Genomic DNA, 72,089 nt, shown 5'->3' on the forward strand with positions numbered 1-72,089 from the left:
CATCTCTGAGGCCCATGCTCCTCTCACTATCTGTCTCTAAGCCCCATGCTCCACATACTGCCCGTCTCTGGGCACCATGCTCCTCACACTGTCTGTCTCTGAGCCCTATGCTCCTCACACTGTCCGTCTCGGGCCTCATGCTCCTCACACTGTCTGTCACTGGGTCCATGCCCCACACACTGTCTGTCTCTGGGCTCCATGCTCCTCACTCTGTCTGTCTCTGAGCTCGATGCTCCTCACACTGTCCATCTCTGGGTCCTATGCTCCTCCCACTATCTGTCCTTTGGCTCCATGCTCCTCGCACTGCCCCCCTCTGTGGACCCCATGCTCTTCACACTGTCTGTCTCTTAGCCCCATGCTCCACACACTACCCGTCTCTGGGCCCCATGCTCCTCCCACTATCTACCCATTGGCTCCATGCTCCTCGCACTATTTGTCTCTAGGCTCCATATTCCTCACACTGTCTGTCTCTCGACTCCCTGCTCATCACGCTGCCTGTCATTGGGCTCCATGCTACTCACTCTGTCTCTGGGCCCCATGATCCTCACTCTGTCTCCGGGCCCCATGCTCCTCCCTCTGTCTTTGGGCCCCATGCTCCTCATTCTGTCTTTGGGCCCCATGCTCCTCATTCTGTCTTTGGGCACCATGCTCCTCTTTCTGACTTTGGGCCCCATGCTCCTCACTCTGTCTTTGGGCCCAATGCTCCTCACTCTGTCATTGGGCTCAATGCGCCTCACCCTGTCATTGGGCCCCATGCTCTTCGCTCTGTCTTTGGGCCCCATGCTCCTCGCTCTGTCTTTGGGCCCCATGGTCCTCGCTCTGTCTTTGGGCCCGATTCTCCTTGCTTTGTCTTTGGGCTCAATGCTCCTCACTCTGCATTTGGGCCCCATGCTCCTCTCTCTGCCTTTGGGCCCCATGCTCCTCACTCTGTCTTTGGGACCCATGCTCATTATCACTGTCTATCCAAGGGTCCTGTGCTCCACACAGTGTCCTAGGACCCCAGGCTCCTCACAGTCTGTCCCTGGCCCCATGCTTGGTCTGTGATTTCTTACGTGGTGAGTTAGTCAAACCCAGTCTCTAAGCCCCATGATCCACATACTACCCGCCTCTGGGCCCCATGCTCCTCCCACTATCTGCCCATTGGCTCCATGCTTCTCGCACTATTTATCTCCGGGCTCCATGCTCATCCTACTGTCAGTCTCTGGGCCCAAGCTCCTCACACTATGTGTCTCTGGGTTCCATGCTCCTCACACTGTCTGTCTCTGAGCTCGATGCTCCTCGCACTGTCTCTGGGCCCCATGCTCCTCACACTGCCCGTCTATGAGCTCGATGCTCCACACACTGTCCATCTCTGGGTCCCATGCTCCTCACACTGTCCGTCTCGGGGCCTCATGCTCCTCACACTTTCTGTCTCTGGGTCCATGCTCCTCACACTGCCCGTCTCTGAGCCCTATGCTCCTCACACTGTCCGTCTCGGGGCCTCATGCTCCTCACACTGTCTGTCTCTGGGCTCCATGCTCCTCTCACTGCCCGTCTCTGAGCTCCATGTTCCTCACACTGTCCATCTCTAGGCCCCATGCTCCTCCCACTATCTTTCTTTGGGCTCCATGCTCCTCTCACTGCCCCCCTCTGTGGATCCCATGCTCCACACACTGTCTGTCTCTGGGCTTTATGCTCCTCACGCTCTCCGTCTTTGGGCTCCATACTCCTCATACTGTCTGTCTCTGAGCCCCATGCTCCTCACTCTCCTCACACTGCCTGCCTCTGGGCTCCATGCTCTTCGCACTACCCGTCTCTGGGCCCCAGGCGTCTCACACTGTCCCTTTCTGGGCCCTGTGCTCCTCCCACTATCTGTCCCTGGTCTCCATGCTCCTCGTACTGTCTGTCTCTGACCCATATGCTCCTCGCACTGTCTGTTTCTGGGCCATATGCTCTTCACACTGCCCGTCTCTGACCCTATGCTCCTCACACTGTCCGTCTCTGCATCCATGCTCCTCACACTGCCCGTCTCTGAGCCCCATGCTCCTCACACTGTCCATCTCTGAGGCCCATGCTCCTCTCACTATCTGTCTCTAAGCCCCATGCTCCACATACTGCCCGTCTCTGGGCACCATGCTCCTCACACTGTCTGTCTCTAAGCCCCATGCTCCACACACTGCCTGCCTCTGGGCACCATGCTCCTCACACTCTCTGTCTCTTTGCTCAATGCTCCTCACGCTGTCCATCTCTGGGACCCATGCTCCTCCCACTATCTGTCCCTGGGCTCCATGCTCCTCACACTGTCTGTCTCTGGGCCCTATGCTCAACACACTGCCCATCTCTGGGCACCATCGTCCTTACGCTGTCTGTCTCTAGGCCCCATGCTCCTTATGCTGTCCGTCTCTGGGCCCCATGCTCTCTCACGCTGTCTGTCTCAGTGCCCCATGCTCCTCACACTGTCTGTCACTGTGCCCCATGCTCCTCACAATGTCCATCTCTGGGCCCCATGTGTAGGATAGTAGGATCTGCTTCTTATAGTTACCCCCACTTTTTGCTGATGTTTCACTGTTTTTCGACTTTAGTCTGGCTGGGGCCCTGCTAATCAGGACCCCAGCCTAGCGACACAAGTCTTCCCTCCTGCTGCTGGATGAAACTCTGGCAGGGGAGGCCTGGACAATAGGTTTCCTGTCACAGGGAGGTGTCACCACCTCCCAGACAGGCTTTAGTGTATTGGGGCTGGGTGGGTGCACTCCAAGAGTGCTTTGAAGTTCAGCCCAGACTATTTCCCCTCTGCTTTCAGGTTCTTCTGATCTTCGATCTAAGCTTGGATTACATCGGACACTTCTCTCCTTCCCGGCAGCAGCACTTTGCAGTAGATCGCCATTGAAATCAATGACGATTCCCGACACCATTTGACACCTATGCACCCGGCTTCCCTGGGTGAGGTAACTCGTGTACTCCGGTGCTCCCGTGGGTACTGGCCCTAGAACCCCCTAAGTCTAAAGGGGTTTGCTCAAAGTCCTCTCCTAAGTGTCCTTAACTTCTAATATTCCAACCATGACTTTCCCATAGAATAGTACAGGGCTCGCGCCTGTGTTCTCACACTGCACGCGTCCCCCGTGGGTCTCCTGTGTCACTACCTTGGGTGGTTCCTCGGGGTCTCAGCGATTCTACGTGCTCTAGGCACTGAGTCAAGTCGTGGTTCTTATATCACTTTCTTAATATATTGTTTAATCCGCCCCTAGGGCACATTGTATATTGTGCCATTTACTGTAGTTTTATTGTGTGCCCTGCTTTCTAACTTCATAAAGAGGTTAGTAGAGTGTTTAGAAATAAATACATATATTTTATATATATACCTTGTGTGGTTCTCCTTTCATTTAGTCATTCAAGAGGTTATAATCTGGTAAACCAAGCTGCTTTACACTCCTTCAAGCTCTCCAAAGATACCACTAGGATAGCTTTCAATAAAGGTTGTCTTTAAACCTATCATCAGCAAGGGTTGTTTGTACTGGTGCAAGGTGCCCACTATAACTAGTGGACAGCATATGCCAGGCCAACATCTCACAAAAGGAACCCCTGGCTACAGGACTTTAGATTACACCTGGACGAAACTCTGATACTGAATCCTGGAACTTCACTGATCTACACTGAATAGATGACTGAAGAATCTCCCTTGGAGTAAAGAAGTTACTCCCCTGCTTGGCAGGCACCAAAGATGCATCGGTCTGGTGTGCATCTCCGAAGCTTCCGCCGGACTCTAAAGAATTTTGCAACACAGGAAGTGGGTTTCCGTGGTCTCTGAGGTTGATCTGTGCACTCAGCAATTCTGAGGCCTGTATCCCATGTGGAAGACCGTGCAACCCAACCCCCTGGACACCGCCACCATTTGCAGAAGCATCAGCTTTCCAACGACTCCTACAGCTGAGCTTTGGGTTACTTGTAGTCCTGACCCCGAGCAGCATTTGCACCGAAGATTGCCCGCCTACATTTCAAGAGTGTTCCATGAGCTGGCCCTTTGTATTTTCTCTTGAGGTCCCTTCGCGATCCCTGGTCTGTCGACTGGTGGGTCCCTGTGAAGGCAACTTTAACTTTAATTGGTTGCTCCAGACGTGTCCTGACTCTCTATTGCTTGGGGAGTCCCCAGGACCTTGCTGGTCCGCATCGAAGCATCTTTTCTCTTCCTGCATGGGTTGCTTTTGCCAAGGCTTGTTGGGTCTAATCCGGGCACCGACACTGCAGCACTCGACATCCTTCGTGGGACAGCTCAAATCCAGCTCCTGGTTGTCGTCGACGCCTCCTGGTCTTCATGGCTACAGAGTCAAGCTTCACCTCTTCGCAACTGAAACACCCGACATCGGTGGGCATTCATCTATCGTGCCCCTGGTCACTGGCAAGTGACCCAGACTCTGTCCCCTCTGCTTTCAGGTTCTTCTGATCTTCGATCTAAGCTTGGATCACATCGGACACTTCTCTCCTTCCCGGCAGCAGCACTTTGCAGCAGATCGCCATTGAAATCAATGACGATTCCCGACACCATTTGACACCTATGCACCCGGCTTCCCTGGGTGAGGTAACTCGAGTACTCCGGTGCTCCTGTTGTTGTAAATTGGCTGCGATTGGATTAGCATTAGCGGAATCCATCTGGTATTTAGAGGCTATCTTGTCCATTTTCTGGAATCCATTTTGTATTTCTGGCAACCATTTTGTTTGCCATGTGCTCACCATGTGCTTTGTCCTCCTTTAGTGTTAACTGCTCTTGTAATCTGCCTAGAAACAAACTATATTTAGTATCTTCTACCTTCGCACATGCCCAGTTGAGTTTACAGCTGTTAGTAGTATGTAACTGTCAGGATGTGTTTACTAGCATTGGCAAACTGTTAACTCCTCCTACTTGTCGACTGTGCAGTTTCTGTATGACCATCTATGTGCATAACTCTTCTCATGTGTACTTGTACCGCCTTTTTTCAGCCCCTGTGTGGGTATAAAAGGACCATGCCATTTCTGTTCAGTGTGCTACTTAACTCAATACCGAAGGGTGCTGTGTGAATGTAGTTCCACCTCATGAGGTTTATTAAACTTTGTATTTTCTATTCCAGTTTCTGTGCCAACTTCTTCCTATTGGTCTGAGGACTCTGTGCAGAGAAGGGCGAACCCCTTGCACTGGTAGGCCTAGCTGAGGTCCACTTCTACACCGTGGGTACTGGCCCTAGAACCCCCTAAGTCTAAAGGGGTTTGCTCAAAGTCCTCTCCTAAGTGTCCTTAACTTCTAAAATTCCAACCGCGACTTTCCCATAAAATAGTACAGGGATCGCGGCTGTGTTCTCACACTGCACACGTCCCCCGCGGGTCTCCGGTGTCACTACCTTGGGTGGTTCCTTGGGGTCCTAGTGATTCTACGTGCTCTAGGCACTGTGTCTAGTCAAGTTGTGGTTCTTATACCACATTCTTAATATATGTTTTGGTCCGCCCCTTGGGCCCATTCTATATTGTGCTATTTACTGTTGTTTTAGAACTGTATTATTGTGTGCCTGGCTCGCTAATCTCATAAAGGGATTAGTAGAGAGTGTTTAGAAATAAATACATATATTTTATATATATACCTTGTGTGGTTCTCCTTTAATTTAGTAATTCAAGAGGTTATAATCTGGTAAACCAAGCTGCTTTACACTCCTTCAAGCTCTCCATAGCTACCACTAGGATAGCTTTCAATAAAGGTTGTCTTTAAACCTATCATCAATAAGGATTGTTTGGACTGGTGCCAGGTGCCCACTATAACTAGTGGACAGCATATGCCATGCCAACTTTTCACACCCCATGCTCCTCACTCTGTCTATGGGCCCAATGTCCCTCACTCTGTCTTTGGGCCCCATGCTCCTCGCTCTATCTTTGAACACCATGCACCTTGCTCTGTCTTTGGGTCCCATGCTCCTCACTCTGTCTTTGGGCACCATGCTCCTCACTCTGTCTTTTTGCCCCATGCTCCTCTCTCTGTCTTTGGGTCCCATGCTCCTCTCTCTGTCTCTGGGCCACATGCTCCTCACACTAGCTGTCCCTGGGCTCCATGCTCCTCACAATGTCTGTCTCTGCACAGATGCTCCTCACACTTCCCGTCTCTGAGCCCCATGCTCCTCCCACTATCTGTCTCTCTGGGCTCCATGTTCCTCACACTGCCCGTCTCTGAACCCCATGCTCCAAACACTGCCTGTCCCTGGGCACCATGCTCCTCACACTGTCTGTCTCTGTGCTTAATGCTCCTCATGCTGTCTATCTCTGGGCTCCATGCTCCTCATGCTGTCCATCTCTGGGACCCATGCTCCTCACACTGTCTGTCTCTGGGCCCCCTACTCCTCACTCTGTCTGTCTCAGGACTCCATGCTCCTCACACTGTCTGTCTCTGGGCCTCACGCTCAACACACCCGTCTCTGGGCACCATGGTCCTTACGCTGTCTGTCTCTGGGCCCCATGCTCCTTATGCTGTCCGTCTCTGGCCCCCATGCTACTCACCCTGTCTGCCTCTATGCCCCATGCTCCTCACACTGTCTGTCACTGTCCCACATGCTCCTCACACTACCTGTCTCTGAGCCCCATGCTCCTCACACTGTCCATCTCTGTGCCCCATGCTCCTTCTGCTATCTGTCCCTGGGCATCATGCTCCTTGCACAGTCTGTCTCTGGGCCCCATACTGCACACACTGCCCGTCACTAGGCACCATGTCCCTCACTCTGTCTTTGGGCCCCATGCTCCTCGCTCTATCTTTGGGCCCTATTCTCCTCACTCAGTCTTTGGGCCCAATGCTCCTCACTCTGTCTTTGGGCACAATGCTCCTCTCTCTGTCTTTGGGTCCCATGCTCCTCTCTCTGTCTCTGGGCCACATGCTCCTCACACTGCCCATCTCTGAACCCTATGCTTCTCACACTGTCCATCTCTAGGCGGCATGCTCCTCACACTGTCTGTCTCTGCATACATGCTCCTCACACTGCCCGTCTCTGAGCCCCGTGCTCCTCACACTGTCCATCTCTGGGCCCCATGCTCCTCCCACTATCTGTCTCTGGGTTCCATGCTCCTCACACTGCCCGTCTCTGAACCCCATGCTCCACACACTGCCCGTCTCTGGGCACCATGCTCCTCAAACTGTCTGTCTCTGTGCTTGATGCTCCGCATACTGTACATCTCTGGGACCCATGCTCCTCCCACTATGTGGCCCTGGGCTCCATGATCCTCACACTGTTTGTCTCTGGGCCCCATGCTCAACACACTGCCCGTCTTTGAGCACCATGGTCCTTACGCTGTCTGTCTCTAGACCCCATGCTCCTTATGCTGTCCGTCTCTGGGCCTCATGCTACTCACGCTGTCTGTCACTGAGCCCCATACTCCTCACACTGTCCATCTTTGGGCCCCATGCTCCTCACACTACCCGTCTTTGGGCCCCATGCTCCTTCCACTATCTGTCCCTGTGCTCCATGCTCCTCGTACTGTCTGTCTCTGGGCCCCATACTCCACACACTGCCCGTCACTGGGCACCATGTTCCTCCCACTGTCTGTCTCTGAGCCCCATGCTCCATACACTGTCCGTCTCGGGGCCTCATTCTCCTCACACTCACACTGCTGTCTCTGAGCTCCACTGTATGTCTATAAATCTCAGGTGTCCCTCACAGTCTGTCTTTGGGCCCCATGGTCCTCCCCCTGTTTTTGGGCCCCAAGCTCCTCACTCTGTCTGTCCTTGGGCCCCAGGTTTATCACACTGTCTGTCTCTCAGCTCCATGCTCCTCACACTGCCCGGCTCTGGGTCGCATGCTCCTCAGACTGTCTGTCTATCTTTGAGCCCCAAGCTCTTCACAGTGTTTGTGTTTGGACCTGATCCTCCTCGCACTGTCTGTCACTGTGCCTCATGCTCCTCACACTGTGTGTAACTGTGCCCCTTGCTCCTCACACTGTCTGTACATGGGCACCATGTTCCCCACATTGTCTGTAAGTGGGCCCCATGCGCCTCACACTTTCTAACTATAGACCCCAGGTACCCGACACTACCTGTATATAAATCTCAGGTGTCCCACACTGTCTGTCTATAAATCTCAGATGTCCCCCACTGTCTGTCTTTGGGCCCCATGCTCCTCACTCTGTCTTTGGGTCCGGGCTCAATGCACTGTCTATGTTTAGGCCCCATGCTTCTCATGGTGTCTATCTTTAGGCCCCATGCTGCTCACAATGTCTTTGGGCTCCATGCCCCTCACTCTGTCTCTGGGCCCCATACTCCTCACTCTGTCTTCAGGCCCCATGCTCCTCATTCTGTTTCTAGGCCCCATGCTCCTCGCTCTGTTTTTGGGCCCCATGCTCCTTATTCTGTCTTTGGGCCCCATGCTCCTCACTCTGTCTATGGGCCCAATGCTCCTCACTCTGTCTCCTGGCCGCATGCTCCTCACAATGTCCTTGGGCTCCATGCTACTCACTCTGTCATTGGGCCCCATGCTCCAAACTCTGTCTCTGGGCCCAATGCTCCTCACTCTGTCTCCGGGCCGCATACTCCTCACAATGTCCTTGGGCTCCATGCTCCTAACTCTGTCTTTGAGCCCCATGCGCCAAACTCTGTTTTGGTCCCCATGCTCCTCGCTCTGTCTTTGGGCCCCATGTTCCTCGCTCTGTCTTTGGGTCCCATGCTCCTCACTCTGTCTTTGGGCCCCATGCTCCTCACTCTGTCTTTAGGCCCCATGCTCCAAACTCTGTCTTTGGGCCCCATGCTCATCGCTCTGTCTTCGGGTCCCATGCTCCTCACTCTGTCTTTGGGCCCCATGCTCCTCACTCTGTCTTTGGGCCCCATGCTCCTCGCTCTGTCTTTGGGTCCGATTCTCCTCGCTCTGTCTTTGGGCTCAATGCTCCTCACTCTGTCTTTGGGTCCAAGGGCCCCGTGCTCCACACAGTGTCACTGGACCTCAGACTCCTCACACTGTCTGTCACTGTGCCCCATGCTCCTCACACTGTGTGCCACTGTGCCCCATGCTCCTCACACTGTGTGTCACTGTGCCCCATGCTCCTCACACTTTCTAACTATAGACCCCAGGTGCCTCACACTGTTTGTCTATAAATCTCAGGTGTCCCCCACTGTCTGTCTTTGGGCCCCATGCTCCTCACTCTGTCTTTGGGCCCCAGGCTCAATGCACTGTCTATTTTTAGGCCCCATGCTCCTCACTCTGTCTCCGGGCCGCATACTCCTCACAATGTCCTTGGGCTCCATGCTCCTCACTCTGTCTTTGAGCCCCATGCTCCAAACTCTGTCTCTGGGCCCAATGCTCCTCACTCTGTCTCCGGGCCGCATACTCCTCACAATGTCCTTGGGCTCCATGCTCCTAACTCTGTCTTTGAGCCCCATGCTCCAAACTCTGTTTTGGTCCCCATGCTCCTCGCTCTGTCTTTGGGCCCCATGTTCCCCGCTCTATCTTCGGGTCCCATGCTCCTCACTCTGTCTTTGGGCCCCATGCTCCTCACTCTGTCTTTAGGCCCCATGCTCCAAACTCTGTCTTTGGGCCCAATGCTCCTCACTCTGTCATTGGGTTCAATGCTCCTCACTCTGTCATTGGGCCCCATGCTCCTCGCTCTGTCTTTGGGCCCCATGCTCCTCGCTCAGTCTTTGGGCCCCATGCTCCTCACTCTGTCTTTGGGCCCCATGCTCCTCACTCTGTCTTTGGGTCCGATTCTCCTCGCTCTGTCTTTGGGCTCAATGCTCCTCACTCAGTCTTTCGGCTCAGTGCTCCTCAATCTGTCGTTGTGCCCCATGCTCCTCTCTCTGTCTTTGGGTCCAAGGGCCCGTGCTCCACACAGTGTCACTGGACCTCAGACTCCTCACACTGTCTGTCACTGTGCCCCATGCTCCTCACACAGTGTGCCACTGTGCCCCATGCTCCTCACACTGTGTGTCACTGTGCCCCATGCTCCTCACACTGTCCTTACATGGGCTCCATGCTCCTCACACTTTCTAACTATAGACCCCAGGTGCCTCACACTGTCTGTCTATAAATCTCAGGTGTCCCCCACTGTCTGTCTTTGGGCCCCATGCTCCTCACTCTGTCTTTGGGCCCCAGGCTCAATGCACTGTCTATTTTTAGGCCCCATGCTCCTCACTCTGTCTCCGGGCCGCATACTCCTCACAATGTCCCTGGGCTCCATGCTCCTCACTCTGTCTTTGAGCCCCATGCGCCATGCTCTGTTTTGGTCCCCATGCTCCTCGCTCTGTCTTTGGGCCCCATGCTCCTCGCTCTGTCTTTGGGTCCCATGCTCCTCACTCTGTCTTTGGGCCCCATGCTCCTCACTCTGTCTTTGGGCCCCATGCTCCAAACTCTGTCTTTGGGCCCAATTCTCCTCACTCTGTCATTGAGCTCAATGATCCACACTCTGTCATTGGGCCCCATGCTCCTCGCACTGTCTTTGGGCTCCATGCTCCTCGCTCTGTCTTTGGGCCCCATGCTCCTCGCTCTGTCTTTGGGTCCCATGTTCCTCACTCTGTCTTTAGGCCCCATGCTCCTCACTCTGTCTTTGGGCCCCATGCTCCTCGCTCTGTTTTGGGGTCCGATTCTACTCGCTCTGTCTTTGGGCCCCATGCTCCTCCCACTATCTGTCTCTGGGTTCCATGCTCCTCACACTGCCCGTCTCTGAACCCCATGCTCCACACACTGCCCGTCTCTGGGCACCATGCTCCTCAAACTGTCTGTCTCTGTGCTTGATGCTCCGCATACTGTCCATCTCTGGGACCCATGCTCCTCCCACTATGTGGCCCTGGGCTCCATGATCCTCACACTGTTTGTCTCTGGGCCCCATGCTCAACACACTGCCCATCTTTGAGCTCCATGGTCCTTACGCTGTCTGTCTCTAGACCCCATGCTCCTTATGCTGTCCGTCTCTGGGCCTCATGCTACTCACGCTGTCTGTCACTGAGCCCCATACTCCTCACACTGTCCATCTTTGGGCCCCATGCTCCTTCCACTATCTGTCCCTGGGCTCCATGCTCCTCGTACTGTCTGTCTCTGGGCCCCATACTCCACACACTGCCCGTCACTGGGCACCATGTTCCTCACACTGTCTGTCTCTGAGCCCCATGCTCCATACACTGTCCGTCTCGGGGCCTCATGCTCCTCACACTCACACTGCTGTCTCTGAGCTTTACTGTATGTCTATAAATCTCAGGTGTCCCTCACAGTCTGTCTTTGGGCCCCATGGTCCTCACCCTGTTTTTGGGCCCCAAGCTCCTCACTCTGTCTGTCCTTGGGCCCCAAGTTTATCACACTGTCTGTCTCTCAGCTCCATGCTCCTCACACTGCCCGGCTCTGGGTCGCATGCTCCTCAGACTGTCTGTCTATTTTGAGCCCCAAGCTCTTCACAGTGTTTGTGTTTGGACCCGCTGCTCCTCGCACTGTCTGTCACTGTGCCCCATGCTCCTCACACTGTCTGTACATGGGCACCATGTTCCCCACATTGTCTGTAAGTGGGCCCCATGCGCCTCACACTTTCTAACTATAGACCCCAGGTACCCGACACTACCTGTATATAAATCTCAGGTGTCCCACACTGTCTGTCTATAAATCTCAGATGTCCCCCACTGTCTGTCTTTGGGCCCCATGCTCCTCACTCTGTCTTTGGGTCCGGGCTCAATGCACTGTCTATGTTTAGGCCCCATGCTTCTCATGGTGTCTATCTTTAGGCCCCATGCTGCTCACAATGTCTTTGGGCTCCATGCCCCTCACTCTGTCTCGGGGCCCCATACTCCTCACTCTGTCTTCAGGCCCCATGCTCCTCATTCTGTTTCTAGGCCCCATGCTCCTCGCTCTGTTTTTGGGCCCCATGCTCCTTATTCTGTCTTTGGGCACCATGCTCCTCATTCTTTCTTTGGGCCCCATGCTCCTCATCTGTCTTTGGGCCCCATGCTCCTCACTCTGTCTATGGGCCCAATGCTCCTCACTCTGTCTCCTGGCCGCATGCTCCTCACAATGTCCTTGGGCTCCATGCTACTCACTCTGTCATTGGGCCCCATGCTCCAAACTCTGTCTCTGGGCCCAATGCTCCTCACTCTGTCTCCGGGCCGCATACTCCTCACAATGTCCTTGGGCTCCATGCTCCTAACTCTGTCTTTGAGCCCCATGCGCCAAACTCTGTTTTGGTCCCCATGCTCCTCGCGCTGTCTTTGGGCCCCATGTTCCTCGCTCTGTCTTTGGGTCCCATGCTCCTCACTCTGTCTTTGGGCCCCATGCTCCTCACTCTGTCTTTAGGCCCCATGCTCCAAACTCTGTCTTTGGGCCCCATGCTCATCACTCTGTCTTCGGGTCCCATGCTCCTCACTCTGTCTTTGGGCCCCATGCTCCTCACTCTGTCTTTGGGCCACATGCTTCTCGCTCTGTCTTTGGGTCCGATTCTCCTCGCTCTGTCTTTGGGCTCAATGCTCCTCACTCAGTCTTTTGGCTCAATGCTCCTCAATCTGTCTTTGGGTCCAAGGGCCCCGTGCTCCACACAGTGTCACTGGACCTCAGACTCCTCACACTGTCTGTCACTGTGCCCCATGCTCCTCACACTGTGTGCCACTGTGCCCCATGCTCCTCACACTGTGTGTCACTGTGCCCCATGCTCCTCACACTTTCTAACTATAGACCCCAGGTGCCTCACACTGTCTGTCTATAAATCTCAGGTGTCCCCCACTGTCTGTCTTTGGGCCCCATGCTCCTCACTCTGTCTTTGGGCCCCAGGCTCAATGCACTGTCTATTTTTAGGCCCCATGCTCCTCACTCTGTTCTTGGGCTCCATGCTCCTCACTCTGTCTTTGAGCCCCATGCTCCAAACTCTGTCTCTGGGCCCAATGCTCCTCACTCTGTCTCCGGGCCGCATACTCCTCACAATGTCCTTGGGCTCCATGCTCCTAACTCTGTCTTTGAGCCCCATGCTCCAAACTCTGTTTTGGTCCCCATGCTCCTCGCTCTGTCTTTGGGCCCCATGTTCCTCGCTCTATCTTCAGGTCCCATGCTCCTCACTCTGTCTTTGGGCCCCATGCTCCTCACTCTGTCTTTAGGCCCCATGCTCCAAACTCTGTCTTTGGGCCCAATGCTCCTCACTCTGTCATTGGGTTCAATGCTCCTCACTCTGTCATTGGGCCCCATGCTCCTCGCTCTGTCTTTGGGCCCCATGCTCCTCGCTCTGTCTTTGGGTCCCATGCTCCTCACTCTGTCTTTGGGCCCCATGCTCCTCACTCTGTCTTTGGGCCCCATGCTCCTCGCTCTGTCTTTGGGTCCGATTCTCCTCGCTCTGTCTTTGGGCTCAATGCTCCTCACTCAGTCTTTCGGCTCAGTGCTCCTCAATCTGTCGTTGTGCCCCATGCTCCTCTCTCTGTCTTTGGGTCCAAGGGCCCCGTGCTCCACACAGTGTCACTGGACCTCAGACTCCTCACACTGTCTGTCACTGTGCCCCATGCTCCTCACACAGTGTGCCACTGTGCCCCATGCTCCTCACACTGTGTGTCACTGTGCCCCATGCTCCTCACACTGTCCTTACATGGGCTCCATGCTCCTCACACTTTCTAACTATTGACCCTAGGTGCCTCACACTGTCTGTCTATAAATCTCAGGTATTCCCCACTGTCTGTCTTTGGGCCCCATGCTCCTCACTCTGTCTTTGGGCCCCAGGCTCAATGCACTGTCTATTTTTAGGCCCCATGCTCCTCACTCTGTCTCCGGGCCGCATACTCCTCACAATGTCCCTGGGCTCCATGCTCCTCACTCTGTCTTTGAGCCCCATGCGCCATGCTCTGTTTTGGTCCCCATGCTCCTCGCTCTGTCTTTGGGCCCCATGCTCCTCGCTCTGTCTTTGGGTCCCATGCTCCTCACTCTGTCTTTGGGCCCCATGCTCCTCACTCTGTCTTTGGGCCCCATGCTCCAAACTCTGTCTTTGGGCCCAATGCTTCTCACTCTGTCATTGGGCTCAATGCTCCTCACTCTGTCATTGGGCCCCATGCTCCTCGCTCTGAATTTCGCCCCCATGCTCCTCGCTCTGTCTTTGGACCCCATGCTCCTCGCTCTGTCTTTGGGTCCCATGCTCCTCACTCTGTCTTTGGGCCCCATGCTCCTCGCTCTGTCTTTGGGCCTGATTCTCCTCGCTCTGTCTTTGGGCTCAATGCTCCTCACTCAGTCTCTCGGCTCAATGCTCCTCAATCTGTCGTTGTGCCCCATGCTCCTCTCTCTGTCTTTGGGTCCAAGGGCCCCGTGCTCCACACAGTGTCACTGGACCTCAGACTCCTCACACTGTCTGTCACTGTGCCCCATGCTCCTCACACTGTGTGCCACTGTGCCCCATGCTCCTCACACTGTGTGTCACTGTGCCCCATGCTCCTCACACTGTCTGTACATGGGCTCCATGCTCCTCACACTTTCTAACTATAGACCCCAGGTGCCCCACACTGTCTGTCTATAAATCTCAGGTGTCCCCCACTGTCTGTCTTTGGGCCCCAGGTTCAATGCACTGTCTATGTTTAGGCCCCATGCTTCTCATGCTGTCTATCTTTAAGCCCCATGCTCCTCACAATGACCTTGGGCTCCATGCCCCTCACTCTGTCTCTGGGCCCCATGCTCCTCACTCTGTCTCCGGGCCCCATGCTCCTCCCTCTGTCTTTGGGATCCAAGCTCCTCACTCTGACTCTGTGCCCCATGCTCCTCACTCTGTCTCTGGGCCCCATGCTCCTCACTCTGTCCTTGGGCTCCACGCTCCTCACTCTGTTTTTGGGCCCCCTGCTCCTCACTCTGTCTTTGAGCCCCATGCTCCTCACGCTGCCTGACTTTGGGCCCCATGCTCCTCACGCTGCCTGACTTTGGGCCCCATGCTCCTCACGCTGCCTGACCCTGGGCCCCATGCTCCTCACTCTGTCTCTGGGCCCCATGCTCCTCACTCTATCTTTCGGCTCAATGCTCCTCCCTCTGTCTCTGGGCCCCATGCTCTTCACTCTGTCTCTGGGCCCCATGCTCCTCACTCTGTCATCAGGGCCCATGCTCCTCATTCTGTTTCTAGGCCCCATGCTCCTCGCTCAGTCTTTGGGCCCAATGCTCCTCACTCTGTCTTTGGGCTCAATGCTCCTCACTCTGTCTTTTTGCCCCATGCTCCTCTCTCTGTCTTTGGGTCCTATGCTCCTCTCTCTGTCTCTGGGCCACATGCTCCTCACACTATCTGTCCCTGGGCTCCATGCTCCTCACAATGTCTGTCTCTGCACAGATGCGCCTCACACTGCCCGTCTCTGATCCCCATGCTCCTCCCACTATCTGTCTCTGGGCTCCATGCTCCTCACACTGCCCATCTCTGAACCCCATGCTCCTTCCACTATCTGTCCCTGGGCTCCATGCTCCTCACACTGTCTGTCTCTGGGCCCCATACTCCTCAGTCTGTCTGTCTCAGGACTCCATGCTCCTCACACTGTCTGTCTCTGGGCCCCACGCTCAACACACCCGTCTCTGGGCACCATGGTCCTTACGCTGTCTGTCTCTGTGCCCCATGCTCCTTATGCTGTCCGTCTCAAGGCCCCATGCTACTCACCCTGTCTGTGTCTGTGCCCCATGCTCCTCACACTACCTGTCTCTGAGCCCCATGCTCCTCACACTCTCCATCACTGGGCCCCATGCTCCTTCCGCTATCTGTCCCTGGGCTTCATGCTCCTCGCACAGTCTGTCTCTGGGCCCCATACTGCACACACTGCCCGTCACTAGGCACCATGTTCCTCACTCTGTCTTTGGGCCCCATGCTCCTCGCTCTATCTTTGGGCCCGATTCTCCTCACTCTGTCTTTGGGCCCAATGCTCCTCACTCTGTCTTTGGGTCCCATGCTCCTCTCTCTGTCTCTGGGCCACATGCTCCTCACAATGCCCGTCTCTGAGCCCTATGCTTCTCACACTGTCCATCTCTGGGCCCCATGCTCCTCACACTGTCTGTCTCTGCATACATGCTCCTCACTCTGGCCGTCTCTGAGCCCCATGCTCCTCACACTGTCCATCTCTGGGCCCCATGCTCCTCCCACTATCTGTCTCTGGGCTCCATGCTCCTCAGACTGACCGTCTCTGAACCCCACGCTCCACACACTGCCCGTCTCTGGGCACCATGCTCCTCAAACTGTCCTTGGGCTCCATGCTCCTCACTCTGTCTTTGAGCCCCATGCGCCAAACTCTGTTTTGGTCCCCATGCTCCTCGCTCTGTCTTTGGGCCCCATGCTCCTCACTCTGTCTTTGGGTCCCATGCTCCTCACTCTGTCTTTGGGCCCCATGCTCCTCACTCCGTGTTTGGGCCCCATGCTCCAAACTCTGTCTTTGGGCCCAATGCTTCTCACTCTGTCATTGGGCTCAATGCTCCTCACTCTGTCATTGGGCCCCATGCTCCTCGCTCTGAATTTCGCCCCCATGCTCCTCGCTCTGTCTTTGGACCCCATGCTCCTCGCTCTGTCTTTGGGTCCCATGCTCCTCACTCTGTCTTTGGGCCCCATGCTCCTCACTCTGTCTTTGGGCCCCATGCTCCTCGCTCTGTCTTTGGGCCTGATTCTCCTCGCTCTGTCTTTGGGCTCAATGCTCCTCACTCAGTCTCTCGGCTCAATGCTCCTCAATCTGTCGTTGTGCCCCATGCTCCTCTCTCTGTCTTTGGGTCCAAGGGCCCCGTGCTCCACACAGTGTCACTGGACCTCAGACTCCTCACACTGTCTGTCACTGTGCCCCATGCTCCTCACACTGTGTGCCACTGTGCCCCATGCTCCTCACACTGTGTGTCACTGTGCCCCATGCTCCTCACACTGTCTGTACATGGGCTCCATGCTCCTCACACTTTCTAACTATAGACCCCAGGTGCCCCACACTGTCTGTCTATAAATCTCAGGTGTCCCCCACTGTCTGTCTTTGGGCCCCAGGTTCAATGCACTGTCTATGTTTAGGCCCCATGCTTCTCATGCTGTCTATCTTTAAGCCCCATGCTCCTCACAATGACCTTGGGCTCCATGCCCCTCACTCTGTCTCTGGGCCCCATGCTCCTCACTCTGTCTCCGGGCCCCATGCTCCTCCCTCTGTCTTTGGGATCCAAGCTCCTCACTCTGACTCTGTGCCCCATGCTCCTCACTCTGTCTCTGGGCCCCATGCTCCTCACTCTGTCCTTGGGCTCCACGCTCCTCACTCTGTTTTTGGGCCCCCTGCTCCTCACTCTGTCTTTGAGCCCCATGCTCCTCACGCTGCCTGACTTTGGGCCCCATGCTCCTCACGCTGCCTGACTTTGGGCCCCATGCTCCTCACGCTGCCTGACCCTGGGCCCCATGCTCCTCACTCTGTCTCTGGGCCCCATGCTCCTCACTCTATCTTTCGGCTCAATGCTCCTCCCTCTGTCTCTGGGCCCCATGCTCTTCACTCTGTCTCTGGGCCCCATGCTCCTCACTCTGTCATCAGGGCCCATGCTCCTCATTCTGTTTCTAGGCCCCATGCTCCTCGCTCAGTCTTTGGGCCCAATGCTCCTCACTCTGTCTTTGGGCTCAATGCTCCTCACTCTGTCTTTTTGCCCCATGCTCCTCTCTCTGTCTTTGGGTCCTATGCTCCTCTCTCTGTCTCTGGGCCACATGCTCCTCACACTATCTGTCCCTGGGCTCCATGCTCCTCACAATGTCTGTCTCTGCACAGATGCGCCTCACACTGCCCGTCTCTGATCCCCATGCTCCTCCCACTATCTGTCTCTGGGCTCCATGCTCCTCACACTGCCCATCTCTGAACCCCATGCTCCTCCCACTATCTGTCCCTGGGCTCCATGCTCCTCACACTGTCTGTCTCTGGGCCCCATACTCCTCAGTCTGTCTGTCTCAGGACTCCATGCTCCTCACACTGTCTGTCTCTGGGCCCCACGCTCAACACACCCGTCTCTGGGCACCATGGTCCTTACGCTGTCTGTCTCTGTGCCCCATGCTCCTTATGCTGTCCGTCTCAAGGCCCCATGCTACTCACCCTGTCTGTGTCTGTGCCCCATGCTCCTCACACTACCTGTCTCTGAGCCCCATGCTCCTCACACTCTCCATCACTGGGCCCCATGCTCCTTCCGCTATCTGTCCCTGGGCTTCATGCTCCTCGCACAGTCTGTCTCTGGGCCCCATACTGCACACACTGCCCGTCACTAGGCACCATGTTCCTCACTCTGTCTTTGGGCCCCATGCTCCTCGCTCTATCTTTGGGCCCGATTCTCCTCACTCTGTCTTTGGGCCCAATGCTCCTCACTCTGTCTTTGGGTCCCATGCTCCTCTCTCTGTCTCTGGGCCACATGCTCCTCACAATGCCCGTCTCTGAGCCCTATGCTTCTCACACTGTCCATCTCTGGGCCCCATGCTCCTCACACTGTCTGTCTCTGCATACATGCTCCTCACTCTGGCCGTCTCTGAGCCCCATGCTCCTCACACTGTCCATCTCTGGGCCCCATGCTCCTCCCACTATCTGTCTCTGGGCTCCATGCTCCTCAGACTGACCGTCTCTGAACCCCACGCTCCACACACTGCCCGTCTCTGGGCACCATGCTCCTCAAACTGTCTGTTTCTGTGCTTGATGCTCCTCATACTGTCCATCTCTGGGACCCATGCTCCTCCCACTATGTGTCCCTGGGCTCCATGCTCCTCACACTGTTTGTCTCTGGGCCCCACGCTCAACACACTGGCAGTCTTTGAGCACCATGGTCCTTACGCTGTCTGTCTCTGGACCCCATGCTCCTTATGCTGTCCGTCTCTGGGCCTCATGCTACTCACGCTGTCTGTCTCTGTGCCCCATGCTCCTCACACTGTCTGTCACTGTGCCCCATGCTCCTCACACTACCCGTCTCTGAGCCCCATACTCCTCACACTGCCCATCTCTGAACCCCATGCTCCTCCCACTATCTGTCCCTGGGCTCCATCCTCCTCATACTGTCTGTCTCTGGGCCCCATACTCCACACACTGCCTGTCACTGGGCATTATGTTCCTCACACTGTCTGTCTCTGAGCCCCAATGCTCCAAACACTGTCCGTCGCGGGACCTCATGCTCCTCACACTGCTGTCTCTGAGCTCCATGCTCCTCACACTGTCTGTACATGGGCCCCATGTTCCCCACATTGTCTGTAAGTGGGCTCCATGCGTCTCACACTTTCTAACTATAGACCCCAGGTACCCGACACTACCTGTCCATAAATCTCAGGTGTCCCACACTGTCTGTCTTTGGGCCCCATGCTCCTCACTCTGTCTTTGGGCCCGGGCTCAATGTACTGTCTATGTTTAGGCCCCATGCTTCTCATGGTGTCTATCTTTAGGCCCCATGCTGCTCACAATGTCTTTGGGCTCCATGCCCCTCATTCTGTTTCTAGGCCCCATGCTCCTCGCTCTGTTTTTGGACCCCATGCTCCTTATTCTGTCTTTGGGCACCATGCTCCTCATTCTGTCTTTGGGCCCCATGCTCCTCATCTGTCTTTGGGCCCCATGCTCCTCACTCTGTCTCTGGGCCCAATGCTCCTCACTCTGTCTCCTGGCCGCATGCTCCTCACAATGTCCTTGGGCTCCATGCTACTCACTCTGTCATTGGGCCCCATGCTCCAAACTCTGTCTCTGGGCTCAATGCTCCTCACTCTGTCTCCGGGCCGCATACTCCTCACAATGTCCTTGGGCTCCATGCTCCTCACTCTGTCTTTGAGCCCCGTACGCCAAACTCTGTTTTGGTCCCCATGCTCCTCGCCCTGTCTTTGGGCCCCATGTTCCTCGCTCTGTCTTTGGGTCCCATGCTCCTCACTCTGTCTTTGGGCCCCATGCTCCTCAATCTGTCTTTGGGCCCCATGCTCCAAACTCTGTCTTTGGGCCCAATGCTCCTCACTCTGTCATTGGGCTCAATGCTCCTCACTCTGTCATTGGGCCCCATGCTCCTCGCTCTGTCTTTCGGCCCCATGCTCCTCGCTCTGTCTTTGGGTCCCATGCTCCTCACTCTGTCTTTGGGCCCCATGCTCCTCGCTCTGTCTTTGGGTCCGATTCTCCTCGCTCTGTCTTTGGGCTCAATGCTCCTCACTCAGTCTTTCGGCTCAATGCTCCTCAATCTGTCGTTGTGCCCCATGCTCCTCTCTCTGTCTTTGGGTCCAAGGGCCCCATGCTCCACACAGTGTCACTGGACCTCAGACTCCTCACACTGTCTGTCACTGTGCCCCATGCTCCTCACACTGTGTGCCACTGTGCCCCATGCTCCTCACACTATGTGTCACTGTGCCCCATGCTCCTCACACTGTCTGTACATGGGCTCCATGCTCCTCACACTTTCTAACTAGAGACCCCAGGTGCCCCACACTGTCTGTCTATAAATCTCAGGTGTCCCCCACTGTCTGTCTTTGGGCACCATGCTCCTCACTCTGTCTTTGGGCCCCAGGCTCAATGCACTGTCTACTTTTAGGCCCCATGCTTCTCACTCTGTCTCCGGGCCGCATACTCCTCACAATGTCCTTGGGCTCCATGCTCCTCACTCTGTCTTTGAGCCCCATGCGCCAAACTCTGTTTTGGTCCCCATGCTCCTCGCTCTGTCTTTGGGTCCCATGCACCTCACTCTGTCTTTGGGCCCCATGCTCCTCACTCTGTCTTTGGGCCCCATGCTCCAAACTCTGTCTTTGGGCCCAATGCTCCTCACTCTGTCATTGAGCTCAATGCTCCTCACTCTGTCATTGGGCCCCATGCTCCTCGCTCTGTCTTTGGGCCCCATGCTCCTCGCTCTGTCTTTTGGCCCCATGCTCCTCGCTCTGTCTTTGGGTCCCATGCTCCTCACTCTGTCTTTGGGCCCCATGCTCCTCGCTCTGTCTTTGGGTCCGATTCTCCTCGCTCTGTCTTTGGGCTCAATGCTCCTCACTCAGTCTTTCGGCTCAATGCTCCTCAATCGGTCGTTGTGCCCCATGCTCCTCTCTCTGTCTTTGGGTCCAAGGGTCCCGTGCTCCACACAGTGTCACTGGACCTCAGACTCCTCACACTGTCTGTCACTGTGCCCCATGCATCTCACACTGTGTGCCACTGTGCCCCATGCTCCTCACACGGTGTGTCACTGTGCCCCATGCTCCTCACACTGTCTGTACATGGGCTCCATGCTCCTCACACTTTCTAACTATAGACTCCAGGTGCCCCACACTGTCTCTCTATAAATCTCAGGTGTCCCCCACTGTCTGTCTTTGGGCCCCATGCTCCTCAGTCTGTCTTTGGGCCCCAGGCTCAATGCACTGCCTATCTTTAGGCCCCATGCTCCTCACAATGTCCTTGGGCTCCATGCTCCTCACTCTGTCTTTGAGCCCCATGCGCCAAACTCTGTTTTGGTCCCCATGCTCCTCGCTCTGTCTTTGGGCCCCATGCTCCTCGCTCTGTCTTTGGGTCCCATGCTCCTCACTCTGTCTTTGGGCCCCATGCTCCTCACTCTCTCTTTGGGCCCCATGCTCCTCACACTGTATGTCACTGTGCCCCATACTCCTCACACTGTCTGTACATGGGCTCCATGCTCCTCACACTTTCTAACTATAGACCCCAGGTGCCCCACACTGTCTGTCTATAAATCTCAGGTGTCCCCCACTGTCTGTCTTTGGGCCCCATGCTCCTCAGTTTGTCTTTGGGCCCCAGGCTCAATGCACTGCCTATTTTTAGGCCCCATGCTTCTCATGCTGTCTATCTTTAGGCCCCATGCTCCTCACAATGTCCTTGGGCTCCATGCTCCTCACTCTGTCTTTGAGCCCCATGCGCCAAACTCTGTTTTGGTCCCCATGCTCCTCGCTCTGTCTTTGGGCCCCATGCTCCTCGCTCTGTCTTTGGGTCCCATGCTCCTCACTCTGTCTTTGGGCCCCATGCTCCTCACTCTGTCTTTGGGCCCCATGCTCCTCACACTGTATGTCACTGTGCCCCATACTCCTCACACTGTCTGTACATGGGCTCCATGCTCCTCACACTTTCTAACTATAGACCCCAGGTGCCCCACACTGTCTGTCTATAAATCTCAGGTGTCCCCCACTGTCTGTCTTTGGGCCCCATGCTCCTCACTCTGTCTTTGGGCCCCAGGCTCAATGCACTGTCTATTTTTAGGCCCCATGCTGTCTATCTTTAGGCCCATGCTCCTCACAATGACCTTGGGCTCCATGCCCCTCACTCTGTCTCTGAGCCCCATGCTCCTCACTCTGTCTTTGGGCTCCAAGCTCCTCACTCTGACTCTGGGCCCCTGCTCCTCACTCTGTCTCCGGGCCCCATGCTCCTCACTCTGTCCTTGGGCTCCACGCTCCTCACTCTGTCTCTGGGCCCCCTGCTCCTCACTCTGTTTTTGAGCCCCATGCTCCTCACGCTGCCTGACCCTGGGCCTCATGCTCCTCACTCTGACTTTGGGCCCCATGTTCCTCACTCTGTCTCTGTGCCCCATGCTCCTCTCTCTGTCTTTTGGTCCAAGGGTCCCGTGCTCCACACAGTGTCACTGGACCTCAGACTCCTCACACTGTCTGTCACTGTGCCCCATGCATCTCACACTGTGTGCCACTGTGCCCCATGCTCCTCACACCGTGTGTCACTGTGCCCCATGCTCCTCACACTGTCTGTACATGGGCTCCATGCTCCTCACACTTTCTAACTATAGACTCCAGTAGACCCACACTGTCTCTCTATAAATCTCAGGTGTCCCCCACTGTCTGTCTTTGGGCCCCATGCTCCTCAGTCTGTCTTTGGGCCCCAGGCTCAATGCACTGTCTATTTTTAGGCCCCATGCTTCTCATGCTGTCTATCTTTAGGCCCCATGCTCCTCACAATGTCCTTGGGCTCCATGCTCCTCACTCTGTCTTTGAGCCCCATGCGCCAAACTCTGTTTTGGTCCCCATGCTCCTCGCTCTGTCTTTGGGCCCCATGCTCCTCGCTCTGTCTTTGGGTTCCATGCTCCTCACTCTGTCTTTGGGCCCCATGCTCCTCACTCTGTCTTTTGGCCCCATGCTCCTCACACTGTGTGTCACTGTGCCCCATACTCCTCACACTGTCTGTACATGTGCTCCATGCTCCTCACACTTTCTAACTATAGACCCCATGTGCCCCACACTGTCTGTCTATAAATCTCAGGTGTCCCCCACTGTCTGTCTTTGGGCCCCATGCTCCTCACTCTGTCTTTGGGCCCCAGGCTCAATGCACTGTCTATTTTTAGGCCCCATGCTGTCGATCTTTAGGCCCCATGCTCCTCACAATGACCTTGGGCTCCATGCCCCTCACTCTGTCTCTGAGCCCCATGCTCCTCACTCTGTCTTTGGGCTCCAAGCTCCTCACTCTGACTCTGGGCCCCTGCTCCTCACTCTGTCTCCGGGCCCCATGCTCCTCACTCTGTCCTTGGGCTCCACGCTCCTCACTTTGTCTCTGGGCCCCCTGCTCCTCACTCTGTCTTTGAGCCCCATGCTCCTCACGCTGCCTGACTTTGGGCCCCATGCTCCTCACGCTGCCTGACCCTGGGCCTCATGCTCCTCACTCTGACTTTGGGCCCCATGCTCCTCACTCTGTCTCTGGGCCCCATGCTCCTCACTCTATCTTTGGGCTCAATGCTCCTCTCTCTGTCTCTGGGCCCCATGCTCCTCACTCTGTCTCTGGGACCCATGCTCCTCACTCTATCTTTGGGCTCAATGCTCCTCACTCTGTCTTTGGACCCCATGCTCTTCACGCAGTCTATCTTTGGGCTCAATGCTCATCACTCTGTCTTTGGGCCCGATGCTCCTCAGTCTGTCTTTGGGCTTCTAGCTCCTCACTTTGTCTTTGCGTCCCATTCTCCTCACTCTGTCTTTGGGCTCAATGTTCCTCCCTCTGTCTTTGGGCTCCATGATCCTCACGCTGTCTGTCTGTGGGCCCCACGCGCCTCATACTGTCTGTCCTTGGGCCCAATGCTCTTCACTCTTTCTTTGGCCCCCAGGCTCCACACAGTATTTGTCCTTGGGCTCCACACTCCTCACAATTTCTGTGACTGGGCTCCATGCTTCTCACACTGTCTTTCTTTGGGCCCCAGGCTCCTCACACTGTCTATCCTTTTGGCCCCAGGCTCCTCACTATGTCTGTCCTTGGGCCCCAAGCTCCTCACACTGTCATTCTTGGGCCTCATGGTCCTCGCATAGTCTCTCCATAGTTATTGTGTGCCCTCAATCCACCCATATGCCCTAAGCACTCCAAGCTTTTTGTTCATTGGTACCTTGATCCTTGAACTGCTGTGTACATGCCACATGTTTCTCACACTGTCTTGCCATAAGTTCTGAAGTGTTTGTGCTGTCAGTGGCACCGAAGCTCCTTACACTTTGTGTCCACGGGCCCCAAGCTCCTCACATTGCCCATTCACCGCACGTGCCCCAGTACTCTGTCTGTTTACCCAAGCTCCTCACACTCTCCATAGGGCTCAAGTGCCCCAGCACTCTGTCTGTTCACCCAAGCCCCTCACACTATCCAAAAGCTGCACGTGCCCCAACACTGTCTATGTACCCAAGCTCTTCACACTGTCCATACGCCTCAAGTGTCTCAACACTGTCTGTTTACCCAAGCTCTTCACACTGTCCATAGACTGCAAGTGCCCCGGTACTCTGTCTGTTTACCCAAGCTCTTCACACTGTCCATAGACTGCAAGTGCCCCGGTACTCTGTTTACCCAAGCTCTTCACACTGTCCATAGACTGCAAGTGCCCCGGTACCCTGTCTGTTTACCCAAGCTCTTCACAATGTCCATACGCCGCAGGTGTCCCAACACTCTATCTGTTTACCCAAGCTCTTCGCACTGTCTATACAGAACAAGTGCCCCAACACTCAGTCTGTTTACCCAAGCTCTTCACACTGTCCATACGCTGCAACTGTCCCAGTCTGTCTGTTTACCCAAGCTCTTCACACTGTCCATAGACTGCAAGTGCCCTGATACTCTGTCTGTTTACCCAAGCTCTTCACACTGTCCATAGACTGCAAGTGCCCTGATACTCTGTCTGTTTACCCAAGCTCTTCACACTGTCCATACACTGCAACTGCCCCGGTACTCTGTCTGTTTACCCAAGCTCTTCACACAGTCCATAGACTGCAAGTGCCCCAGTACTCTGTGTGTTTACCCAAGCTCTTCACACTGTCCATAGACTGCAAGTGCCCCAACACTCAGTCTGTTTACCCAAGCTCTTCACACTGTCCATACACTGCAACTGTCCCAGTCTGTCTGTTTACCCAAGCTCTTCACACTGTCCATAGACTGCAAGTGCCGTGATACTCTGTATGTTTACCCAAGCTCTTCACACTGTCCATACACTGCAACTGCCCCGGTACTCTGTCTGTTTACCCAAGCTCTTCACACTGTCCATAGACTGCAACTGCCCCAGTACTCTGTCTGTTTACCCAAGCTCTTCACACTGCCCATACGCCGCACGTGTCCCAACACTGTCTGTTTACCCAAGCTCTTCGCACTGTCCATACGCTGCAACTGCTCCAGTACTCTGTCTGTTTACCCAAGCTCTTCACACTGTCCATAGACTGCAAGTGCCCCAGTACTCTGTGTGTTTACCCAAGCTCTTCACACAGTCCATAGACTGCAAGTACCCCAGTACTCTGTCTGTTTACCCAAGCTCTTCACACTGTCCATAGACTGCAAGTGCCCCAGTACTCTGTCTGTTTACCCAAGCTCTTCACACTGTCCATAGACTGCAAGTGCCCCAGTACTCTGTGTGTTTACCCAAGCTCTTCACACTGTCCATACGCTGCAACTGCTCCAGTACTCTGTCTGTTTACCCAAGCTCTTCACACTGTCCATAGACTGCAAGTGCCCCAGTACTCTGTGTGTTTACCCAAGCTCTTCACACAGTCCATAGACTGCAAGTACCCCAGTACTCTGTCTGTTTACCCAAGCTCTTCACACTGTCCATAGACTGCAAGTGCCCCAGTACTCCGTCTGTTTACCCAAGCTCTTCACACTGTCCATAGACTGCAAGTGCCCCAGTACTCTGTGTGTTTACCCAAGCTCTTCACACTGTCCATAGACTGCAAGTGCCCCAGTACTCTGTGTGTTTACCCAAGCTCTTCACACTGTCCATAGACTGCAAGTGCCCCGGTACTCTGTGTGTTTACCCAAGCTCTTCACACTGTCCATAGACTGCAAGTGCCCCAGTATTCTGTCTGTTTACCCAAGCTCTTCACACTGTCCATACACTGCAACTGTCCCAGTACTCTGCCTGTTTACCCAAGCTCTTCACACTGTCCATAGACTGCACGTGCCCCAGTACTCTGTGTGTTTACCCAAGCTCTTCACACTGTCCATACACTGCAAGTGCCCCAGTACTCTGTCTGTTTACCCAAGCTCTTCACACTGTCCATAGACTGCAAGTGCCCCAGTATTCTGTCTGTTTACCCAAGCTCTTCACACTGTCCATACACTGCAACTGTCCCAGTACTCTGCCTGTTTACCCAAGCTCTTCACACTGTCCATAGACTGCACGTGCCCAGTACTCTGTGTGTTTACCCAAGCTCTTCACACTGTCCATACACTGCAACTGTCCCAGTACTCTGCCTGTTTACCCAAGCTCTTCACACTGTCCATAGACTGCAAGAGCCCCAGTACTCTGTCTGTTTACCCAAGCTCCTCACATTGCCCATTCACCGCACGTGCCCCAGTACTCTGTGTGTTTACCCAAGCTCTTCACACTGTCCATACACTGCAACTGTCCCAGTACTCTGTCTGTTTACCCAAGCTCTTCACACTGTCCATAGACTGCACGTGCCCAGTACTCTGTGTGTTTACCCAAGCTCTTCACACTGTCCATACACTGCAACTGCCCCAGTACTCTGTCTGTTTACCCAAGCTTTTCACACTGTCCATAGACTGCAACTGCCCCAGTACTCTGTCTGTTTACCCAAGCTCTTCACACTGTCCACAGACTGCAAGTGCCCCGGTACTCTGTGTGTTTACCCAAGCTCTTCACACTGTCCATAGACTGCAAGTGCCCCAGTACTCTGTGTGTTTACCCAAGCTCTTCACACTGTCCATAGACTGCAAGTGCCCCAGTACTCTGTCTGTTTACCCAAGCTTTTCACACTGTCCATAGACTGCAAGTGCCCCAGTACTCTGTGGGGCAGATTTATGTTGCACTTGCGGCACTTTTGCGCCACCGTTGCGTCACTTTTGTGACGCAGCAGCGGCGCAAATCCTGCGCCATGGTGCGGGGCATTTACAAACGTGACGCATCTCCCAGATGCGTCACGTTGTAAAGCCCTGCGCCACATGTAGGCGTTCCAGGGCAGGTGGGGGCGTTCCGGCGCAGGAACGCCTCCTAAAAGTGGCTGAGTGAAATCTACAAGATTTCACTCAGTCACTTTTAGGCCCATGCTGCGTCAAAACCCTGCGCCTGCTTGAAGCAGGCGTAAGGATTGACGCAGCATTGTACAGATAGGGCCCCCCAGATCATTGCTGGAGCTGCGTCGCGCTTGCGACGCAACTCCAGCAATGCGCCACTTTTTGGCACAGATGCGTCACGCATCTGTGCCATTTTTGCCCCATGGTGCGCCGCATTATAAATGCGGCGCATCCATGGTGGCGCAGCTGTGGCGCATAATAACTGGCGCATCCCTGCTGATATGCAGGGATGCGCCAGTCGTCATAAATCTGCCCCTGTGTGTTTACCCAAGCTCTTCACACTGTCCATAGACTGCAAGTGCCCCAGTACTCTGTCCGTTTACTCAAGCTCTTCACACTGTCCATACACTGCAAGTGCCCCAGTACTCTGTGTGTTTACCCAAATGCGATGCAGTGCGCGCAACAAAATTCGTTTTCTTTATTTTTTTCGTAACTTCCCTGCAATCGGCCGTATGCAGCATTTTGGAACCCCCCACCCTGCCCCTCCTCTGCCCCACGTCACCGCGCCGGTAACACGCCCTATACGGGCCGTCGCTGGTTGGAGTGCCACCACAAGTAATTTATAGTGGTTATTGAAAGCAGCCTCCCATCCCCTTTCATGAAGTACCACCGTAAGTGGCAAGGGTATGACAAGACGCGGGTCCCTTGCTCTCTGTGTCTCTGTGTCTTTTTGCCGAAACAAAGCTTTGTGTACCTGGAAGAAGTGGAGCGCTTTGCCTTCATTCAGATGTTGATGGTGAGGCTGAAGCGTTTTCAAAATGGCTGTAGATTGTGAAGCTTGAAACTGGGGTGGTGATGCATTGGACTATTCTTCTGAGACAGTTTCCTCATGTATCAACATAGGGAACTGCTTGGCTAAGTGCAACATAAGGATATGCAGTTCCATTTATGAATGCAACCATCACAATGGAAAGTAGTGCAATCATGCGTAATTACAGTGCTTAATTTGAGCCGGTGGTTTCCGGTGCTCAGCACCAGTACTTAATCATCAACACCGGTGCTTTTCATGAGCACCAGTTACGGACACGTTCATTTACGGGGAGATTAAGTGATTTGTCCAGAATCACAGGACGTTGAGCGGACATCGAGACTCGAACCTGGTTCCCCCTTTCCGAAGTGGGCAGCTCTGATCATTACGCCACATCCTCTCCCCACATGGTTAGTAGTAGGTTCTGTTTTAGGCGGTGCTAACAGGAGAAATGGGCTGGTGCAAACTGCCACCTAACGAGAGCCCCGGCATTTTTTTATTTTTACAAATTAACTACTGGGTAATGGTGCAATTCATTTGACACATTACAACAGGGCAAGAGTAAGCTGAAAACTCCTTGCCTGGCTTTTTCTCCCCAGAAATTGATCTGAAGTCATTACCATCGTTTATTATAGATCTTGCTTGTTCTGCAGTAACTCGGCGATTACACTTTGGCGCATTGTTCTGTGACGGCACAGAAGTGAGAAATGAGCCTTCCGACGCAAACCCATTTGTTGTACTGTTTTTTTTTCTGTGCTCCTTGTAGCTGAGATAGGGCCCCATTCACATTGTACTTACAGTAGTACTACTCATGCACCACAAAATATTATTCAAAAATCTACATTTGCAGATCCCTGCCTCTCCTATCCCTTCTGGGCAGGTAACTCCACCTCGAGTAAGAGATCTCTGCACACATATGTATACATTTTTGTAGTAAATGTGGGCGGGGCCAGGGGCAGTGGCTGGAAATTGGGGAATGCTCACTACTAAGTGGGAAAGGTTTACGGAAGGACAAACACACACCCACAAAAGAATAAGAACATTGCTATTCACAAACTACATTTCTAAAGTTACTATGGCCAAGAGGACTCAAACAGCAGTAAAGGTATTTCTGCTCAGTCTTGGAGTAAGTCAAGCGCCACGCACGGTCAACCACGGGTACCACAACAACCTCCAATAAAAAAGAATGAACTAGAAATATGTTGCAGAATAAAGGATTTGTTTTGCTTTTTGAAGATCCTAATTTATGACATTTTGTATTAATCCAGTGTAATGTTATTTCCATTTTTGCAATGTATTTTTTAAGCAATTTCAGTTACATTTTATAACAAGGCTAATATTGTTTTTTAAGATCTCTTTTTTTCTTCAGAGCTAATGCCATTGAATTTTATAACAAGGCTTGCAACACTTGCAACACACCTGGTAAAGAAAAGAGTGATTATTCAGAACCCAGTCACCCATGTACAGGTGAAACACATTTCAACGTCGACCAATCACAGACAGGTTCCCTGCCTAAGAACACACCAAAAACCTTTTCTGCTTTCACTATGTCGGGGAACATGTTTGGTGGGTTGCCCCTCACTTCAAGGAATAACTATTTAAGGAGGGGGAGAGCCAGGGTTTACAGGCAAAGGGTCAACATATTTGGCATGTCTTTACAACTTCTCACATGTTGTTTTTATTGATATGGGTTGCAGAAGCAAGAGCTTAGTTCACACCACTGCCTGTGTCACAATACTGGCTGTACTCCATTTCATGGGCACTGGATATTTTCAGAGGGTCAACTCTGGCGTTGGCATCTCACAGGCAAAGCAGTCTTGATGCCTGCATCAGGTCTTGAGCTTCAACAGAACAGGGCTCCAGTTTGTCACCAGGCCACACTCACTGGTGTGAAGGCAAAGGTGGCAAAGGAATGTCATGCCTTTGCCCACTTCACGTGTGTGCTACATGTTATTGACTGCAATCACATGCCACCAGAGCAACCTCCCTACATAACATACGTTTGACTGAACAGACACCGTTGGAACTCCATCAACATGCATGCAGACTGCAAGGCGAGATGCTGCTTCGCTGACGTGCACACTGCCTTTCCTCGAAGCACACCCAACAGCTACATCTTCTGTCAGTCACCTGTTGCACGTCGCTTGGTTGCTGGGGATTTTGGTGACAAGTGGCGCATTTGTAATTAACAACACCTCACACTGGGACATCATCTGGGGGTAGCATCTCAAACGTACTCATTTATCACTGCAAATTATACACATGCATTACTCTCACACACTGCATGTCTGTAGGCATTATGTATTACATTCAGAATAGAGGCCCCTTTTTTAAACAAACATTGGCATAGCCAATAGGTCTCGACCTGGGGACCTTATAAGTGTTTAGCCATGCAACGGTCCCAAAAGCAAGACCTATTGGCTATGCCAATGCTTGTTTACATAGTAACTGTTTAGTATCAGCTACATCCTACTCCCAAATAGACAGTTAGCATGTTAACTGACCAGAGTCCATTTTGTATCCAATTGTATCTTGCCAATGTACCACTGTTGACTTACATGCTGAGCATATCGCCCCAGAAGAAAGATTGGTCCATCTCGCTCTCTTACTGCGATTAGATATGTCTGTATCAGGGTAATTAATCCACCCAGATAACATATACTGCCTGGAGCCTGCATTTCACAAATATACCTCTGCAATAGGCACATTAATCCATCGAGACATTTGAAAAGGGATTAAGAGCCGCCCCCCTCTGCGAAGTGCTGTGAGATATCTGTATTTGATGCATAAATGAAGCTTATTAAGGTGATTTTCACAGGAAAGTCTATGCTAGATTGCTCGAAACATAACTGTAATAAAGACTAATAATTGTCGGAGAGAGGGGGCGCGAGGCGGCTGTACAGCAATATGCCTTTCTATTCCAAGGGCATGTGATATTTAAAACAGAGGGTTGCAATAGTGGCCATTACTAACTGTCAAAGCACGCAAAAACAGCGACCCCTACATTCCCAGCTTCACTACAACTCCAAGGAGAGCGTCGACCGTCTTCTCACAGACCCATACAAATTTCTTGCTGGTGGGATCCATGAAACCGGCCCCCCCACACCAAAGGAGATATCTGCCGCTTGGCTGCGCTTTACTTTGTAAAAGCAAACAATAAGTGAACAGGCCTAAAGCTTTAGAGGCCTGCCACATGCACTGGTGATTGTCAGGGTTGCTGAACACCCAAGCTGCCTACCTAGTCTTGTTTCTACCTCTTGTACGTCGCATCCACCACCGGCACAAAGGAAGCTGCCAGTTGAATATTCGCATTTTGGGTGAGATCTCTCCACCCTTTCACGAGGCTTTGAGCATGACACCTCATTCCTCACTGCTAATTATTCTGTCTGAACCTTCCCAAATGAGCGCTTTGAGGCGACCTTAGCTTTTGCATTGACTCCTACACTAAAAAAATCACAACATATGGAGGCGAGATAAAAAAAAGACAAACATAACATGAGGTTGAAAGTTGCAGAGCAACTGGCCAGAGATACCGCCACATAACTCACCGACAGTCACTTTTTATCCCTTCAACACAGTGAAAAGATGAGTCACACCATGGGTACGCCAAGCTGTGACCTCCCAATTGTGCACTGGGTGTTGTAGCGAGAGTACACGGAGGGCAGAGGCCTGGCAGACTGGAGCCACACGAACCGTGGAGTACTTTGTACCAAAATGGAGACAGAGACCAAAAGTAACTCCGTGCGTGGCAGGGTCAAAGAGACAGGTGCAGAGAGAGCAAAACAGGGATAATGCGTTCCTAGTACCTAGACCAGCCGACCTTTCAATATTGGGCTTCAGATTCGAATCACAGCTTCTCCTAAACATTCTGTGATTCTGGGCAAACCAGTTACTCTACATCAGCCCATAAGAAAAAAAGAAAAAACAACATGTGTAACCTAATCTGGATCTGTTATCAAGCTATCTAGTGCCATCGAGCCACGAGTTTATGCTATTAATATAAACTTGCAAAAGAAATGTAAGTCAGCTAAATAAAAAACCCGGAGTGGAGCAGCTCTGTACTCCGGGACCTCTGCAACTTGGCAGCTGAGGCGCTGTGCACTGGGTGTTGTAGCAAGAGTCCACGGAGGGCAGAGGCTTGGCAGACTGGAGCCACCCAAACTGTGGAGTACTGCGTACCAAAATGGAGACGGGCTTCAGATTCGAATCACGGCTGATCCTAAACACTCCGTGATTCTGGGCAAACCAGTAACTACATCACCGCATAAGAAGAAAAAAAAACAACATGTGTAACCTAATCTGGATCTGTTATAAAGCTATCTAGTGCCATCGGGCCACAAGTTCATGCTATTAATAAGAACTCGCAAAAACATATGTCAGCAAAATAAACAAGACGAAAACTAAAACAAGATGCGCGGCCGCGAGACACGCTCTGTGGCGAGGGAGGGGCTGTTAACTGAGAGGAGGAGCAGGAGGTGAGCCTCGAGTGGTGCGCGCGGCAAAGGAAAGCCAGATGGTGCCTGATCGGGCGCTGAAAGCTGGCGGCTGCGCGTTTGCTCGCACGCGTAACTGCAAGTGCTAGTCCAGCAAAAGCATGTGGTAGCACTTTTAAAAGCCACTTACTAAATGTCTTGCAGAGCAGCAAATGCGCTGGCTCAGGCGAGACCTAAAAATGGCATCTTTGTTGCAGGTGAAGCTGAATATTCTATCTCCCCTTATCCATGCACCCTACAGACATCCACCCAGAGTACCTCAACAGAGGTGCAATAGAGCAAATATACAAACATGAGCCATTATTGTACACACTTCTGGGATCCTTATGTTGCGATTCGGATGTCTAGAGTGTAGAGGGATGGTGCTGATGTTCTCCCAACAAGTTATGTGCAAGATTGTGGTAGCCTGCTGCTTGTTGCACAACATTGCCATGCAACATGGTTTATGCATAGACCTTGACCCTGATGCACACACCCAAGAACCCAGGGTGGGCACAGAATAAATGTCAGGGTGTTCAGGTGTGGAATCTGTTGGCTAACCCAATTTTAGGTCGAGCCTCGACCTGTTGTATCTCTATAGGCTTTTAGTACATCTCTTAATTGCTATTGGTTGATAAGTGTTGCATTTAAAAATGAGGGCTTATTATTGGGTCATTTGTAGAAATGTCCCTCCTTTGTGTCCTGAGTTCCCTCCCTGGCGATTTCACTCAGAGAATGTTTTTGTTGGCCATCACACTGTAGAACTGTGATGGCCTCTCCTCCAGTCTTGTTTATTTATTGCTGTTTTTTGTTTGTACTCAGCAGAGCCGCCTGCATTCGTGAAATAACAGGAGCAAGTGGAACGGCTCGCGCACGTGAATACCCTGCTTGTGTCTTTGGTGTCCGTCTTTTTTTTTTTATTATTGTTTCCTGTTTGTTGTCATTCAGTATTTTTTATTCTACATCCATACTTTTATTTTTGGTGGACTTTTAGGCACTGGTAAATAGAGTGATTTTCACAGAATCAGAAAACGTTAAGTTTGGTCCCAGGCCGGGAAGGCGAAGCTGGACCAATAAGGGCCTGGGTTAGAACGCCCTCCGGAGGCGGGAGCCCCGCCCTCTGCCCACAGCAACATGCCGGCCAACACGACCGGCCAACACGACGGGGGGCCGGGATCGGATTGGCCCTAATTTAAACAAGGCAAGCTCCCTCCCCCCCCAATGAGGGGGCGAGGGAGGAAATGCGAGGAGGAGGATAAGAAGGGGCAACGGCCCGAAGAAAACACATTTCCCTCCCTCGCAGGAAGAACGAAAGGAATGAAGTCGTGGGCATACCTGGAGGCGACCATCGCCCCGTTTTTTGGCGCCAAGAAACCAGCGCTTCAAAGACTCGGGAGGCTCCGGCGACGTTCCATCCCACGCTTGCCAAGAGACGACGTCTTCAGATGCTCTCCGCTCCCCTCGGCAGCACACCCGACGCGTGTGCTTCCTCCCTCGGGAGGACCTTTAACGTTTTTCTTCTCTGCTTTGCCTTTAGGACCGGAGTCCGAAGCCAATGATCCGCGTTTGCGCCTTCGTAGGGAGAGAGGCGTCATCATCAGTGGGGAGCTGCAGAGCCTGGGAGAGCGCCAGGGGAATTTCTGTCTTCGTCGATGGACGTGTGCCGGCCGGTTTTTGGAGCTGCGGAGCCCCGGAGAGCATCAGTGGGTTTTTCCAGGCTAAGTTAAGTTGTGCAATTACGCTCTATGGCACGGTACAGCCTGCCTGGCTTGTATAAACGATTACAGCGGGAGGGGTGTTTCACTCGAGGCGCTGGTCTCAGTCAGTAAGCAGGTGAGCAGGACTAATGTGCCCCCTCCCTGAAACTAATACAGGTTTAAAAAGTTTGGTTAGCGGGAGCATACAATTTCCATGCTTGTGGCAAATTTCCTGTTGAGGGTTCCGTCCAATTCGGACCACGAAGCTTATTAAAACAGGCAAGTTTGTGTGTGAAGTTTGCCTGAGCAATGGACATTCAAAGGAAACCCAATCCCTGAATGGTTAGACCCATCGCCCTGCTCCTAAAGCCACGGTGCCTGCCGTTTCCCGCGTGCATGGGTTGGTTCTGGTCCCTAATTTTAAGCGCGAGGCAGGGGGTACATAGTTTCGTAACTCCGTGTAATGCCTGAGCTTCCTTAGAAGCTTTCGGATTTCGATTGTAACAGCGAGGCAGGAAGTGCATAGATTCGCTCAATCCGTGTAATGCCTTAGCTAAAGTGGGGAGGAATCTGCACACGTGTGTGCAATCAGCGCGCGGACTTTACAGCTGTCTGATTTCTATTTTAACTGCGAGGCAGGAAGTACATAGTTTCGCTAAACCCGTGTAATGCATGAGCTACAGTGGCTGGAACAATCTGCACACGTGCGTGCAATCAGCGCGTGGACTTTACAGCCTCTCTTGTCATTAGAAGCTGTCGGATTTCTATTTTAACTGTGAGGCAGGAAGGGCATAATTCGAAAAATCCGTGTAAGGCCTTAGCTAAAGTAGCTGGAAGAATCTGCACACGTGTGTGCAATCAGCGCGCGGGCTTTACAGCCGCTGTTGTCTTTAGAAGCATGCGAACTTTCACTCGTCTGAAGCTCAACGAGATTGTTGCAAGGTACCAAAGAGAACGAGCCTCTCTCTCCCTCCACATGTGGGTTTTACGCAATAAACTCGTTTTTTCCGTCTGCTCATAAAGACTGATAGCGCGGGAAGTTGAATTCCTAATCTCTTTAATGTTTCGCCGTGCCTCTGGTGTAAACTGCCTGCCCTGACGGTAGACTTCACTTATACTTAGAGGCTACTCGAGTCCAGGTTTGGAATACAGTAGCCAAGCGTTGTGAAGGGCGTTTCTTTAATAGGGACGGGTGAGAAGTTATTGGTCATTGTATTGTGACATTCGTGTTAAAGCAGTACTATCATTCATTGTGAGGTTCACCGTGATTGATTTAGAATGTTGACGACATTAATAAAGGCATGGTGATTTTGCTGGCCTATATAGAAAGCTAGGCCATCAGTGTTTGTGTCATAGCGGTAGGCGGTATAGTTAAGAGTGAGTGGCGTGGAGTAGCACGAACGCGGCGTCGGAAAAGAAGCAGCATAATGGGGGGTTTGCTTTAATAATAGGGATCGATTTCTAGCCAAAGTGAAACCCGTTTGCGGCATTAGTTATGGTGTGGATGTATATTTTGCGGTTGATATGCAGTTCCGGGACGAAAGCCAATAGCTCACTATTCTATATCGGGACCGTTAAGCTATAAATGGCAAATAACAAGAGAGGCCTTTTTTGAAAGCAGTTATCTGCTGAGCTGTTCTGCATCATATGCAGGCGGTAATATACTGGGTACGCGTCCGTGCACATTAAATCCCTGCCCTAACCGCGCGAAGGCTAAACCGCAACCTTACAAGACACTGATCTCTCTCCAGGAAGATAATTACTCACACGAGTTTTTTCGGGTCTTTAATGTGAGGCCGGGTATAGCCATATCAATAACTGGTAGCAAAAATGAATTTAGTAAGATTGGGGTGACCTACATGCTTGGTTGTGCACCGACTGCTTAGAGCAAGTAATGTTAATTATGCATGCAGAATGGCCAAACATCCGCTGTGTCTTATATACTTTGCGGCTACTGTGTGAAATGTGGGCAGTGGTTTGTGCAATCGAGGCCAAACTGGGACACAAATGAACTGCCTAATTTGTGTAGACTAAAATCTAATTTTAGGCATGTGCCCTAAGAGACACTTTAGAAATCTAAGCTAAAAGGTTCATGGGTACAGCTAATGTAATGTCTTATTGGTCTCTTAAAAGGGATAGATCTAATGTTTCACCTATTTGGAAGGGCAACAAGTAATTATTTGTAAAGGATTCGATAAAATAGTGCACACATGGAAACTTGACGGAGCCAGGTCAGCCTTTCATACTTTTGACTCTGATAAATCGATCACCATTAAAATATCTTATAGTAACATTCGTAAATTTTTGTTGTTAGAAACTGTGGTTTAAGGGAAGCATAAGAAGTTATTACTATTAGTTATTCTTTTTCAATAAAAAGGAGAACCACAACTTCATAAAAGCGTTGTTCTCTACAAAAAATTCAAAACACTAAAAAGAAATGGACAAGGTGACGTAGATAAGGTGTCATGGATTTAAAACAAATCTAGGCGAGATAGCGTACACAAGTAGTGAGATAAATTAAGGGCAGGATAGAAGCGTTATATAAAGTGCAGCGCATTATTGGCAGTTTCTACTGTTTGCTCGTTTTGTCTAAGCGCAGTAATTCCAAAGTGTGCCATCAGTGAACAATGTCTACATCACAGTGGTATTTCAACATTGTATTCTGAAGCCCGCCTGGCACTTAGAGGTCATTTTGCTGGCAAATGGCAGCAATTTGCACAGAACTATACCTTAATCATGCTGAATAGTCGATCTTAGAGAATATGTAAATCTCTTTACAGCCACCTAACCACTGAGTATAATGAGGCGAAGCATAAAACAGACCTACTGTGCCTTTTTAGAATTCGAGCCACCGGCAAAATCTGAATTTCGGGAAACCGGCACCTAATTGTCAACACCAAACTGGGAGCAGTCCACCACAAGGTGGCGCCGCTTATCTAAGCTAGAGTTGAGTAGAACAACGGTAATTTGGGACTACAATATACATTAAAAATTTTAATAATTGCCTCCCCACCCATTCCTTTAGCTTTGGGGACCTGGATTAATCTGAACTGTCGCATTTACATGCGAGAGAGATGGTTAGTAGTTGTTTTGGCAGCGCTAACAAGGGCGATGGGTGGCGCAAGCTGCAGTGGCCTCCTGGCCAGAGCCCTAGCACTTAAAATTTCAGAAATTAAGCACTGCCTAAATTCATTAGCCTCAAACATTTATCAGCACTGCAGCTGCAAGAAGGCTAGCAACCGGTAAGCAGATAAGCGATTTCGCTAAAGTTAAGAAATCAACAATAAGCTTGTGCTGCCAGAGCCACTCCTTCACCATTCTTGCTAGAACAAATCACAACGGGAAACCACAAAGCAGCATTGGCAAAGCCAACGACCCGCAGCTATGTATGGGCTATTGGGTTTTCGACGTAGTTTAGCCATGTTGTACAGCAGCACGGCTGTTGTACAGCATGGCTGAAAGAAGGGAACAAGCATTTGCAAGGCAACAGGTCTCGCATTTGCAGAGTTTAAGCTACTGGTATTGGGGATGTCTGCCTTGTATTTATCTGTTTTGCTAATTAGCACATGTATGGAAGGCATTGTCGTTTTCAATTCGCCCAGATTCGAACTAAAAAACGGCAAGCGAAAAGAAGCGCACTAAACTAACTAATACATACATGATGCTGCTAAAACTCTTTTGATCACATAGGAGGTAGAATTCTTATAATATTAACAACACGTGGGAGGCCTAGAGCAGGGGGTTTTTCTCTCAAGGAAGAGGGCGAAGGGGAAAGGGGGGGAGCTCCCTCCGATCGAAGAACCGTAGGTAGCGTGGCGGGACAAGCACGAGGAAGCCAGTAGAAAGAGAAATGTACTAGAAGATAGATAGAAGACTCTCCCAGTGTCCTTGAGATGCCTCACGGCAGGGGCACCGAGGGAACCAAGGGGCGGCGTGCCGCCATAAAAAGAAGAAAGGTGATGCTCCCGCAGGACCCTTGGGATGCCTCACGGCAGGGGTACCTAGGGAGAAGATAGCAAGGACTCAGCCTCAGGAAAGGTAGAGTAGATGCCCAAGTAAGGTCCTTGGGATGCCTTAGACGGCAGGGATCCCTTGGGAGAAGGGAGGGCCCCACAAAAGGTTTACAGGGCGAGCGGGACGGCACTTGCAGCCCGGGTAGGTCCAGACGGACCCCCTCCAAATTGGTAGCAAGCTGAAGCCTAGACCCGCGAAGCGGAAACCCAGAGAAAAAAGGGGCCCCTCCCCTCCCAGGAAATGAAATAGAGGAAGCTGGGTCCATAATGCAAGAGAAAGAATTGCAAAGGACTATAGATGAAAAGAAACGACATGTACAACATGGGCATCAAATGACGCAATGACCACGAACCTTTGAAATGGAGAACAAAATGTATTGTATGTAAGAAATTAAATATTGGCGTGATAAATAAACTGCGACCTTTTCAGGCACCAAAGAAAGTTGTCAGTGGTGATTCTAAGGTAAAGGTGCGCAGCGATGGTAACAGCGGAGGAAGCGGGACGACTAGACGCCTGGAGGGGGTTTGGTCCCAGGCCGGGAAGGCGAAGCTGGACCAATAAGGGCCTGGGTTAGAACGCCCTCCGGAGGCGGGAGCCCCGCCCTCTGCCCACAGCAACATGCCGGCCAACACGACCGGCCAACACGACGGGGGGCCGGGATCGGATTGGCCCTAATTTAAACAAGGCAAGCTCCCTCCCCCCCCAATGAGGGGGCGAGGGAGGAAATGCGAGGAGGAGGATAAGAAGGGGCAACGGCCCGAAGAAAACACATTTCCCTCCCTCGCAGGAAGAACGAAAGGAATCCCACCCACCCACACCTGGAGCACGGGCGTCGCAGCCGTAAGGGGAACATGGGTAGCGGGACAAGCACGAGGAAGCCAGTAGAAAGAGAAATGTACTAGAAGATAGATAGAAGACTCTCCCAGTGTCCTTGAGATGCCTCACGGCAGGGGCACCGAGGGAACCAAGGGGCGGCGTGCCGCCATAAAAAGAAGAAAGGTGATGCTCCCGCAGGACCCTTGGGATGCCTCACGGCAGGGGTACCTAGGGAGAAGATGGCAAGGACTCAGCCTCAGGAAAGGTAGAGTAGATGCCCAAGTAAGGTCCTTGGGATGCCTTAGACGGCAGGGATCCCTTGGGAGAAGGGAGGGCCCCACAAAAGGTTTACAGGGCGAGCGGGACGGCACTTGCAGCCCGGGTAGGTCCAGACGGACCCCCTCCAAATTGGTAGCAAGCTGAAGCCTAGACCCGCGAAGCGGAAACCCAGAGAAAAAAGGGGCCCCTCCCCTCCCAGGAAATGAAATAGAGGAAGCTGGGTCCATAATGCAAGAGAAAGAATTGCAAAGGACTATAGATGAAAAGAAACGACATGTACAACATGGGCATCAAATGACGCAATGACCACGAACCTTTGAAATGGAGAACAAAATGTATTGTATGTAAGAAATTAAATATTGGCGTGATAAATAAACTGCGACCTTTTCAGGCACCAAAGAAAGTTGTCAGTGGTGATTCTAAGGTAAAGGTGCGCAGCGATGGTAACAGCGGAGGAAGCGGGACGACTAGACGCCTGGAGGGGGTTGATGCCGAGACTTGAACCCTGTTCCTCAGAGCTGAAGATGCCTTCGTGTTGCAGCCCCTGTTCCCTCCCACCCTCGGCACTTGTTTATGTTAGCTGCTCCGGGCATGTGCTGAGACAGAATCCACCGTGTGTGTGGCAGATTCACGTGCCCATGACCCCTCGTCTGGTATAGGTGTGCCCCTGCCCACAGTGACAGCTGCAGAGCCATAGACTTCACTTTGGTACACTGACACGTCCCATGGATACGCTTCTTTGGAGTGAGGTGAGTGGTTGGGTTACTTGACTTACTGACGTACTTGTGGGACTGCCAGGCCCAATCACACTAGGACCACTCACTTTGGAACATGTTGAAGGTGGAATCGGGACTTTCAGAACAGTTGACGAGCAAACTGGTTTTGCTGCATGGTTCGATTTAGTGACAGTGGTTGATTTTCTAGAAGATGGGGGATGCAGTAATTGACAGGACCACCACCCCTTGCTTTTTTTCGTCCCCATTACCCCACTGCCCCCTCCCCAACCCATGTACACTAGTCCTTGTTCGCTGTCTGTTAGGAAATCACCCCCTCCTACCTCTTTTCCCAGAGGGAATGTGCGCTGAGTTGATACTTGCTTTACCATCGTACTAGTACTGTACACCGTTGGCCTTGATACGTGGATCCTGCTATGAAAACCTAATTGATGTACAAGGAAAGCTTCTTTTGCGCTATGAACAGTCAGCGCGAGAGTCACCCAGACTGCAGCTCGGATACGTAGTCTCAGAATTCAGCTCTAGTGTTAGGAAGTAACAGCAATATGAGCTCTTCTTTAAAAATACAAGAATGCGGAACTCCAGGCTACTGCAGGACTGTGAACGCTGCTCATTATTAAACCAAGCAAAACCAAAGGGGATGATGGACGGAGTGTTGCACATTGCAAGCACTCACCCCCAGTCAGCTGATCTGGGTCTCATCCATCGTCATTATTTAGGTCACTCCGCCACCCCCGTTCAGACATGGCCATATGCAAATCAGTCTGACCCTGTGCCTCATGGGAACAGTCCAGCCTGAACTGCCAAGCCATGTCTTCCCTGGACCGGAAACAAGCATCCTAGGACCGGTTTCTGGCTAATCAGCCGTCATCAGCCAGACTAGCTTGAATCCAGTCGCACAGTGAGCAAGGAACCCAAGTCTGCGCATACCCTGTCAACTTAGGACGAACAAAGCAAAACCAAAGGGGATGATGGACGGAGTGTTGCACATTGCAAGCACTCACCCCCAGTCAACTGATCTGGGTTTCATCCATATTCATTCTTTAGCTGACTCCGCCACCGCAGTTCAGACATGGCCATATGCAAATCAGTCTGACCCTGTCCCTCATGGGAACAGTCCAGCCCGAACTGCCGAGCCATGTCTTCCCAGGACCGGAAACAAGCATCCTGGGACCGGTTTCTGGCTAATCAGCCGTCATCAGCCAGGATAGCTTGAATCCAGTGGCGAAGGGGGCAAGGGACCCACGTCTGCGCATACCCTGCCAACTTAGGGCAAACAAAGCAAAACCAAAGGGGATGATGGACGGAGTGTTGCACATTGCAAGCACTCACCCCCAGTCAACTGATCTGGGTTTCATCCATCGTCATTCTTTAGCTGACTCCGCCACCCCAGTTCAGACATGGCCATATGCAAATCAGTCTGACCCTGTCCCTCATGGGAACAGTCCAGCCCAAACTGCCTAGTCATGTCTTCCCTGGACCGGAAACAAGCATCCTGGGACCAGTTTCTGGCTAATCAGCCATCATCTGCCAGGCTAGCTTGAATCCCAGTGGCAACGTGAGCAAGGGACCCACGTCTGGGCATATCCTGCCAACTTAGGGCGAACAAAGCAAAACTAAAGGGGATGATGGACGGAGTGTTGCACATTGCAAGCACTCACCCCCAGTCAACTGATCTGGGTTTCATCCATCGTCATTCTTTAGCTGACTCCGCCACCCCAGTTCAGACATGGCCATATGCAAATCAGTCTGACCCTGACCCTCATGGGAATAGTCCAGCCCGAACTGCCAAGCCATGTCTTCCCTGGACCGGAAACAAGCAACCTGGGACCCAGTTTCTGACTAATCAGCCATCATCTGCCAGGCTAGCTTGAATCCAGTGGCAAAGTGAGCAAGGGACCCAAGTCTGGGTCCCTTGTTCGCCCTTCCACCTTAGGGCGAACAAAGCAAAACCAAAGGGGATGATGGACGGAGTGTTGCACATTGCAAGCACTCACCCCAGTCAACTCATCTGGGTTTAATCCATCGTCATTCTTTAGCTGACTCCGCCACCCCAGTTCAGACATGGCCATATGCAAATCAGTCTGACCCTGTCCCTCATGGGAATAGTCCAGCCCGAACTGCCAAGCCATGTCTTCCCTGGACCGGAAACAAGCAACCTGGGACCCAGTTTCTGACTAATCAGCCATCATCTGCCAGGCTAGCTTGAATCCAGTGGCAAAGTGAGCAAGGGACCCACGTCTGGGTCCCTTGTTCGCCCTTCCAACTTAGGGCGAACAAAGCAAAACCAAAGGGGATGATGGACGGAGTGCTGCACATTGCAAGCACTCACCCCAGTCAACTCATCTGGGTTTAATCCATCGTCATTCTTTAGCTGACTCCGCCACCCCAGTTCAGACATGGCCATATGCAAATCAGTCTGGCCCTGTCCCTCATGGGAACAGTCCAGCCCGAACTGCCTAGTCATGTCTTCCCTGGACCGGAAACAAGCATCCTGGGACCGGTTTCTGGCTAATCAGCCATCATCAGCCAGGCTAGCTTGAATCCAGTGGCAAAGTGAGCAAGGAACCCACGTCTGGGCATACCCTGCCAACTTAGGGCGAACAAAGCAAAACCAAAGGGGATGATGAACGGAGTGTTGCACATTGCAAGCACTCACCCCCAGTCAACTGATCTGGGTTTCATCCATCGTCATTCTTTAGCTGACTCCGCCACCCCAGTTCAGACATGGCCATATGCAAATCAGTCTGACCCTGTCCCTCATGGGAATAGTCCAGCCCGAACTGCCAAGCCATGTCTTCCCTGGACCGGAAACAAGCAACCTGGGACCCAGTTTCTGACTAATCAGCCATCATCTGCCAGGCTAGCTTGAATCCAGTGGCAAAGTGAGCAAGGGACCCACGTCTGGGTCCCTTGTTCGCCCTTCCAACTTAGGGCATACAAAGCAAAACCAAAGGGGATGATGGACGGAGTGTTGCACATTGCAAGCACTCACCCCAGTCAACTCATCTGGGTTTAATCCATCGTCATTCTTTAGCTGACTCCGCCACCCCAGTTCAGACATGGCCATATGCAAATCAGTCTGGCCCTGTCCCTCATGGGAACAGTCCAGCCCGAACTGCCTAGTCATGTCTTCCCTGGACCGGAAACAAGCATCCTGGGACCGGTTTCTGGCTAATCAGCCATCATCAGCCAGGCTAGCTTGAATCCAGTGGCAAAGTGAGCAAGGGACCCACGTCTGGGCATACCCTGCCAACTTAGGGCGAACAAAGCAAAACCAAAGGGGATGATGAACGGAGTGTTGCACATTGCAAGCACTCACCCCCAGTCAACTGATCTGGGTTAATCCATCGTCATTCTTTAGCTCACTCCGCCACCTCAGTTCAGACATGGCCGTATGCAAATCAGTCTGACCCTGTCCCTCATGGGAACAGTCCAGCCCGAACTACCAAGCCATGTCTTCCCTGGACCACAAACTAGCATCCTGGGACCGGTTTCTGGCTAATCAGCCGTCATCAGCCAGGCTAGCTTGAATCCAGTGGCAAAGTGAGCAAGGGACCCACGCCTGGGCATACCCTGTCAACTTAGGGCGAACAAAGCAAAACCAAAGGGGATGATGGACGGAGCGTTTAAGCTAATCAAACACTCACCCCCAGTCAACTGATCTGGGTTTAATCCATCGTCATTCTTTAGCTCACTCCACCACCTCAGTTCAGACATGGCCGTATGCAAATCAGTCTGACCCTGTCCCTCATGGGAACAGTCCACCCCGAACTGCCTAGTCATGTCTTCCCTGGACCGGAAACAAGCATCCTGGGACCGGTTTCTGGCTAATCAGCCATCATCAGCCAGGCTAGCTAGAATCCAGTGGCAAAGTGAGCAAGGGACACACGTCTGGGCATACCCTGTCAACTTAGGGCGAACAAAGCAAAACCAAAGGGGATGATGAACGGAGTGTTGCACATTGCAAGCACTCACCCCCAGTCAACTGATCTGGGTTTCATCCATCGTCATTCTTTAGCTGACTCCGCCACCCCAGTTCAGACATGGCCATATGCAAATCAGTCTGACCCTGTCCCTCATGGGAATAGTCCAGCCCGAACTGCCAAGCCATGTCTTCCCTGGACCGGAAACAAGCAACCTGGGACCCAGTTTCTGACTAATCAGCCATCATCTGACAGGCTAGCTTGAATCCAGTGGCAAAGTGAGCAAGGGGCCCACGTCTGGGTCCCTTGTTCGCCCTTCCAACTTAGGGCGAACAAAGCAAAACCCAAAGGGGATGATGGACGGAGTGTTGCACATTGCAAGCACTCACCCCAGTCAACTCATCTGGGTTTAATCCATCGTCATTCTTTAGCTGACTCCGCCACCCCAGTTCAGACATGGCCATATGCAAATCAGTCTGGCCCTGTCCCTCATGGGAACAGTCCAGCCCGAACTGCCTAGTCATGTCTTCCCTGGACCGGAAACAAGCATCCTGGGACCGGTTTCTGGCTAATCAGCCATCATCAGCCAGGCTAGCTTGAATCCAGTGGCAAAGTGAGCAAGGGACCCACGTCTGGGCATACCCTGCCAACTTAGGGCGAACAAAGCAAAACCAAAGGGGATGATGAACGGAGTGTTGCACATTGCAAGCACTCACCCCCAGTCAACTGATCTGGGTTTAATCCATCGTCATTCTTTAGCTCACTCCGCCACCGCAGTTCAGACATGGCCGTATGCAAATCAGTCTGACCCTGTCCCTCATGGGAACAGTCCAGCCCGAACTACCAAGCCATGTCTTCCCTGGACCACAAACAAGCATCCTGGGACCGGTTTCTGGCTAATCAGCCGTCATCAGCCAGGCTAGCTTGAATCCAGTGGCAAAGTGAGCAAGGGACCCACGTCTGGGCATACCCTGCCAACTTAGGGCGAACAAAGCAAAACCAAAGGGGATGATGGACGGAGCGTTTAAGCTAATCAAACACTCACCCCCAGTCAACTGATCTGGGTTTAATCCATCTTCATTCTTTAGCTCACTCCGCCACCCCAGTTCAGATATGGCCATATACAAATCAGTCTGACCCTGTCCCTCATGGGAACAGTCCAACCCGAACTGCCAAGTCATGTCTTCCCTGGACCGGAAACAAGCATCCTGGGACCGGTTTATGGCTAATCAGCCGTCATCAGCCAGGCTAGCTTGAATCTAGTGGCAAAGTGAGCAAGAGAGCCACGTCTGGGCAAACCCTGCCAACTTAAGCCGAACAAAGCAAAACCAAAGGGGATGATAGACGGAGTGTTGCACATTGCAAGCACTCACCCCCAGTCAACTGATCTGGGTTCAATCCATCGTCATTCTTTAGCTCACTCCGACACCCCAGTTCAGACATGGCCTTATGCAAATCAGTCTGACCCTGTCCCTCTTGGGAACAGTCCAGCCCGAACTGCCAAGCCATGTCTTCCCTGGACCGGAAACAAGCATCCTGGGACGGGTTTCTGGCTAATCAGCCGTCATCAGCCAGGCTAGCTTGAATCCAGTGGCAAAGTGAGCAAGGGACCCACGTCTGGGCATACCCTGCCAACTTAGGGCAAACAAAGCAAAACCAAAGTGGACTGAGTGTTGCACATTGCAAGCACTCACCCCAGTACGGTCTTAATTGTTTAATGAAAGGTGATTTGAATTTTCAGCAAAATATTATACTTGAACTCAATGGTACACTATATTTTCTTATGCAAAGGCAGATGTGAAACTGTTAAGCCAAGAAATAACTGCTTAGTGTATGCGCTACTACACTCTGTTTGCCATACTCTCACTCTGCAAATAAGTTATAGACTGTTGCTCGGTGCAGTATTGAAAATAAAATTCTCTGCTAGAATAACAGATGCAATATTAGAACTTTTAAATGGAGCCCAACGCTGTGATACTTTGATTCACACAGTGTGTGCTCTCAGGCAGAGGTGGAAACAACTATTCACTTAAATATACAAGTGAAGGGAAATGTGTTAAAAAATGCAAGATTGAACAGAACATCTCGAGAAGAACTAAGCAATAAAGAAAGCAGAGAGGATAAATAAATAAATACAAAATAAATGTCACCCACAGTGGTTTCTGTGACCCTACTTTTTACAACACAGTACAATCAGTAGTTGTAACTTCTGATCAAATGTTGTAGTCATCCTTTGAGCCCTTCAGTTGTTCATCTTGTGCACTGATTTTACTATGTACGTAAAACGTAACCTCACTATCTTAGAACTGGTCGCTTTTTTCATATTATTTATTCGGTGACAAATATGACCAACCATGCAATCACTTCTTCAAGGCGCTTACCAAAATTCTTCTCTTTGGTAACTGCTCTGTCACCAAGACGGTTCAATCCCTGGAAGCTCTTTTGCTACTTTACAAGTTTATTTCTGATCTATACTCCTATTACTGCAATACATAAGCTGCTTATATCTGCAAGTAATTGATACTATCTGCTTATTTTTTTTTGCAGACACAGGTCACACTTCGTCCTTGCTTTCTATGAACGTGACCTCTGTCCGCCCCTAGGACTGAATGGAGCTCTGTTTTACTGTAGGTCATCACGTAGGGGGAGCCAGTGGTAGAAGGCGTTGAAAAGACTTGTTCTTTGTTATCACTGAAGCTATTGTGTATGTTCCACTATGTGCTATTTCCTAAGTCCCTTCCTTAGCAGTAAAGAGGAGGCGGTATTCCGGCAGTGGGAGGGACAAGGGATTAACCCTCTAATGTTATAGAGGCATTAAATGGAGCTTAATGTCTCTTTCACACCCACTGCAACTCTGTAAATCAATGTGTACTATTCATTAGGTCTCGCGCCTAGCGTTGCAGTGCATAGCAGTGCTCGAACAGCGAGAGACCTCTTGTAGGGGGTTTGAAAACGGACCTAGAAATCTCACACACTCGTGAGCGGGCTTTTCCTTTTGGGTCACGCTATTGGCCTTTGCGTGCGTCTTTTTATCAAAGACAGCACGCAATTGGCCAAAGGCGGGCGCATTGCTCCGCCCATGGCCTATTGGTGTCTGTTACTCGCACCGCTGCCATGTAGTTTCAATTATCGTGCCCAGACACGGGCGCGATAAGTGAAACCACATGTCTCGCTGTGGCGCGCGTGAGCGCACCACTCGTGGGCTGGTTACGTTTGTTTTCCCTCTTCTTTGTCAATATCACCTTTGTTTCGTGCATTTACATGTTGCCGCTATCTCCTTTGCCTCCCAACATAAATAAAGTGTGGGATGTTTTTGTCTGATGTACAATTGTATGGTGTGGCTTTGTCAGGGATGGGGGATGGCAAAACTGCGCGATGCCGATCACTCATGTTACTGCACCTCCTGCACATACAGCATGCTGCGAAATGGCATCTCCTTCCCTTTTTTCCTGTAAGGTGCAGGCGGTGGGTGTAGTACCGCTTACCACGGGATCCCTTTGGCACCATCTTTAGTCTGCATATTTTCACATTTCTTTTCACCACATTTATTTATCTAACAAATATATGAAACATAAATAAAAAAGGGTTTTGATTGTCTGATTATTTAACGCCGTATCTGATGTTAACTTTAACAAACATCAAGTCCAGTTTGACAGTAGGTGCCATAGCGCTGCGGGGTCCAATGTCCGCTTTGGGTCTTGGCCCCCGTACACAGGTTGGTGCGTGGTGGCAGCTGCCCAGGTACTCGGCTGTCACATTGCGCTGTCAGTAGCAGACTTTCACGGTGTCGCCAGGAGATGACATTGTGTCTATACTGCTGCTGGTGCCAGTGGGCCGTCACACCCAAGTGTTCTGCCGAAAGTCACTGCTGCCCTGGTCCCCTATGTGTGGCGTACAGTTCTCTCCAGGCAGCTAACTTCTTGACCAGCAGTCCTGGAAACGGAAATATTTAGTTTAGCAACCCACTGTGGTGTGTGGCAAGAGGTGCAGGAGTAGTTCGTATGTCACCATGCCAGGTATGTAACACCCAACCGAAACACACTTTAAAAGGCTCTTTGCCACCAGATTCAAGCACACCTCAGTGCAGCAGACCTGCTTCAAATGTAATTCACAACGCTAACGCTATTGAGACGGTCCGATGCACTTGTAAAGGCAGTAGCAGTACCTGAAATTACCGGAGGAGCGCTTACTCTGGGGCTGAAGGGACATTTATGGTCGAACTCCAAGTCATTACAGGCGCTGTTTCTGGTATGAGTACTGTTGTTTTACTAAAATAAAAAAAATACAGCGATTTTGAAACAAACACCAGGTGTATAACAGCACACCTACAAACATATCTTCATTAGAGTGGATACGCATGCGTACTAGTATTTAAATGCACTTGTACAGTGTCGCCTCTTCTGGGTGGTCCGGAAAAACTGCGCAACGCCAATCACTCATGTTACTGCACCTCCCGCACTTAAAACACGCTGCGAAAAGGCAGGGGGGCAGTTAAATATGTTTTGCAGTGAAGGACTATTACTGGGGACAAAAAGGCTAATGCAAAGAAGATCGCGTTGGCATGATGCGTGTTGCTATGCCTTAGTCGGCGAGCCTACATTGCACGACCTATTTGATAATTAACCTACCATTTCACTTGTGTTGAAAAAAACATTATTTATAGTGATTTCATATTATAGGCACCTAAATATTGGTCGTTGATTGCTTGGAGATGCTCTAGAGATTGGCTAATTTTAATCATAGATAATGCAAAAAAAATCTCTGATGAGCTTTTGATAAAGATTCAAACTAGTGAGGACAATTTGAGAACCCAGATTCAAATCGCAGTTTTTAAAAAGAAACTGGAGGAGACAAATAAAGTCGTGAACGAGTATAAAGACTACTTGGTGAACTCCAAAGTACAAAAGTTACAAAAAGATCTTTAAAAATTCTCCCGGGAGAAAGTATACCCGTGTATTAACGATGACTATGCTAAAATAAAAGAAAATTTAAACACACAAAGGAAGCCAACACGACAGAATACAGACACCTCAAGTTCAGGCAGCGAGAGCAGTGATGGTGATTACAGACCCAGATATAAGGGTAGGGGCTGGTCGAGGGGTTACATGCGCCCTTATCAGCCAGGGCCTCAAATGGGATTTGGATGGCCTCCTATGTACCCTCCGATAGGCCCACCCCAGTTCTTCCCTAAAGAATAGCCCTCTTTTTTAGAGAGAGGCAGGGGGAGACAGAAAACACAGAGAACACAGAGAGTACAGTGGGAGGATATGAATCAGAGGATAACCCGCAGTATGGCTCGGGAAGGAGAACCGAGTACCAGCAGGGAACACATTTAGTCATGAATCTAAGCAGCAAGGTATTGACACCGACACAGGAGAGGGTGTTATCGAGAGGTCTTGGTTTTGTACCTACAAACCAACCAGATGCTTTCAAACTGAAATGTGAACTAGCTGGCTTTTTTCGAAGTGTACGCTTGAAAGTATTTTTTGAAGGGAAGAATATTACTGAAAGAGAAGATGACACAGGGTTTAGAAATAAGTCCACTTTTGTTCCGGCTTTGAACCAGTTACCTTCAGAAGTGGAAGTGTTTGAGCAGTCGGTCCTGAGAGAGGTGGATTTATTAACAACAAAAAATAACAAGCCCTTTTTCAATTTGTCCACGATGGAGAACCAAGCCCTGAATGAGCTAAGGGATTACTTGTCAGTGGTTATAAAACCCGCTGACAAAGGCGGTGCAATTGTGTTTCAAGACCTAGACACCTACAATGCAGAATGTCTGCACCTGTTGAATGATAGAAGAAACTATGTAACTCTAAACAATGATCCAACAGAAGATCTAAGAATCCAGATTACCTCGCTTGTAGAAGAAGCTGTTGCGAATGATTGGATCAGTCAGAAGGAGGCATTATTCTTATGCAATCAACATCCTACGTGCCATACTTTTACACTTTGCCTAAAGTGCATAAACCCGCACGTCCCCCTCCTGGTCGTCCCATCGTCTCTGGGATCAACTCAATTTTGGAGCCTTTATCCAAATTTTATGATTTCTATTTGCGTCCCATTGTTCAGAAGATGCCAGCCTATCTTAAAGATACACGCGAAGTACTTAATCTTATTAAGAACATGGAATTTGATCAAAACAGTGACCTTATGATCGGGCTTGACATAGAGTCGCTGTATACAAATATCCCCCAACGAGAAACACTGAGGGTGATTGAAAACATTCTCTTCGCAGAAGATTGGGATTTTCAGACTCCACGGGCATTTATCCTGTCTTTTGGAGCTGGCACTCACCAAACATTTCTTCAAATTTGAAGATCAATTTTACTTACAAACCCATGGTACATCCATGGGGAGTTCGTGTGCCCCTAGTCTAGCTTGCCTGTATGTTTCTAAATTTGAAGAGGAAACTATCTTTTCACCAGCCAACCCCTTTTTGAACCATATTAGGGTTTGGCTTAGGTATATAGACGATGTTTTTATCATTTGGAGAGGTAGTAAAGACTCTGCCCAGATCTTTTTGACATGGCTTAATCAAAGGAACCAGTTTTTTATATTTTACGGGCATGGCAACTAACGATTCACTCCCTTTTTTGGATTTCAACATCAGAGCAGAAGATGGGGCACTAATCAGCAGTGTTTATCACAAACAGACAGACAGAAATAATTTACTTTCTTTCCATAGTTTTCATCCACGTTCACTCAGGGAAAATCTGCCCTATGGGCAGTTCCTGCAACTTCGTAGGAACTGCTCCTTGGTCGCAGACTACAAAAAGAAAGCGGATTGTCTGAGTGAGAAGCTCAGAAACAGAGACTATCCTGAACATGTTATTAAGAAAGCCCAGAAAAGAGCAAGAAACTGTGACAGGGAAGCTTTATTGGAGACCACTGAAAGAGAGACCGTAGAAAGGAGCATTTGTGTGTCGACATTTAATACAATATCTAATCATCTGAAAAAAATCATACAAAAGAATTGGCGAATTCTGAATGCAAATGTATTAGACCAACACTCTCCTCTCTTCTCTTTCAAGAAAAGTGCGAGCATTAAGGACAAGATTGTGAGTACACGTTCCAGGACACAAAGGAACCCTGAAAATATTCAGAACCAGGTCTTACCACCAATAGTAGGCCACTATTCATGTGGCTACTGCAGGGCTTGTCCTTTGTCAATCAATAGGAAAAGTATAGACATTGGGCTGAATCGCCCATGGGAATTGAGACAACATACCACATTCAACACAGAAAATGTCATCTATTTATTAAATGTCCTTGCGAGATGCAATATGTGGGTATGACAACTCGCAGAGTTAAAACCCGCATATTGGAACATATGAGCACGATACAATGTGGCAAGATGAATACAAAGCTGACGGATCACTTCAATGAGTATAAACAGAGTGAAAGAGAGTTAAGGTGGACAGTACTGGATAAACCTTTTATCCCACCAAACATGAGTGACATTTCCAATTTCCTCTTACTAAGGGAACAACATTGGGTGGAAAGGCTGAAGAGCAATGCATAGGGACTTAATGATTGTATCCCCTGGTTCCAACTACATGGAATCATAAAGAAATGAAGAAATAGGAAATCACAACATGATTATGTATTTTGTGACTTTCCTGCTGATTAACAAACTCCCAGCTTTGCTAATATACGGGTGGCGCAAGGGTAATCCTCATCAGGCATACAATAGTATGTGGCACCTTAATAAAAACTAAACCTCTTAGAATTTTGATGAATTTATAACAGTATAGTTTCACTTTAATATACATTTGAGGTGAATTACCATCAGAATAGGTACCTTAGAAATGGCCGCCAATTTGGTTATCTCCAACGTTTGGGATATAGTTTGAGACATTTTCTATGTTTATGAATTGCATTGCCGTACGTGAGACGTGCTCACGTAATCGGGGAAGGGGTGTTTCGAACACTCCGAAGCTCTTTATATGGAGGCAAATGGTGAAAAATCGCGATCGGCGGAGGATGAGTGTGGGGCCAACTGAGACAGTGTCTCTTTGGAGTAGTAAGTAGATGCAGAGTGTGAGTTAGAGATGTTTGGGTATATTTGTAAACTCTACCTACCATGAGCTTTTATAGTTTTCGTAACAATACGAGATTTCGAAACTAAGCTAGATTGAACACACTCTGAGAAGCTGAGTCTCTCTGGGCCAACACTTTTGAGTCAGAAGAGAGTTATGAGAGGCGTGTGTATATAGTAAGTTAATGAAAATTATCTAATCGACACCGCTTCCGTTTCTTTCCATTTTTTTCCCTCCCTTCTATGTATTATTCTACTCCAGAGTGTGACGACAAGAGTACCGCCCCACTAAGGTCCCGGGTTTAGAATAGTACTCGTGAACTCTTGTGAGTAAAGCTGAGCCACAAGAATATTGGCTCAGGTTTGAGATGTGCTTTCTCTGGGGATATGGTTACCGGTACCACTCACTTGATAACATAATAACAACACAGTGTGGCAGACTTCTGTTGGAATAAGATTAAGATCACAATACTTTGAATATATGAGCGGCTCAGAGGCTCGTTTTTAAACTCACTTTATTTAGCGGTGTCTGTGTTCTTACGTGGTGTGGTGATTTTCAACTAGAGGAAGTATAGGTGTGTACATAAAAAACTGGGCTGCCATGAGAAAATGCATGTGTTTTAGTAGCAAATGGGGGAATATAAAAACTTAAATGTACAAAGAGAAATATAAAAAAAGTTGGTGAGCACGAGAATTATAGGTTCTGCTTTTTTTCTTTTTGTTATTTCTTCCAGAAATATGATTCCTCTTGGAAATTTCCAGAGATAGTGACAATTGGACATTGTCTAACGCACTAAGTAAAAAGGTAAAAACACCCAAATAGGGGTGAAGACCAAAAACTAGGGACCAACACCCTGACGAATGCCAGAGCGACCTGGTTAGGCTCAAAAAAAGCTGGCAGAAACATGTTGGTATTTGCAGTGGGGATAGAAGGGTCGTTACCTTCCCTGAATACCCCAGATCTTAGGTTTTAATCCTACCAGGGGTTAACAAAAAATAATAAATTGAGTGTTGACCACTAGGTAGTTTTAATTATATGTATTCGCACTCTTTTTGGTCCCGACTCTAAGGGGAATATATGTTTTTCCTTTTAGTTGTGTTACGCCTTTGCATTTCGTTTTGTGTCTCTTCACATTCACTCTACCCTCACCACTATTCTTCATATCTTCAAAAAAAACTTGCGCTCCATCCAGTGTGTTGGTCTGCACCTGGATGTATGATGCAGCCCTATGATGAAGCATGACACTGTTAAGTGTGTGAGGGCAGTATTAAGACATTTTTTGTCTCCCCTTGTCCTGTGCTTGGTAGGGTTGTATGTGAGACACACCATCCCACTGTGGGTAGGTGGAGAATGTTGTGTATCTCCCTGTCCCTTAATCTGGGGAACAGAACAATCCGTTTTTTAGCTCTTCTCTGTTGTGTGAGACTTAATTAAATATTATATGCCTGCTACGTTTAAAACGATGCTATGGATTCGCACAGTTTTAGTCCTACTTTTGTTACACTTTTACTACTGACTAACTGATTCAGTACTTTACAACACTCTTGGAGCTCAAAATAAAGTTCGTTATATTTTTCTGTTCAAAAACCATACCAGGAGGCGAATTATTTGTTTTCATCATCAGTTGAAATACTTTAATTTAAAAAAGATCGGCATTACAGAATCATATTATCCATTCATTCCGGCATATTACAAGCTTTTGCAATGCAATAGGTCTTGCATTACTGAAAGTTTGAGCTATTGGCGTTGCTTTATTACTTGCAAAACCAATAGCTCAAACTTTCAGTAATGCTAGACCTATTGCATTGCAAATGCTTGTTTTTATTTGAGTCTGCTGCAATGTAAACTACATGTTCCCTTAAAAGCATCACAATCCTCTGGCCAATGGCTCTTGGATGTGCTTAAGACCAAAGCTGTTTCCCACAAACACAACTCCTTTTCAAACACAACTGTCCAAAAAACGGAAACATCTCCGTCCAGAGCTTCAATCCTTGTCTTGTTTGATAGTTTTCTGGAAACACCTGGAAACTCTGCTTTTTAATCAAGTCAATTGTGCGTCATCTTTAGATTGTGTGAGTTTGTTAATGTTGTTGCTCCCTATAGCGACACGATGCTCCGGTATACATGTGTTCTACGAGCATCAATAACATAACATGACTTAACATAGCATAACATGAAGCTGGGGACCCTCAGGGCTAGTAGTTGTAATCTTTAATGAAGATTACAAAGAGTACCAGCAACTTCCAGTCGGCAGCGCCAGACGCAAATAAACATTTTCAAACTGGTGGATACGCCAATACCCTTTCGACTGAGGTGGCATCATTTTGACCCCCTGTGGATGCTTTTGGAAAGTGTCAGGATAGACTTTATCCAGGAATTTATATTAGGATCAGTGTAATAATGAACTCTGATTAGATTAATTCTGTCCTGAAGAAGGCCATTGGGAAGTGAACTGAGGGGAGAAACAGTGTAGACATTTGAAACAAAGACGATCTCATAATTAGATTTTTTTTCTTGGTGTGGCAGTCCTCAAACTTAACTGGGTACAAGAGCTCTATGTAAGGCCACTGTGTGAATATCAAAGGACAAGAATTAGTGATAGTGTGTTTTGTGATAGGTAATGTGTCCTAAAAACCCATGTAGGGAACAATTTGGTAAAAAATTTTCTTTGAAATGGTTTAGCAGCGATATTGTTGATTGAATTGTTTGTCATAGTAAAATGTGTAAAATAATTATTTTTTGTTTGAAAAAAATCTGTTTTCTTAGTTGCCCGTTAAAAAAGTAATTATTTATGTTTATGACCACTTGCAGATACACTCAAGGTAATTAATAAGGCAGACTTTATGCAGTAGGCCCTTCTAATAAGTGCACCCAATTAATAAAACATAGAAACAGTAGAAGGTATTTGTGAGTTTGATGTGTTTTCGTGCTAACAGTATATTTGAACCCCATGCAAGTTTTAGAAAGCATGTTCAATGCCTCCGAACTACGAGTCAAGATACAGAGCATGGAGGGAAACCTTGAGTGTCACAAGTTTTGGGGGTGCACAGTACCTCAGAACACCATTTAGTAAGAGTCATGTATAATCATTCTGAACGTCATAGGTTGTACTGAGCACAAACAGGAACCTCGAACAGCGGATAAGCTTTACGGACCACGCACAGTAACCAGAGGTGTAACACGAAATGATGGGGCCCCCTGCAGAATGTGATAAGGGGCCCCCGAATGTCCAATGGCTCACAAATATGCATGGGCCTTTGGCTGAATGGGGGCCCCCTAAAGGGTTGCCCCCCCTCCGTGCTACGCCCCTGACGGTAACTAAGCACATCACATGAACATGAGTGCGAACGGTAGGTGGGTGCACCACAGACATTGTGCAAAGTGAGCTCAGAAGCGCTGAACACCAGGCAGGTTTACAGAGCAGCTGTCGAGTTGCAGGAAGGTTGTGCGCAGGATCCGCAGGGAGCGCTGTCCTTCCTATCTCTCAGGACTCAACCGATGGTAGAAGCAGAGAAGGGGGATGGGATGAGAGAGAAAGCAAATGCACAACATGGCCCCACCACCTCTGCCCCCTTACCTGGCGGGTCAGTGAGGTCTGTGGAATATAGTCATTTCCTACAAGGCGAAGGAAATATCTCAAGTGTCTGATTGTTCAGAGAACCACACGCCAATGCAACTGTAAATTGATCGACCTGAACACCTTCTCTGTGTAACCAACTCTCTGCACTTCTATGTGGAACAAGTAATTCATGAAAACTAAACATACAAACAATTGGGCCTGATTACAAGGGGGGGGGGGGAGAATTCCAAGTGGAGATCCCTGATGGCTGGAGTTACCATTACTTGCTGGTATCTCTACCTGGAATTCCACTGATCAAGAGTTAAACCGCCTGAATGGGAAATACCCGAGCAGACAGTGAGATCCCTCTTCCAAGAGTTTAAAGCAGTGGCGTCACTAGAGGAAGCGGGGGGTGCGGACCACACGGGTGACCCCATGAGTTACCGCACTGGGTGACACCAACCCAAGTGACGCCGCTGGTTTAAAGCGCCCATTTACCGCCTGCTCTGAACAGGTGGGAAATAGGAGCGACAGCATCTCTGTAGGGCAGGTGTAGAAAGGGGGGAGGTTGGGAGGAAAGGGAAAAAGCGCTCTGGTGGGGGAGAATTGCATGTTTCTCCCTTGCTAAAGGAAGAGGTTCGACCAATACAGGGACGTGTTAAATGGTAGCGGCAGTTTCAGTCGATAACCTTTCAAGTATTTGCCCGGCGGTAATCGCCTCTCATACCACTCGATAATTTACCAATAAAAGAGGCAGGCGCCGGAGACTGGAAGGCAGGAAACAAAGTTTTATTCCGTCGGAGCAGAACACATCAGATCAGACAGCAAGGTATCGTCACGAGGTGCTCTAACTGCATCTCTGAGACCTGGTCTCTTATACACTGGTTTATTGCTTTATTACACATAGTATATTCTTGAGATTCTCCTGATGCCTGAAAGAACATCCCCTGAAGCCCCGGCTCAGATCCGATCCCACACATAGATACAGTAGAAGTTCCCACCCTACCCGCAGTGGGAGATGGCTATCGCGCAGCAGGGAATTCCGCTAATTCCCGGCGGTGTGTGCAACCGGCCGGGTCTCAGGGGGTAGGGGCTTTGATCTACTGTAATCCCTTTGATGCGGGGTGTTTCCCTTACAGTAGGGGCAATAAACTGCATCCGCAGGGCTAGGTGATGGCCTGGGACCAGTTCGGACAATGGGGCGCAGGGGAAGGGGGTTATCAAAGGAGAGGCATGACCATGTATGGGATGTCGGTCGGATGTGGTTCCGTAGCAGGGTCGCGCAGAAGGAGAGGGTTTATGGCCTGTATGAGAGAGCGGGGGTGGCCAGCGCGCGGGGGATGCTTGCAGCGCCAAGGGGACCGCGCTGGCGATTGACAATGAGTGGGGTGCCTAAAATGGCAGCCGTGCGTTCGCTGTGCGTGGTGCTGGGGAGGGGCAAGATGGCGCAGATAATGTTCAGTTTGCAAGCTAAATTTCCACAGTCCTCCCTTTTAACATATCTCGCCAGCTTGTCCGGCCAATATTCACCTTTGTTAGCCTTTCAGTTACAGTATCGTCAATGTTCGTCACACATTTTAAAGATACAGAGTCGTTAGGGTAGGCAGGAGTAATCTGACACATTTGTACATTGTCTCATACAGTTTGATAAAGTAGGCGAGGAGGAAGTACATTCAAAGTTGCAGTATAGTCGTGTACATGGCTGGTGTTGTATGAATGTTACTATACAAAGTTACATTTTCTTAACTTCTCAGTGTACAGTCGGAAGTGATTGATGCAACATCATGAAAACTTGATAAGAAGATAGTTAATATAATAAGGTGGTTGGGAGAGGATTTTCAACTTTGACATGGGTTCTTCTTTCCAGTGTCCTTGTTTTATAAAGAGCTATCACTGGTAAGCTCTCATTGTTGTTCTTCTTTCGTTGGCACTGTTGAGCACCGGCGGTGGAACTAAGGTCCAGCTCAAATCCGATTTCTTCACGTGGCAGGGTGTGACCACTCACTGTTCTTTGATCACAGTCCTGTTCCTTAACACAGTTCACCACAGGTACTTTTGAGACAGGGTGCCGGCCTTTTGTTCCTCGGTAGTAGGTCAAAGTCATAGTCCAAATGAAAGAGGAAGAGAGAATGGGGTGGCATGGGATCGGATCAAAAATGCGGACCAAGGAGGGCAGAATCTTTTCAGCACTGGGCCCATCAATCGGGCCCGACGGGTTGAGACTTCAGGCACGCTGGTCAGTGAGCAGGGGCCTCGATGTAGCCCTTCGCGCTCATCGTTCTGATAATGGTGTCTCGTCTCACACCCTTGTTGCTTCGTCGCTTCCCCCTTGGTCGATGTCATAGATGCTTTATGATCCGCAGCCAGACTGTGCGTCACGTCCGACCCCTCTCTTCCGATGGCTGCAGGTTATCCTTGAATAGGTTATAAGAAACGAAAGTCTTAGAGATCTTGGCAGGGAAGACATTTACATACTTCATTCTCTCTCCCAACCACTGAGTAGTTGCGGAAATGCTCTTATCTGTTACTACATGATTGGTGCCTATTAACTCTAATGTTAATGTGCGTGTTACTAATCTATTAATTACTGCTGTGGTGCAGGGTTCTGTGGGTGTCCCTGTCCATCGTCTGGCCTTCTAGGTGTCGGTTTCTGCGCCTTATAATACAAGGTTTGGTAATACCCGTAAGTGCGAGGTGCTACTGTCATGCGTTCATTAGTATCCTTTTCATACAGTAGGTGACCCTTTATCAGTTTAAAACAGGGCCCTCAGCTGTTTCGTTCGGGATACTCTGAGACGGCTAGTATAGGGCTGGAGTTATCTCTGGGAGAACAGGGTGCTTTAGACATTCTATTTCGGGCTAATTGGTCAGGGGTAATTCTGGGTGGTGGAGATGGTGTCCTTTAAGAACAAAAACCACTGACATATAGTCCCCGTGTTGAGGGTCAGATTGGGAGACATCAGTCGTCTTACCTGTCCTTTCCTTCTCAGCCGATTAGGCTTAACGTTCGCAGAAAGGAGAGGTAGTAACGTGGTAAAGTATGGTCGTTTTTGTTTCTGTCAATTTTGTTCGAACACCACCGTGTTCGGGCCAATTATACACTTACCAAAGAGGTGTATGTCGTTAATTTATTCAAGAAGAAAGAGGACAAGAAAGAGCCTTTTGCGAGGGAGGGGGGGGGAGAGAGTGAGAGAGAGAGAGAGAGAGAGAGAGAGAGAGAGAGAGAGAGAGAGAGAGAGAGAGAGAGAGAGATGGGTAAGATAATAGGCCACTTGGTGCACATACAACATGGAGTAGCATGGGTCTGTTCCATGTAAGAAAACACAAGCGGGGAAAAGACATAAATTCGGTGGTCACGTACACACAAATGCCGGATAGGGTGTGACAGTACATGCATCAAGACGGGGACTCAGGGCTGCGTTGAGCACGGGGGCCTCTCTTTTCCTGTCCTCTATTCCTATGCAATGCTGCGTACCTTTAGTATTTTGTAGTTTATCTTATGGGTTGTCTGACCCTTTATTCTCCTCCCTTAGATCGGTGGACGAGCACTTCAATCATACAATGACGCTCTCTTCAAGTGACCCAAACATGAAATGCATACACATTCATATCGTATAATCGTAGTACACACGCACAATCATATCATACAGTTTTTCATGTTCCCAATGATGGTCTGTAATTTTTTTTCGCACTATCTCGCAACATTTGTCTATGTTTTCCCTGATATTGAACTTGGTGCAGTCCGTGTCCACTCCACTTTTCAGTCGGAACTTCGTCGTGACCTATAGAGGGGGAAATAAGAGGGGAGGGGAGGTGCAGTATTCAAAATACCCCAGCGCGCGCAGACACGAAAGGTTCTACCTACCATGTACCAGGCTAGCCGCAGGGGTGGGTAATACCACGGACCTATTATTCTTTAGTTCGAGGCAAAGATGCTCTAGTTCATTCATCTCCTAAATTCGCGTTCCCTGGTCGTGCATGTATTTCTCAATTGGTCGTGTATTATGGTGCAGGATACCATACCTTGCATGCGACATATACCTTAAGTTATAGTTCATTATTGATTTGACAATTCTTGGAAAAAGGGCAGGCGTGATGGGTACAAATTCCGTTAAACAAAAAGATTTTTAGGCAAATTGTGTCTGTATTATCTGTATGCTTTCGCTTAGGAGTAACAATCATTTATTTAAAAGAAAAACCTTCAACAACCCAGATGATTAGTCATGACACTGATTTCGTAATTCCGTTTTAAGAAGCCCTTTATTTAAAACAATGTCAGTATGGAAGTACGGGCCTACAGCCGCCATAGACCGGCCACGGTGTGAGAGGCGTCGAGCAACATGAGCAACACTGGATTAACATAAAAATCGGTTCCCCCCCTTTCCCCACCATCATGTGTGTAAGCATCGCATACATATATATATATCTCTTTTTTAACACAAATGTCACGTGACTGGAACGCCACAAGGAGTTGTAGGCCACTCCTACATCAGCGCCATCTTGGGGCGGGGTCGGGTCAGTGCACAGTCTAAGTCTTTCCATGAATTAGCTGTTGAACCAGAATTCCTTTCGGTAGTTCGAGAACTTTCGTTAGCGTCAACTTTGCGTCAGCATGGCGTCACTGCAACCTTGTAGCAATGCCATGGTTCGTTCTTAGGGCGGGGCAGCAGGCGGGTTCTTCCGCCGACGCTCTACTTTCTCACTGCACCAAGCGGAGGCAAGGCGGCTGCCGCCCGGGGGCAAAAGAGCAATGGCGGTGGTTTTGTCCTTACCGGAAGTCCGCAGGAGTCGAATGTCAAATGACTCCAACCAATTCTGCAAGGCTGAGGGGAGCGTTCTGTCAAGGGTGGGGCCCATGCCTTAGCAAACAAGCTTTCGAGTCCAGAATTGTCTCACGGTGGGCCAGGCCTGGAACCGGAGGGGTCAACCGCCGGAGTTCAATGGCAGCAGTAGCAGCAGCTCTTCGGTACGGCTATCGGAGAGGGGCCAACAGCAGCTACAGCGGCAGTTCAGATGGTATTGCCACCGGAGTGGTTCCAGTAGCAGCGACAACAGCAGTTCGGATGGTATCACCATCGGAGTGGGCCCCTACTTACTTGGCTGCGGGGGCCCACTCCCCGCGTCGGGTGCTAGCGGCAGTCTTGGTGAACCCTGTGCCTGGGTGGTTGCCTGGCGGTCGCGTGCAGGGGTGCCGGCTCAGCCGAACGGCGAATGAAGTGGCAGGACGCAACTCAGCTGGCTGACGTGTGAAAGATGCGGTTGGGGTGCCCTCGTCTGCTGGCGAGCCTCCACCTGGGGAGGTGGGGGAGGCCCGTCCGCGTCGCCTCCCCCCGCCAGGGCACCCTCCATTATTGAAGGAAGAAGCAAATGGGAAGATCCGCACGGCGTGCCAGGGTGAAATTCAGCAGGCCGATGAAAAAGATGGCTGGGTGCAGCTTAGCTGGCCGGCGAATTAAAGACGGTTGGGTGCAGCTTAGCTGGCCGGCGAGTCAAAGGCGGTTGGGGTGCCTGGCAAGCCTCCACCTGGGGAGGTGGGGGAGGTCCGTCCGCGTCGCCTCCCCCCGCCAGGGCACCAGCCCTCCGGCGCTTCGTATAGCCTCCGGCCTATTCGCACAATCGCCCGCCACTGATGTCAAGGGATTTTTGCATGGCTTTTATAGCCCAAAATCAACTTAAAAGGACCGCCCAAAACAGGCCAATGTTGCAACTTCGAGGAAGGAGAGGCGAGGACGGTGTCACGTGGACGTAAATGCTTTGGGATGCAGGTCGCAGCAGACTGTCATGTAAATAGTTGTTTAAAACATGTTCTAACCTGTTCATTTTGCCGGAATGTTGTTATACTTATAATTTATTAAAAATGTTTGACCATACTATTTTGCTGGAGCGTTGTACGTATCAGCGATCTGGTTAGCGTATTCGGAAAAATGGCGTTGCTCGATTGCACGTGATCCTAATCAAGTGTGGTGACGTTGATGGTGGGTATCAACAAACTTCCGGTTGTGTCTATTGGGGTCCCTATTTTTGTTCAGTTCCAAAAGGACCGGGCACTGGGATTTCCAGTGTCCGAACCCTCTACAGAACGCACATTGATTCCCATCTAAGTCTCTCCGTCCGTTGTAGGGTGTAGGTGTATGGTCTCTAGGGGGTAGCTTTCTAGGGGCGGTTGGTTGGTAATTCTCTTTTGGGGGTTCCCTTCCTATGGTCACCCCTTGCAACTGTGCTATCATCACCCTCTCCTTTAATTCCTTTTTCTTCTTCTCTGACGCCCTATCGTTCTCGTTCTTCTGGTTTTCGTAGTATTGGGCCATCTGGAGAATTGCTGCGGGTTTGGAGGCTGCCCAACTGCTCTCGCTGGTCTGTAGCTTCTGGGAAACTTCTTGAGACAGACCCTTTACATAATTCTGGACAAAGAGGTGGTGTCCGGTTGCGGTGGTCATGTCTTGGCCACTGTAATCGGAAAACACAGTCTCAAATCGGGAGAAGTATTCAGACACATCCTCCTGGGGTTTCTGGCGGCAAGCCGTCACTATCGACCACTCTACCTTTCTTTCTGGGATTAGAGTCTTCAGCTTTTGTACAATCTTGTCTGGGAGCTCTAAGATGGCTTTCGGGGGTTTCTGTCCTGGTTCTCGCTGTTTATCTATGGTATCGAGTTGTACCCAGGTATATCCGAACGGCTCAGCGTGGTCAACTCTCCGGATTTGTTTCCACACATCAGCCGGCAGGCATAGCCCAAAGAACAAGTCGATATCTGCTAACGTCATTATCGTTGAGCCTAAGGCTGTACCCAATTCAGTGTAGAAGGCAGTCGGGTTCTTTCTCAAGTCGGGTAGAGTCTTTCTAAAGGTCAAAATATCTTGCCGGTCCCACGGCTGGTAGACCCAGTTATATACAACCCTTCCCTTCGCATCTTGGTGGTTGATGTCGTCGTGTGTTCCCTGACCCCGTGGGGGGACCCAGTAGGGGGCAGCTTCTTTAATGGGCATCATGGCATCGGCCCTTCCTCCCTGGGGCTTAGTTGCTATGGGGGTTTCTGTTTTGGTGGTCTGTCCATGTTCTTTAAGGTGTCGGTAGACCTCGAGTGTACGAGTGAAGAGGTTCGTTACATCGCCCTCTCCTTCTTCCCCAATGTCTACCTTCCTATATAGGGCCGCTAAGCCTTCGGGACCTTTATCGTGGTATCTGTCCTCATATGCATTCAGGGCGTGATAACAGAGCCGTACGACGAAGTGTCGTCTGCGGCTGTCGGCATACGAGCTATACACGTCTGTTATATACTCCTCACTTTCTTTCCGCTCCACCAGCGTCCCTACTATCCTATCGATTCCTGCTCGTTCATCCTTAGTTAATCGATTCATTCTGGTGGACTCTTTCTTTCCCATCTCATGGTCATCTAGCGTTGTAGTCGACATTGGGTTCAGTACAAGAGGCTCAGCCGGCGCGGAGGCCGTGAGGGCCGAGGCCCCTGTACTGCTTTCGCTCGTGTTCGGGGGTTGTGGGTGTTGCACTACTGATTGGGAGGGTGCATACGGAGGGGGCATGTAAATGATCGGGGGACCTAACAGTAATTCGTCATTCGTTCGCTGCTTGGAGGACAACTCAGGGTAGAGCAAAGAAGGGGTCCTAACAGCGTACTGGCCTGAGGTTTCGGGCTCCTGTCTTAGTTTAGTTTCCCTTCTCTCCTTTATGTCTTCTTCTAACTTTCTAGCGGCAAGGTGAGCTGCCTTTCGTAATTCCTTTTCTGCTTTTACTTCTTCCCTCTTTTTCCGTTGCGTCGCTTCTTTGCGCCACATGCCAATACTGTCAAGCATAGTAGGCGTCGTCTTATTGCTACGCAGAGCTACTTCTAGCGCTTCTATCTTGCGGTCGTCGAAGGATCCCATCAGTGGCCACTGACTTTCGGGGTCCTTCTTGGTATATTTATGCCACAGCTTGCTATAAGCTACGGCGACTAGTCCATATTTAGTGAACATGTCCTTATTAGGGGTGCCTTCCAGTGGAGCCGGGTGGTTCACCTCTAATAAGCGGTCCGGGCAGAACCAACTACCAATCAGTGGGGAGAAGATAGGCATGACGGGTTTCAACGGGGACAAAAGTCAGCACTACCTATCTTTTCACTGCTTGCAAAGACTAGACAGAATATCTCTATTCTTCGTTATTTGTAAGCAGAGAATACCTCCAAAGAACCAATATCGAACAACTAGTGTTCGGACAATCAATCAATCAATCAATGGGGAGATAAAGATAGGCACGACGGGTTTCAACGGGGACAAAAGTCTGCGTTACCTACCCTTCACTATTTGCAAAGACTAGACAGAATATTCCTATTCTACGTTATTTGCAAACAGAGAATATCTCAAAAAGCACTATTCTTCAAAACAATCAATGTTCGGACAATCAATCAATGGGGAGATAAAGATAGGCACGACGGGTTTCAACGGGGACAAAAGTCTGCGTTACCTACCCTTCACTATCTGCAAATGGAGAGAGAGAGTATTTCTACTCCTCCCCGTTTGTAGACAGCGAATATCTCAAAGAGAACAATCAATGAGCAATACTAGTATTCAAACAATCAATCAATTATTTCGCACTTTTGTCGTATTTCACGACCTTACCCGGACCGCGTGGACAGTTTCTCGTCTTCCGCCTCCAGCGCCCGATCGTCCTCTACTCTCCGTATTTGCCGCGGCACTCCTGATGGTTCCCAGTCAGGACCGTAGATCACTCGAGAGAGGTCTGCTCGGAACCAGTGAAGTTCGGATGATCGGCTGCCAGACGAGGGTCTATTGGGCAGGAGCTCTCCCGATCGTTGCAGTCGTTCACTCTGTCGTCGGGACCTCTCCCACTGGATCCACGTGTCGCTGATGGGCCCCACGTTTGGGATGCCAATTGTTAAATGGTAGCGGCAGTTTCAGTCGATAACCTTTCAAGTATTTGCCCGGCGGTAATCGCCTCTCATACCACTCGATAATTTACCAATAAAAGAGGCAGGCGCCGGAGACTGGAAGGCAGGAAACAAAGTTTTATTCCGTCGGAGCAGAACACATCAGATCAGACAGCAAGGTATCGTCACGAGGTGCTCTAACTGCATCTCTGAGACCTGGTCTCTTATACACTGGTTTATTGCTTTATTACACATAGTATATTCTTGAGATTCTCCTGATGCCTGAAAGAACATCCCCTGAAGCCCCGGCTCAGATCCGATCCCACACATAGATACAGTAGAAGTTCTCACCCTACCCGCAGTGGGAGATGGCTATCGCGCAGCAGGGAATTCCGCTAATTCCCGGCGGTGTGTGCAACCGGCCGGGTCTCAGGGGGTAGGGGCTTTGATCTACTGTAATCCCTTTGATGCGGGGTGTTTCCCTTACAGTAGGGGCAATAAACTGCATCCGCAGGGCTAGGTGATGGCCTGGGACCAGTTCGGACAATGGGGCGCAGGGGAAGGGGGTTATCAAAGGAGAGGCATGACCATGTATGGGATGTCGGTCGGATGTGGTTCCGTAGCAGGGTCGCGCAGAAGGAGAGGGTTTATGGCCTGTATGAGAGAGCGGGGGTGGCCAGCGCGCGGGGGATGCTTGCAGCGCCAAGGGGACCGCGCTGGCGATTGACAATGAGTGGGGTGCCTAAAATGGCAGCCGTGCGTTCGCTGTGCGTGGTGCTGGGGAGGGGCAAGATGGTGCAGATAATGTTCAGTTTGCAAGCTAAATTTCCACAGACGGAGGCTTGGCTGACGGTACAGGGACAGAGGCTTGGCGACCAGTGCAGGGACAGAGGCTTGGCTGACGGTACAGGGACAGAGGCTTGGCTGACCAGTGCAGGGACAGAGGCTTGGCTGACTGGTATAGGGACAGAGGCTTGGCTGACCAGTGCAGGGACAGAGGCTTGGCTGACCGGTACAGGGACAGAGGCTTGGCTGACTGGTACAGGGACAGAGGCTTGGCTGACCAGTGCAGGGACAGAGGCTTGGTTGACCGGTACAGGGACAGAGGCTTGGCTGACCAGTGCAGGGACAGAGGCTTGGCGGACCAGTGCAGGAACAGAGGCTTGGCTGAGCGGTACAGGGACAGAGGCTTGGCTGACCAGTGCAGGGACAGAGGCTTGGCTGACCGGTACAGGGACAGAGGCTTGGCTGACCAGTGCAGGGACAGAACCATGTGTAATTAGGCAGAGCAGAATTCTACGTGGAAATTCCACTCTGCCCAACTTGTAATCAGGTTGTAAGTGTTTAAAATATGCACACGCACTGGTAGGTCTCCCTATGCTTTGGATAACTACCTTAAATGTCATCACTACACACGCTCTTGTGGAAGAGGAGTTATAGATTGTACTTGACTTCTGTAAAGTTAGAAAGATAATCAATACTGCTACTAACCTGTTGTAGCATAATCTAACACCGTTATGTGCTTATCCGAACTCGAATGCCCTAAACATGGCGTCTGTAAGCACACATGCATCGGTCCTCTTAAAACGACCTTGTTATTTCTTCACAGACTACGTTAGTAGGGTATAGCCCTGGTCGAAACAGTTCGATTAATATTCAAGAGAAAAGTTCAGAGGTTTTTCTTTCATCAACAACAGAACTTCCGAATATTGTACTGTAATCCATTCCTATGATATGGCCTCAGTCTTAACATTTCAGATAAATGTTCAAGAGAGAAGCACAAAGTTCATTTACTTTAACAATATGACTGCAGGATACTACTCGGAGATCCAATGGTCCAAAAAAACTATCTTGTAAGAAGTAACGGGTCTCTGCGAGGAAAACCTGGAATCCACATGGTGAGGTCTTGGCTGCAGCAACATTGTGGCACGATGGCCTAGCAAAGGATGCCTTGAACCGCAAGGGAGTTATACCCAATCGTCCGAGGTGGCTGCCACCTCAAAGAAACACACAAGAGTTTGTGGCCTGCATGGAGAATACAAAATTGGCTAGCATTCGCGCCAAGAATTTTCAATTCTATTACGGAAAAAGCATAATCCGAAGCCTCCGGTCCTGTAATAGAATCAAAGTTCACCACCAATATGGAGCTGCACAGAGCATCCTAGGCATATGCAGGGACTCTTACCAGCATACAAGCTGAATGAAGCACACACAGGAACTCTGAACACCACACTTGATTACAGAGTGCAGACAGTAACTATGAATCCCATAAACTGTGTAGAAAGAGCATACATTAGCTCCAAACACTATTTATTTTACAGCATCTACTGTAATTCTGAACCTCATATAACTGTAAAGAGTAAATGCAGTGACTATGAACTGCACGTTAGTAGCACGCACCGGAGCTTAGAACAAAGTGTGTGTGCAGTAACTCTGACCACAATAAGTTACCCTGAGCATGTATACTGACTCAGAATGACTTTACGTTTACAGAGCATGCAGAGTAACTTTTAACACCATATACGCTTACATGCTCAGTGACTCTCAAAAACATATAAGTTGCCCAAAGCTTGCAGAGCAGCTTTCAATGCATGATAAGTTTACATAGTGTGTCAGTAGCTCTGACCACCATATACGTCACATGAAACATGTATAGTGACTCAGAATGCTCTATAAGATTACAGAGCATGCCCTGTAACTCTGAACAGCATGTAGGTATACCGAGCACATACAGTGACTCTCAATGCGCTATAACTCTGAACACCGTATAGATTTACAGAGCATGGACACAGTAACTCTGAATGCACCGTAACTGAACACTCTGTACGTTTACAGAGCATGGTTGCACTAACTCTGATCACACAGTAACTCAGAACGCCCTATACGTTTACAGAGCATTCACATAGTAACTCTGGAAGCACAGTGTGAGAAATCGCGTTGTTGGTTGACTGGGGTGTGAGCTCTGGTCAAGCAACAGCCACAATCCCTGGCAGGTTGAAACAGAAAAAGTTGCTAAATTAACCCTCTGCTTAACCCTGGGTAGCTTGGCACAAAAGGCAGTCAGGCTTAACTTAGAGGCAATGAGTAATGTATTCATACAGCACACAAACAGTAATAAAGTGAAAAAACAACACAGGAAAAATCCCACAATACATTAGAGAAATAAAGCACATTTTAATAAATTATTTGATACCAAAACAACAAACTTCCAATTTATAGAACCCAAGCTATGAATTTTTTTTTTTTGTGTGTGTAAAATTGTTATTGTTTTCTTATAAACAGAACAGCAAGACACTTGATTAGACAATTTACACGCATCTTTGGACAGTACATCACCCCAGTTCAAAACCATGCTAATGGAATTAGTCCTACCCCGTTTTACATAATTAGTGTCGGTACTCCCTGATCCCGTCCCCGCGTCCCCTCCATCAGTCTGAGTCAGAGGTATCATCCTCCAGCACCGGCGGCGGGGTGCACACTCCCCCTCTAAATTTATTCCATGCCCCCCACACCTTGTCCCATTTTCAGGGGCATCCCCGCCTGATAAATGCTGATCGCTCAGCCAACATGGCTGCGTCCATGTCCCTTCCCCATGCAGACAGTGAGGGCACCTCCACCGCCCCCCATTTTTGGGCTATATTTCTTTTAGCTGTTATTATCCCCAACGTAGCCCAGCTCGGGGCCTGGCGGCTGAGATCATTAGGTTCCCACACGTTTAGCAAACAGCGCCTGGGTTCTGGCACCAACGTCACCCCGCACGCCTGCGACATTGTCCGCATCACTCGCCTCCAGAAGTCCTGCATTACGGGGCAATCCCAAATGGTGTGGAAAAAGGTTCCCTCCTCCCCGCAGCCTCGCAAACAGAAGGGATGCCGCGCTCTGCCCAATTTGTGTAATAAGTGCCTGGTGTAATATGAGCGATGCAGGATCCGGAGCTGCAACAGCCTTAGCCTCGAGGGTATACCCGCCTCGCGAGGCGAGGCCAACACCTCTCGCCATTCCGGGTCATCAAACTCGCTGACATCACCGGCCCACTTCTCCCGCAAAGGCCCCACTGGGTCCGGTAGGTTGTTGACAAGCTTACGGTATGTGAAGGACGTAGCCTTCTTAGGCATGTATTCCGTCAGCAACCTGTCCTCCAGAGGAGAAGCCTCCGGAACCTCCTCGCCAAGAGCCAACCTCGATAACAGGGCATGTTTAATCTGCATATATCGGAACCATTCCGAGGGCGCCAGATCGTATTGTTGTTGCAGGCGTGCAAATGTAACCACTGCCCCTTTCTGCCACATATCTCCTATCCCGATGGTGTCCCAGCCATCGAAGCCCATACTATCCCGGAGCCGCCCCAACCGCTTTGCATCCCAGAGAGGCGTGAGCTTGGCCTGGGCCGCGTGCCAAATAGCTACAGTCTGTCTCAGAGGGCTAATTAACTTCGGGGCCAGTCTACCGTCGTATAAAGGGGACAGCATACCTCTAGCGCCCAATATGTCTCTGTCCGCCTTAAAAGCTGGGTCGGACTGCGGCGCATGGAGCCATTGACTAATTACCTTTAGTTGTGCCGCCCAGTAATAAAGTTGGACACTGGGGAGCGCAATTTCCCCGTCGTACCACCCACGGACTAATTTAGATTGCGCAATCCGCGCCGGCCCGTTGCCCCATAGAAGGCTAGAGACCTGTGCCACTATTGCACGGAAGTATGCCGGCGGCACCGGATACGGCGTATTCTCAAGTACGTACAAAAACCGAGGCAAAGCCATCATTTTGAAGAGCGCCGCTCTCCCCAGCAGGGTCAGCGGCAGCGCTCCCCAGTGCCCCACATCCCACTTGATGCGGTCCAATGGGGGCCGTAGATTTCGCCGGTAAAATTCCGCCTGATCCACCGTGATATATATGCCTAGATATTTGAACGACCCTTCTGTCATACAGAACGGACAGTCCGCCGGTAGCTGCGGAGGAGGGCCCTGCAGCACGAACAGAACCGACTTGGACCAATTAATCGTGTATCCCGACGCTCTCCCAAAGACCTCGCAGATATTGAGTAGTGGTAGTATAGAGCGTCTAGGGGAGGACAGATACACCAACACGTCATCAGCGTATAGGGAGACGCGGTCCTCCCATCCTTTGGACCACTTGAGGCCCCGCATCATAGGTTCCCAGCATATCCAAGCCACGAGCGGCTCCAGCGCCAAGGCGAAGAGCAATGGAGACAACGGACAACCCTGGCGCGTACCACGCGACAAGGGGAAGTCCTCCGACATATGTCCATTGGCAGTAACGTGGGCCATGGGATTGGTGTATAGGAGTCGGATCCAGGCACAAAATTTGGGCCCGAGGCCCAGGTGTAACAGTACCGCGAAAAGAAATGGCCATTCAATGGCCATTCAACCATGTCGAACGCCATTCGCGCATCCAGAGAGAGGAGTACCGCTGGCTCTCGCAAACGGTCCGTCCGAGCCAACACCCCGTGCAAACGCCTCAGATTATGGGATGTACTTCTGCCGGGCATGAAGCCAGACTGGTCCGGATGCACAATTTCCGTCAGGAATGGTGTCAGCCTGGTTGCCAGCTGTTTTGCGAGGATCTTAGCCTCCGCGTTAAGCAGCGATATGGGACGATAAAAGGTACACTGATCGGCCGGTTTACCCACTTTTGGTATCACCACTATGGTGGCCGTGCGCTGGTCCAGCGGCAGTTCGCCCCTCTCTAAACTGTGAGTAAACATTTTTAACAAATGCGGGGTAAGCGTCCCAGACATCTTCTTGTAGAGGTCAACCGGTATGCCATTGGGCCCCATAGCCTTACCGTACTGGAGTGCGCCGATTGCCACTTGTATCTCCTCCGCCGTGGGTTCGGCTTCCAGGGCGTCCCGCGCTTCAGGGGAGAGCTTGGGCATGTCAAGGTCTCTGATATATGTCAGCGCCTCCTCCACCGTCATGGAGGAAGCGAAAGAGTAGACCGCCCGAAAGTGCCCCGCCAGGACATGCACAATTTCGCGTGGGTCGGTCGTCATCTGTCCCTCCTCAGTGACAAGGTGCGCTATCCACCTGGTGCCACTATCTCGTCTATCAAGCCACGCTAGCAGCTTTCCAGTTTTATCACCTACATCATAAATGTTATGCCTCGTGGCTTCCAGGCGCTGTCTGGTGCGGTCCGCAAGGTGCTCCCTGTACTTTGCCTGCGCAAAACCCAGGTTGCGGGAGGCTGTGGGAGACGGATCTTGGGCCTGGTGAACCTTCACCTCGTGCAGCTCAAGCTCCAGTGACTGCTGCTCAGAATGCTTTTCGCGTTTGTACGCCGAAATGGAGGCCATAGCCTGCCCCCTGACAACCGTTTTATAAGCCTCCCAAAGAACAACAGGGGAGGCAACCGAGGCAGCATTTTCCTGGAAATAAAGGCTCGTCGCCTTCGCTATTGAATTATGGATAACAGGGAGTCGGAGATAACCGGGATGCATCGGGTAGATGCGGTGTCTCGCAAGATGGCCGCGTGTGTACTGTAGGAGTATCGGGGAGTGGTCAGATATACCCCAGGGGGGGAACAACCTTTACAACGCAACTTTTACACCGCACTACCATTACAACGAAACTTTTACAACGCATGCGATGTTACAACGCATGCTTTTACAACGCAAGTCTTTACATCGACTTGCACTAGATGGCGTGCTAACATTAGAAATAGTGTAGTTTACTGTCCAAACACCTTCCCTACTGCAACGTGGACTGGAGTTAGAATAGTAAATTACACATTTCTAATGTCAGCACGCCATCTAGTGTATGTCGATGTAAAGACTTGCGTTGTAAAAGCATGCGTTGTAACATCGCATGCGTTGTAAAACTTTCGTTGTAACAGCATGCGTTGTAAAAGCATGCGTTGTAATGTCATACACCCACCCCTGGGCCTAATTTCTATACTGTCAACATTCTTAAGGCTGCCGGCAGAACCCAGGAAGTAGTCTATCCGAGTTAAGCTATTGTGTACCCCCAAGTGGAATGTAAATTGTTGCGCCATTGGGTGATGTAGCAGCCATATATCTGTTAGCCCTAGTGCTTCAGCAAAGCTCCCGAGGCGGGTCACTCCTCCGCCCCCCACCCGTGCAGGCCACCGATCTCTGAGGTTGTTCATAACCGCATTGAAGTCGCCGCCCAGTATTAACTCCCCCTCCGGAAGAGTCAGCAGAAATGCGCTGAGCGCCGGGAGCACCGTGGCATGCAGTGCAGGTGGGATGTAAACAGACACTATATTCAGGGGCCGCCCCTCCTACTGGGTGGCGACCGCTGCAAACCGCCCCGAACCATCAGTTGTAATTTTTTGCACTATTAAATGGGACTGTCGCCGCACCATTATGCCCAACCCCGAGACCCGGAGGTAAACTCGGAGTGTGCTACCATCTTGCACCCCATCTATCCATCGCTCTACTGGCAGTGCCGGTAAGGTGGGTTTCCTGTAGCAAGGCCACTGCCGGGGCGCACCTCTTAATGCCCTGCAGTACCAGACCACGTTTAATTTTGTCCCCCAAGCCCCGCACATTCCACGTGAGTAGAGAGAGAGGCCGCACCGGAGCCAGGTTGTTACTAGCCGGCGTCTCTT

Source organism: Triturus cristatus, chromosome 11, assembly GCF_964204655.1.
Source record: "Triturus cristatus chromosome 11, aTriCri1.1, whole genome shotgun sequence".
NCBI lineage: Eukaryota > Metazoa > Chordata > Amphibia > Caudata > Salamandridae > Triturus > Triturus cristatus.